General features: G+C 41.1%; 2 protein-coding genes and 1 long non-coding RNA gene across 8 annotated transcripts; 1 reads left to right on the plus strand and 2 right to left on the minus strand.

Moving 5' to 3' along the window:
• Positions 1–16,719: 16,719 nt before the first annotated feature.
• Positions 16,720–17,687, minus strand: LOC110697674 (60S ribosomal protein L12-1). Its single transcript, XM_021875053.1, has one exon. It carries the CDS (start codon positions 17,474–17,476, stop codon positions 16,976–16,978), a length of 501 nt encoding a protein of 166 aa, XP_021730745.1. The 5' UTR covers positions 17,477–17,687; the 3' UTR covers positions 16,720–16,975.
• A 1,550-nt stretch (positions 17,688–19,237) lies between these two features.
• On the minus strand, positions 19,238–29,381 carry LOC110697675 (DNA-binding protein HEXBP-like). Of its 6 annotated transcripts, none has more exons than XM_021875058.1 (5): positions 29,104–29,381; positions 28,520–28,608; positions 28,277–28,380; positions 24,107–24,199; positions 19,238–19,847 (listed from the first exon to the last, which is right to left on the minus strand). In XM_021875058.1, the coding sequence occupies exons 3-5, from the start codon at positions 28,366–28,368 to the stop codon at positions 19,280–19,282; spliced, it is 753 nt and encodes a 250-aa protein (XP_021730750.1). In that variant the 5' UTR covers positions 28,369–28,380; positions 28,520–28,608; positions 29,104–29,381; the 3' UTR covers positions 19,238–19,279. The 6 variants fall into 6 exon arrangements, with proteins under 6 accessions (XP_021730750.1, XP_021730746.1, XP_021730749.1 ...); XM_021875054.1 differs by having other exon boundaries at positions 28,277–28,387; positions 29,104–29,380; XM_021875057.1 differs by having other exon boundaries at positions 28,277–28,387; positions 28,495–28,608; positions 29,104–29,380.
• A 27,542-nt stretch (positions 29,382–56,923) lies between these two features.
• On the plus strand, positions 56,924–60,199 carry LOC110697677. Its single transcript, XR_002506534.1, has 2 exons — positions 56,924–58,156; positions 58,380–60,199. It is a non-coding gene; the product is annotated as an uncharacterized LOC110697677 (long non-coding RNA).
• Positions 60,200–72,089: the final 11,890 nt, after the last annotated feature.

The raw sequence follows: 72,089 nt of genomic DNA on the forward strand, positions 1-72,089 counted from the left end.
ATTTAGACGGTCGTTCTTGGTGAACGGAATTTACATCTAACCGCCTTATATTATCTTTGTTGCCCCTAATAGTGGGGCCGCCTCCTGAGAAGCCGCCTGCAATGGTGTAGACGACTGCATCATCTGTATCGGAGCTGTCGGCCTGTTGATTCTTTTTGGCCGACTGCTTTTTTGAGGAAGTGTTCCCCGTAGATTTCTTGACATAAGTGTCAAGATCACCTTGCTCAGCCAGGCGGTCTAGGTACCGCATAAGACTGATGCAGTCATTGGTGTGATGACCAACGTCATCATGATAAGCACAGATTTTATCTTGGTTCCGGTTGTTTGCAGAACCCTTCATGGGGACCGGCTTCTCAATTGAGATCCGTCCCTTGATTTCTTTTAGGATAAACTGGTTATCCTTGTTAAACGCATACTTTGGGGAGTATGGTTTGAATTCTTTTTTCTTTTTCTGGGCAGGCTGTTTAGAGGAATCAGCCGCCCAGACCTCTTTTCTTTTCTCATCTTTGTTTGACGACTGTTTCTGTCGTCCTTCTCTTTTGTCAAACCTTTTCCCATCCGACTGTTTTATCGTACAAAGATCAGTCGCCTGTATATAGGCTTCTGCTTCAATCAAGGCCTCTTGAAGAGTCGCCACCCTTTTTCGAACCAAATCAAATTTGAAGGTAGACCCGTCTTTGAGACCTCTAAAAAAGTCAGTATAAGCTACCTCATCCGGTAACCCTTGAATCTGTATTCTCATCAGGTTAAACCGCCTGATGTAAGAACGAAGCCCCTCCTTCTCGCCCTGCTGAATTGTTCCCAAATCAAGGGTCGTTTTCTTCGCAGGGATGTTCATGGAAAAGTTGGAGGCAAATAAGTAAGCAAGCGTCCTGAAGCTATTTACACAACCAGTCGGCAGGTTGCCGAACCATTGCTGTGCGATTCCTTTGAGAGTCGCTGGGAAACACTTGCACCAAGTGGGATCATCCAACCCTTGAAGGTACATCAGATTGGTGAATGCCATCAGATGGTCTTCTGGGTTAGTAGTGCCGTCATAAGCGCCTACTAGTACATTTTTCACTTTGGCCGGCTGAACGGCTTCAGTAATTTCCTTGGAGAAGGCCGACGGCTGTTCACCAAGTCTAAGAAACCGTAGCTGCCAGTCCATAGGTTGGACGTTTTTTGCTGCAGGTCCACCAAATGGAGGTGGCTGCATAAAATACTGTTGTTGCGGCACAAATGGTAAGTTTGGTACCGCCTGGGCACTATGAAAGCCGGACTGACGGGAGGTGCCGCCTGACTGACTCTCATGGTACGACTGAGTATGCCTCATCGAGGCATTTCGCAAACTGTCTTGAAAGTTTGAAGTAGAGGCCGACTCTGACAATCGGTCACTCTTCTTCTGCTCTAGCAGTAGCCGAGCATCTGTGAATGTTTGCTTCGACCCGTCCGCCTGAATATGACGAACAGGTTTCCTATTTCCTGTAGGATAACGGAATTTTGTGAAATCAAGGGTGTTTGGGGTAAAAATACCCTAAACACGTGGCCCAATGGCCTAGTGACACGTGGCATCCAGTCGTTGGTCAGCAGGGCTCCAATCCTCTGCTGACACGTGTCCTCTAAACCCTAAAAGGGAAACCATCCCTTCCCCACTATAAATAGTGGAAGGACCCTCATTAATGGGGGGCTGGAACATTTGTTGTTCACATTGAATACTCCTCAAAAAGAAAAACACTTACCCCGAACAATATTAATTGCAGAATTCTCCCATTACGCGAGAAGTAACTTCTACATTACGTGCATTCTACCTCCCGTATCTTTACTAACTTGATCGTCGGAGGCGGAGCTCCTACCCCCAGGAGTCTTCGTGATTATGCAGGCACAGGCGTCGAAGGGCATTCTTGGAATTGTAACTCTCCCGCAGGACACATCAAAAAACCTCGAAACATTTGGCGCCGTCTATGGGGAGAGTACTTCTAAGATGACTTCTGATACTGTGTCACCGAATCAGGGCAAACGGCCTGTGGTCGAGCCTGAGGTCCAGACGGACCATGAAAGTGGAGACGAAATTGAAACATATGTGGCCCCGGATGGGTCTTTCAGAACGAAGCACCCTCGTGCTAAAGATAGAAGAGAACGGGAAATCAGCCAAGCTGCTCCCAGCAACCCAGCCGGGCAACCGGCTGGAATTGCCCAAACGGTGGAGGGCTCAGCCCCCGTTACAAGAAACGAACTCATGTCTTTCATGAATAGTTTCAAGGGTGAGATCAAGAGCCTCATCCGGTCAGCTACTCCAAAGAAGGGTCAGCCGGCCAAGAAGCCTTCTGGAAAGAAGGCGGTCAAAGAACGAGTTCCTACCCCTCATCCCAAGCCAAAGGAGGGGGAGGGCTTAAGGTTTGATCCAAGCAGACTCCGTTTTCCTCAAGGGGAGCTGCGAAAGGCCATCCGACACGTACAGCCGGATGGCTCCAAGAAAACATTCTCAGACGCCCGCACATTTCTCCAAGAGAAGCGAGGTCAGGCGTCTGCGTCGGCCTCAACGTCGACCTTCCCGGACAATTTCCATGACGTCTCACACAGGCGTACGGGAACGAACCTTGGGAGCCAGACGGGCGAAGCTTCTGCCCGGTCTGGACCCAAAGTGATCCAGCCTGGCCTATTCGGCACACCGAATGGGTTGGGTGGATCCCCTTTTATGTCACCGGGTCTTTTCGGTGGGCAAGCGCAGCAGCCGTTCCAACCCACGGACTGGCAGCTGCGCCTGCTAAATTTGGGGGAACAGCCAACGGCGTTCTCACCAGAGATAACCCAGGCGGCACAGCCGCCTAAGATCAAGAATGTTTTGGTGGGGGCCTATGACGGCACCACCAACCCAGAAGACCATCTAATGGCCTACTCTAACCTCATGTACCTCCAGGGGTTAGATGATGCCGTCTGGTGTCGATGCTTCCCGGCTACCCTCAAGGGCATAGCCCAGCGGTGGTTTGGTAACCTACCAGCCGGTTGCATCAACAGCTTTCGAACTTTGGCGTACTTGTTTACGTCAAATTTCTCAATGAATATTCCTGCCAAAAAGACTAGCCTCGACCTAGGGGCAATACAGCAGGGTGACCGGGAGGGCCTCCGGTCATACGTCAGACGGTTCAATCTGATGAGAATTCAGATTCCAGGACTATCAGACAAAGTGGCCTATACAGACTTCTTTCGAGGTCTGAAGGATGGGTCGACCTTTAAGTTTGACCTCGTCCGGAAGAGGGTTGCAACCCTCCAAGAGGCGTTAATTGAAGCTGAAGCCTATATACAGGCGACGGAGCTTTGTGCTGTCAAGCATCCGTCAGATTATAAAAAGTCTGACAAAAAAGAGAGCCGGCAACAGCATCAGCCGGCAAGAAAGGAAGAAAAGAGAAAAGGGGTCTGGGCAGCTGACCGATCAGGACAGCCGGCCCAGAAGATCAGGCGGAAGTCAGAATCGTATGCTCCCAAATACGAGTTCGCAAAAGATTGCTCCACCATCCTCCTGGAAATCAAAGACCGGATGTCTCTCGACAAACCGGCTGAAATGAAAAGCCCCGTGAATAAACGGGACAAGAGCAAGTATTTCCAATACCACGAGGATGTCGGCCACGACACCGATGGCTGCTATAGCCTCAGGCGGCTATTGGACCGTCTGGCAGATGAGGGGGCCCTAAAATCCTACCTACCCAAGGCGAAGGGTAATACCCAGGCCAAGAAAGGGCAGGCGGCAAAAACCGGCCCAGCAAACTCCGAGACGGATGAAGAGACCATCTTCACAATAGTAGGCGGTTTTGCCGGAGGGGGTCCTACCATCCGGGGCACCAAAGACAACATCAGGAAGCTGGTCAACTCAGTGGATGAGGGCCAGGCGTCGAAAGACATCTTTCCTGAGGTCCTTATTTCTGAAAAGGACCGGGGCAAGGTCAGGCGGCCTCATGATGACCCCATCGTCATCGAATGCAAGGTTGCCAACCAGAAGGTTGGCCGAATCCTAATAGACACCGGGAGCTCGTCTGACATAATCAGTTATCAGTGCTTGACCAAGCTCAAGTACACATCCGGTAACATGCACCAGGCTCCTCACCCACTAGTCGGTTTTGGGGGTGGAGTAGTGCATCCGGTCGGAAGCATAGATCTTCCGATCCGGCTGGGTGAAAAGGGGCAAGGACGCCACATGATAGTCAAGTTTTTAGTTGTGGAGGAGCTGTCCGCCTACAACATGATATTTGGCCGTCCTACCCTCAACGCATCTAAGGCTGTCATCATCCCGTCCCTCATGTTGGTCAAATTTCAAAAGGATGATGGTACAGTCGGTGCCCTAAGCGGGGACCAGAAGACGGCAAGAGAGTGTTATCTCTCTGACGTCAAGACAACTATGGGTGCAGCCGGCCAGGGCGAGCCCATAGATATTGATAACTGCGACCCAGCAGTCCCGGCTCCAAGGGCAGCCGGTATGAAAAGAAAGGCGGACCAACTGGCACCCGTCAAAAAGGAGAAATAGCAATCACTAGCCGGGGAAAGGTCAGATGACCAACGACCTCAGCCGGCTGGTGACTGCCTTGATGTCATCCTAGATGACAGCCGTCCTGAAAGAACAGTCAAGGTCGGGACGGTAGCCTTCGAACGGTTGGGAGAAGGCTTGCTCCAGCTGCTGAAGGAATTCAAAGACATCTTTGCCTTTGAAGTGGAAGAGATGCCAGGCGTCAGCCCGGATCTTGTTGTCCACAAGCTAGCCGTAGATCCCAAAAAGCAGCCGGTTAGGCAGAAAAAGAGGGATCATGGTGGAGAAAGATCTCAAGCGGCAGCGGCTGAGGTCAAAAAGCTGTTGGATGTTGGGTTCATTAGGCAATGCTACTACCCGGATTGGGTGGCAAATGTCGTTCTAGTAAAGAAGCCGGACGGTACTTGGCGGATGTGTGTGGATTACACAGATCTGAACAAAGCATGCCCAAAAGATAGCTACCCGCTTCCAAAGATTGACAGCCTAGTCGACTCAACAGCCGGCCATGCGTTAATGAGCTTTATGGATGCTTATTCCGGCTTCCATCAAATACCTCTCTGGAAGAAAGATCAGGAGAAGACGGCTTTTGTCACTGATCAGGGGTTATTCTGCTATACGGTGATGCCGTTTGGGTTGAAGAATGCACCGGCTACATTCCAGCGCATGATAAACACCGTTTTTATCAACCAGATTGGCAGGAATGTAGAGGCGTATATCGATGACATGATAGTCAAATCCAAGCTACAGACGGATCACCTAGCAGACCTGCGAGAAACCTTCACCACACTCAGGCGGCACCGGGTCATGCTTAACCCAAAGAAATGCGTATTTGGTGTTGAGTCTGGGAAGTTTCTCGGATTCTTGATTGACCAAAGAGGCATCGAAGCTAATCCGGAAAAAATACAGGCGGTAATTGACATGAAGTCTCCCCGCACTGTAAAAGAGGTCCAGAAGTTGACCGGTTGTCTGGCGGCATTGGGGAGGTTCCTCAGCCGGTCAGGTGACAAGTGCCTCTATTTCTTCCAGGCAATCAGGAAGAGGTCAAGGTTTGAATGGGGTGAAGAAGCAGAGGCGGCATTCCAGAGGCTTAAGCAGCACTTGCATTCTTTGCCAAGGCTAGTGAGCCCCCTACCCCGGGAGGTTCTGTACATGTACCTAGCCGTCTCTGATCACGCCCTTAGTGCCGTTCTCCTCGCTGAGAGAGACGGCATTCAGCTGCCGGTGTACTTCATCAGCCATGTCTTTAAAAATGCTGAGCTCCGGTACCCCATGATCAAAAAATTTGGGTTGGCCTTATTCGTAGCAGTCAAGCGGTTGAAGCCTTATTTTTTGGCACATCCGGTTGTGGTATACACAGATCAGCCGCTCAAGCGTACGATGACTGCTATAGAGTCATCCGGTAGAATGATCAAGTGGGCTGTTGAAATACAAGGCCTTAAGATAACTTTTGAACCCAGGCGGGCAGTGAAAGGTCAGGCGTTTGCCGACTTTATTGTCGAGATGACTAGGCCGGTGCACCCGGAAAACCCTGATCAGGTCTGGAAGTTATTTGTAGACGGCAGCTCTACGGTGAACGGCTGTGGTGCAGGTGTTATCTGTCATTCCCCGGAAGGGGATAAGTTTGAATATGCACTACGGTTTAAGTTCCAAGCCTCCAACAATGAGGCAGAGTATGAAGCCCTGCTAGCCGGATTGCGCATGTGTAAGGCAGCCGGTGTAAGAAAGGTCGACGCCTGCTCAGATTCACAGCTGATCGTTAGCCAATACCTTGGTGACTACAAAGCCACCCATCCGGCTATGATCAAATATTTGTAGGCGGTCAAAGAGGAGGCTGGGTCCTTCGATGAATTTCATCTGCGACAGGTGCCCCGGTCTGAAAACAATCAGGCGGATGCCCTCTCAAAGTTGGCATCATCAGCCTCCGGTGATGCTCCTAGGACGGTCTTTTGGGAAGTCATTGAAAAACGAAGTATTCAGAATGATCCCATTGGAGTCTTGGACAGAACTGCTACCTGGATGGATCCCATCCGGTCCTTTTTGACGGATGATACCTTGCCGGATGACCCTTCAGAAGCATCAGTGCTCAAGAAGCGTGCTTCAAGTTTTTTTATGCATCAAGGGGAACTCCTCCGGAAGGGATACCTGCAGCCGTTTTTGAAATGTGTAACCCCGGATAGGGGGAGAGAAGTTTTGGAAGATCTGCACGCGGGGTTTTGTGCCTCGCATATTGGCGGCAGGTCCCTGGCCAGAAGAACCAGACGGCAAGGGTACTTCTGGCCCACTCTTGAAGCGGATGCCATGGATCTAGTAAAGAGATGCGACAAGTGCCAAAAATTCGCTAAGTTGATACATCAACCGGCAACAGAACTCACGGCAATCCATAGTCCGGTTCCGTTTGCTAAATGGGGCATGGACATTTTGGGACCTTATACGCCTGCATCAGGCGGCCGCCGCTACATTCTTGTAGCAGTAGACTACTTCACCAAATGGGTTGAGGCAGAGGCGGTAAAAGGGATTAAAACGAAAGACGTGATTTCTTTCATCTGGAGAAACGTCATCACCCGGTTCGGGGTTCCAATGTCCATGGTTTTCGACAATGGACCGCAGTTCGAAACGCCTGTCCTGAAGACCTGGTTGGGAGACCAAGGAATTTCCCATTGTTTTGCATCCGTTGGCCGTCCTCAGGCAAACGGTCAAGTTGAGGCTTTTAACAAGTTGATCTCAGACGGGATAAAGAAGAAAGTAGAAAGAGCCGGTGGACTATGGGCAGAGGAATTACCTCATGTCCTTTGGGCTATCCGGACAACCGAAAAGGGGGCAACCGGTGAGACCCCATTTCTCATGACATACGGCACTGAAGCAGTTCTTCCCATTGAACATTATGAGCCTACTCTACGCATTATGTTATATGATGAGGAGGCTAACTGGGAAGCCATGCGATTGGCATTAGACGCTCTTCCAGAGCGAAGGGGGAATGCTGCCTTGCGTCATGAGATCTACCGTCTGCGTATGACTAGAGCCTACAACAAGCGGGTTCGTAAAAGACCTTTGAAAGAAGGAGATTTTGTGCTTCGCAAAATGGAGGCAACCGGTAGGGCCAATGAACAAGGCAAATTAACCCCAAATTGGGAGGGACCCTACCGGATCTTTGAAGAAGTACGAGACGGCACTTACCGCCTGGAAACTCCAGACGGAAGAAAGTTGCCTAGAACTTGGAATGTAGATAACCTCGAAAAATACTACTTCTAAGTATTGTACATCTTTTGAAAATTTTCAAATGATTAATGAGAATTACATTCAATTTTGTATACAGCCGCCATGTCTTGTGCCTACCACAAGCGGCACCAGTAACTAATTTTTTCATCCGGTGACACCCATACGGGTGAATTCATCGAAGAGAACATCTCCCATTTGGGTGGTAAATTGTTCTAAGCGATCACACAGGCGGACAAATCCGCCTGACGATCCTTCGCACCAAAAAAGGGCAGGCTAGCAACCCCAAACTTGCAGCCGGCTCACTTTTTGGAAGGACTGTGCCTACCACAAGCGGCACCAGTAACTAATTTTTTCATCCGGTGACACCCATACGGGTGAATTCATCGAAGAGAACTTCTCCCATTTGGGTGGTAAATTGTTCTAAGCGATCACACAGGCGGACAAATCCGCCTGACGATCCTTCGCACCAAAAAAGGGCAGGCTAGTAACCCCAAACTTGCAGCCGGCTCACTTTTTGGAAGGACAGCCGGTACTCAATACCGCCGCCTGACTCTCTAAGAGCAGGCCTAAAAAACATTTGGTCTAGGCCATAATTCATTCAGGGGTATGCTTGCAAAAGCCCAACCGGTGAATGGACATCCTAATCTGGCGTGATTCTTTTGCGAAGTCCCGACCGGTAATTCAGTATAAACCGACTGGCTCCCGAATCTAATGTTGGCACTTAGTGTATATTCGAGCTATATCATATGGATAGTCGCCTGGCTTGCAAAGACCCAGACCGCTATCCAGGGGCAATTACCCAGACGCCATCCGGTTTGGTTTTGGGTCTAAATTTCTTCGCCTAGTTTGCGAAGACCCAGACGGCAGTGTTACCGGTGGGGTCTTCTTGGCAACCCTAGTAAATTTCTTCGCCTAGTTTGCGAAGACCCAGACGGCAGTGTTACCGGTGGGGTCTTCTTGGCAACCCTAGTAAATTTCTTCGCCTAGTTTGCGAAGACCCAGACGGCAGTGTTACCGGTGGGGTCTTCTTGGCAACCCTTGCAAATTTCTTCGCCTAGTTTGTGAAGACCCAGACGGCAGTGTTACCGGTGGGGTCTTCTTGGCAACCCTTGCAAATTTCTTCGCCTAGTTTGCGAAGACCCAGACGGCAGTGTTACCGGTGGGGTCCTCTTGGCAACCTTTGCAAATTTCTTTGCTGTTTGCGAAGGCCCAAGCGGTAGTGTTACCGGCGGGGTTCTTTTGGTTATCCTCGCAGAAATATGTATAAAAAAATAACAAGAATTCTAGTATTGAAGTGCAGAAACATAAAAAGCATTCAAAAGCCGGCTCAGCCGGTGAAAATGTTAATATTCAAAATAAAAATTATTACAGCTTAGCCCATCTCATCCGGTGCTATTACAAGATAATGCAAGGCGCGCAGGCCGGGAAGTAGTTGCTACTCCAGGCGAACAGTGAACCGGTCCTCTTCCGGTTGGTTCTGAATTGGATCAGGGTGAGAGCCTGCGTCGGCTTCAGGAACAACTTCTTCCTCTTCAGCAGCCTCCGCCTGCCGTCGCGCAATCTCCTCCCTAACCCAAGCGTCATAGGGTCCGGGCCCCGGCTCATTCGCCTCCTCGGCCAGAATGGCAAGATCAGAATAATTGAAGGCGAGTTCCCAGACGGTGAAGTCCGCCTCCGGGTGGATGAGGGAAAACGCCCGTTGCATCCGGTTTGCACAGTCATGCTCATTCTCTTCAATGAGCCTCTCCTGCTCCGACTCCAAGGTGGCCTTGAAGTTCTCATTGGCAGCAGCCGTCTCTTTGCGCAGGCGCTCATTCTCTTTGGCAAGGCGGCCATTTTTCAGTCTCCGCCTTGCTCAGCCGTTGGAGGGGCTCTTTCTGTTCCTCCAACTTTTTATTGGCATCATCCAGGGACGCCTGCAGTTGGTCAACTTGGTTTTTCAGCTGATCAATCTGCTGTTGGAGGGCCTTGGTCTTCTCCTCCTGTTCCATGCGTATAGATTTAGATTCTAAGCCATGCATGTACAAAGAGTAGTCAGCAACATTATGGGCGTCATCAACAGCCCGTTTGCTTCTCCTTACCTCTTCAGACTTGCGGGTATAAGCTCGTTTGAGCCCCTCTACGCGCAGCATAGCCTGCAAAAATACAGCCGGTTAATACTGCATATTTAAAAATGCACGTCAAGAAAATTACCGCATGGTTGTTGGAGCATAGGTCGGCCAGGTCGACCAGCACCCGGTCGGCATTAAAGGAGTTGATCCCAGGGATCGCCTCCTTCTCGTCCCTGGGGACGGCTTTCAGCATGGCCCGGGCATATTGTGCCCCGTCCGGCCAGCGGGGAGAATTATCTGCACCAGAAACAGACGGTGAGAAACTCGCATATGCTCTGCCTATAGATTGCCGGCTGATTGGAGAATCCCCCGGCTGCGATCGAGACTGTGAATAAGACTTGACCCGCATGGGCAGGTCAAGCAGTGTAAGGTCGAAGTTACCTTGGCGGCCCGAACGGCCTTCAGAGGGACCGGTTGCGGTCCTCAATGGGATGGCAGAAAGCACATCCGCAGATCCAGGCCCGCCTGGGACCTTTATTGATTTGCCGCCGGTAGTTTGCCGGTCGGCAGTCTTCTGCACCTTGGATGCAGACTCTTGTTGGGTCGGCGGAGGCCTGACCTGTTTTTGAAGGGACCGGGGCATCTGATTCCCGTCCTATAAACGAGAAAATATAAGTTATGGGATAAAAGGATTGAAATAAACGAGAAGGATCAGACGATTATACCTTCCTCGCCGCCTGGGCAGCAAGTTTTTTCTCGAGATTGGCTTTCCGGATGTCGGCAGCTGACCTAGCCGGTGTCTTCTCGGTGGGCAGCATTTTCTTGGCTTCTTCTGCAGAGGAAGGCACACGGTTAGAATAATAAATAAGCAAGGAAATAAAATCATCCGGTTCGAAAGAAACCGGCTAAGTGCCGAATAAATACGTTTTTTAAACATGCTGCTTAGACCACAAGCGGACAAGAAGCATTCGTCCCTAAAAAATTCATGTTTGGGCACCCAGTTTCTAGGTACCCTTACTATCTCTCCGGATGAGAGGGTGTCAGGAACTAACTCAAAAAACCCGGAGTCAAGGATGGTCTCTCTATCATCCTCCGGGACAGGGGGCAGGCAGCACTTGGTCCCCAAGAGTTCTGGTTTCCGGTTGTAGATCCGGAATTCTCTGTTCTCTGCCGTAGTTGGGGCCTTAACCAAGTAGAACCGGTGCTTCCAGTCCGACCATTTGGATGGCTTGTCCAAGGTCATAAGGTATTTGGGCTGGGTGGTCAAGGTATACCAGGCTCTCCAGCCGCCTGGGCTCCTACTCAAGTAATGCATGTGGGCAAACGCCTCCCAGCCGGGGTTGAGGCCCTGCATCTCGCAGGCGGCGATATACCCTAAAATATTTACCCATGAGTTGGGGGTTAATTGCCAGAGACCTAGGCCATACCCCCTAAGTATGGCTTTTATTGTGTCGTGGAGAGGGAAGCGGACTCCGGCCACGAAGGCCGCTTCGTAGCACCCGAACCAAGCGTTCGCGTTCGGTTGTCCATCCTTCCACCATATTGTTCCCAGAGCAGCCGGGATTTTTATTGTATAGTCACCCCCCAGCGGCCGCCGTTTGATAAAATCTAGCAGCGCAGCCCGCATGAGCTCGCGGTGCTTAGAGGAGACGGCGATCATGAGAGGATCGTTCGTATTATCCCAAGAAGGCCTCTCCGCCTCCTCGCTATCCTCAGATTCGGTTAAGTAGCTGCTACTGCTACTTTGAACGTGACCGGCATCAGAGCCGGCTGGGGAGTTGGAGACCTCCTTATCAGAGCCTACCTGCTCTCTGGTCTCCTGGAGGGGAGCAGTCTCTTCGTTCAAAATGCTATCACCCGGGGTGCTAGGAGCGCCCCCGGGTGAGCCTCTCTGCTCTACCTCTCCTTGCTCTACTTCATCGCCTGAAGCTGGGACCACAGGCGGCTGCTCATCTGAGCTTCCACTTCTGTAGTTGGGATCTCTGGCAGTAGACCGGATTCTGGCCATTGTGTCCTGCACAGACACAGAGTCGGTCGATATGGGTGTTGAAAAAGGGTTGTCCCAAAGAACAGAGGCGGCAGACCCAGTTCTAGACTCAGCCGTACTAATAAACCGGCTGAGTTCACAGCTAGGTTCCGGGTATGGGTATAAGGGGTCCATCTACTTATGGGACCAATGAGCAAAAATGCGAGTAAAAGACTCAAACGGAAATACATGAAAAAGCTAGAAAGAATAGAGACGGTACCTAGAAGAAAATCTGGAAATTCTTTGGGATGCTTGCGAAGACGCAGGCGGTTCAAAATCCGGCTGGGTTTCTCTGATTACCCTCTCGAAAACCTTTGGCTAGCTTGCAACGACCCAGACGGTCTGTAGACCAGTGCTCTCAACGAATCTCAACTCCGAATGCTCTCAACTCTCAAATTGCCGGCTGCTCTCAAATTTTCAGAAATTTGGCAAAGTTTGTAAATGAGAGCTCGGGGGACATCTTCTCCTATTTATAGAATTTGTCCCAGAAGGTGAAAATTCGTGACTCTTCGCCTTCTGCTTTTCCATCCTTCAAAAAGAATCTGAAGAGTTGTAAAAAAAAAAAAAAAAAAAAAAAAAAACCTTTCACTGGCGCCACGTGGCACCCTGCCACGTCAGCACCAGTGAGGGGCAAATGTTTGGGGTAAAAATACCCTAAAAACGTGGCCCAATGGCCTAGTGACACGTGGCATCCAGCCGTTGGTCAGCAGGGCTCCAATCCTCTGCTGACACGTGTCCTCTAAACCCTAAAAGGGAAACCATCCCTTCCCCACTATAAATAGTGGAAGGACCCTCATTAATGGGGGGCTGGAACATTTGTTGTTCACATTGAATACTCCTCAAAAAGAAAAACACTTACCCCGAGCAATATTAATTGCAGAATTCTCCCATTACGCGAGAAGTAACTTCTACATTACGTGCATTCTACCTCCCGTATCTTTACTAACTTGATCGTCGGAGGCGGAGCTCCTACCCCCAGGAGTCTTCGTGATTTTGCAGGCACAGGCGTCGAAGGGCATTCTTGGAATTGTAACTCTCCCACAGGACACATCAAAAAACCCCGAAACAAAGGGCAGGTGGCTCCCGCTTCCTAGATTTAGGATGAGGAGTCGCCTCTCGCCCTTGAACTGGCTTCCTCTTCAGTGAAGTGGAGGGTTTCTTGGCCGACTGCTCCTTGACTGGAGCAGTCGACTTCTTGTTGATCAACTCTTGAATCTCTCCCTTGAAGTCCCTCATGAAGGTCATGAGTTCGTTCCTTGTGATGGAAGCAGACCCATCAGTCGGCTGTTGCCGAACAGGCGGTGCGCCTGCTGGCTCGCTTCCTGTTTGAAGACGCTCCCGTTCCCTCCTTTCGGTACGACGGGTACGTCGGGCCCTTAGGGTCCCGTCTGAAGCTGTATGTCTTTCAACTTCAAATTCACTTTCGGTGTCATGGTCCGACTGAACTTGAGGGTCGTCTAGGGGACGCCTCTCTTCAGGAGTCGGTACAGACTTGGATGGCATCTCTAAAGTACTCTCCCCACAGACGGCGCCAAATGTTTCGGGGTTTTTTGATGTCCTGCGGGAGAGTTACAATTCCAAGACTGGAACCGGACGCCTGTACCTGCAAAATAACGGAGACTCCTGTGAGCTCCGCCTCCAACGGTCAAGTTAGTAACTGATTAAGGAGTAATTAATACGGAAATTAAAGTGATTAGGTCTCTCTAGGTGAGAGTGATTAGCGTAGGTAATCTGCTTTGTTGGCGAGATCAGCCGGTTATTTACTATGTGTAATTAATGTGTTTGTTCCGTAATGTTTTTCGTAAAACTTCTTTTTTTTTCTTAATGAGGATTAAGGGAGGTATTTATAACCTTGGGAAACACGCCCATCCTAGGTTTAGGTAAACCTAGGGCCGATTGGGCTTCCCTCGGAAATTGGGCCTGGGTGGCCGGTTTCTCCATTAGGCATGGAGTATGCCACATGTCGTGACATAACAGGTCCAAGGTGGACGAATAAGCGCGTGCCACGTGGCAAGCCCTGACAGTTCCAACTAGGGGACACTTGGCAGGACCTGATTGGTCCACGTGGCGCATTCCGATTGGTGGGAGCAAAATCCCCTAATCAAAGCCCATTGAGCCCGCAACATCGAAGATACACCCCTGCCAAAACAAGAATCAGAAACACTGTTGGAAGTAAGCAGTGAAAAGCCCAGAGACACCAAAGAGGAACCTCCCAAGAGAAAGGGAGTATAGTGGTCGAGCCAACAATATAGGTCGCGTGTAGGGGATCACAAAGAGAATTGATACCCAAGAGGCACCAGCCACAAGATGCAACTCCCAGAAGGAAACTCAGAGATGAAACTCTCAACAAGTTGTTCGAGAAGAGCCACCCCGGAGACAAACTCCTCGGCAACAACGAAGATCCAGATCCAGAGTCAACGAGGATTCAACAACCCAGCCGCATCAACGGCGCACTAGAGACTCAAGATAGATTAGGATTTTCAAATTTTAATTATAATTCTTGTAAGTTAACGAGGTCGTCGACAACTTAAGTGGGGGAGGATGTTAGAATCCAACTCCTTTTGATGTATTAGATGCCCTTTAGATGCTTTCATAGAGTTTACTTTATGTTTTCTAAGCCTTAGGTCCCATTATTGTGTTACTGTCACTTCAGTGTTCACTAGGGATTTTATGCATGTACTACTTTAAGCTCGTTAGAGGGTGAATGATTGAATGAAATCTTAAGCCTTTTACCAAGTGTTCCCTTGCTTTTATGCTTGTTTATTGTTATACTTTTATAAATATTGTGTCTTACTTGTATAATAGCTCCCCTCCACACCAATATGTTGCACTATGAACTCGTGGTTCAAACCCGCTTGTGCCCTCCTTGAAGTATCAGCTGTCACAAGCCCCGACCACCTGCACACCGTTGCCCAAATAGACGTGAGTGCTCCTGAGATTTAATTGCCCACTTGTGTTGCTTTGTGCTGACAAGCCCCAATTCCGCACAAGGCTAGCATTCTTGCCGCCAAAAGCCTAGAGCGCATCGCACGTTCCGGTGCCCAAAATCCTAGACCGTAACACTATGGAAGAAGTGTTTACAAGGCTAGCCTTCCCGGTTTGCTTTCTGGGTGACGCCTGCGTCGACACATAAAATAAAGACTTCCTAATCCGTATGTAGGTCCAGCCGACTGGCCGAGACTATGTTCTGCTCACCAAGTGCAATTGCCTCAGTAGAAATGTTTTCCCGGGATCAAAGATGATTTTGGCCTTTTGATCATGGACTATGTTTTACTGACTAATAGAGATTATACAAATGTAAATATATCCTTGTACGTTGTGCATGTCAGGATGATTTTCTTGATAATTATGATGACCATCACAAGTTAAATTAATCTTTCTTCGAATAATTTGATTACTTGATGAATTAAGGTGTTCAACACAAATCAAGACAAATGTTTTTTGAATAAATTGCGTGATCATACATGGAAATCCCAAACAATATGTTACCAGGAACCAAGCCAGTAAAAGAGTGAGGGTGGTGGGGTAAAATAAGCTGGAAATTTGAAGAAAATTTCATAAAAATTTCATATTCAGAGCTAGAGGTGTTAAAACCTACCTCAACCAATCCAAACTGAAACCGACTTGAAAAATACCCGATTCAGATTTTGACTCACATGAACACAATATTTAGCACATCTAAAGTTTGAAATAAACCCAACCCAACCTCACCGAACGTGACCCAGACACCCGAATTGAAACCTATTTAGAGCAGCTACAATGTGGTTAAACATGCAGCAGGATATCAATCACAACAGCCACATAACTCATAACTCACTAGTAACAGCCCTCTTACATCAAAGTCTTGTAGCAGGATATCACTCACAAGTCACAAGTTACAGCAATCTTCTCAAATTGCTTTTTCCATCTCTGCTGTTATCTATTACTAGTACGTGCAAGTAAAACCTTTTTAGCCAAGTTGGAAGTATAGTAGATTGATCAATGGTAAACTATGCATATAATCTTTAAGCTAGACAAAGCTCAGTCTCGGCTCGCTCAATTATTAACCCCTAAGCATGATTCATGAATCCATGATCCCCTATCAAGGCTAGCCAAAACCAATGCTAAGTTGAGATTGTGTAGATACTTGGCAAAATACTAGTTTTAGTCGACCAAAGGCTTAGGCAACCAATATCACCAATGCTATAAATTACCAAGGATTGTAAGGAATATAGAAATCCCAATAAGGTGTACAATCTATTCTGAACTCATGGACTAATGTAGTGTACTGATAAAATTGCTAGTATAAGAACATCTAACACCTATTCAAGACCGCGCAAGCGAGCATGGCCAACAAACACAATTGCTCAAGCATTCTGCTGAATGTCGATCCATAAACTTGAACCCACAAACAGTATGGTTGGATATGAGTAACCACACTATAGGTTAAAACAAATTCGAACAAAGTCCAATCTACATTACCAAAAACCTCTTTCAGATAATTGCAACATTATAAAATAAAGCAGTTTGAATTACACAGTGAAGTTATCAGTAATTATAGCATAAACCGATTCGTATTCAGTTTACATCACAAATGACTTCAATATTACAAGAGCAACCCACTGTTAAACAAATTCAAAATCAATCATACCCAACACAACATTCCAGAGCAATTAACCAAAATCAACCAAATCAATCGATGATTAATCAAAGATAAAGCAACTATTTCAATAGAATAGTCAGATAAGATTCAAAAACAGTTGAACTATCAAAAATGACTTCAATATATTACACAGCTCTAATTAAATTGAAAAGGAGTAATCAACTGTTAACAAATTCAAAATCAATCATACCCAAACAACATTCCAGAGCAATTACCAATATCAACCAAATCAACAGATGATTAATCAAAGATAAAGCAACGAATTTGATAGAATAGTCAGATAAGATTAAACAAAACTACTGTATTAATGATCCCCAAGAAAATCCATGATAACATATGCAATTATAAAAAGGAGATGACGGAGAAAAACATATCCATACTCAAAATTATCAAAATATAACATAATTTTTCTGCAAAACTCATCCATCAAAACCCTAATCATAACAATTACCTCATTAAAAACCAAAATCAAGGATTCCATCAAAAATCAAAATTACCCAAATCAAAAAAAAAAAAAAAAAAAAAAAAAAAAAAAAAAACCCTTAATTCTCCGGAATCTCAACCTCATCATCAGCAATCTCCTGTTGCAAATCCTTAGGATCTTTCCCATCAACAGTACACCCAACAGAAACACAAGTCCCCAAAATCTCCTTCACAGTACCCTTCAATTCCTTCGCCATAGATCTAGGCTTCATAATCTTAGCAATCTCAATAACATCATCAAGAGAAATATTACCAGTATGCTTGATATTCTTCACCTTCTTCCTGTCTCTTTCAGGCTCCTTCAACGCCTTGATAACCAACGCAGCAGCAGAAGGAACAACAGTAACCTTAGCTTGACGATTCTGAACAGTAAGCTTGACTGTAACACGAAGACCCTTCCAATCTTTAGCAGTTTCCTTGGCAATGTCTTCTCCGATTTTCTTCGGGGAAAGACCGAGGGGTCCGATTTTGGGGGCGAGTGAGCTCGCAGCTCCGACTTCACCTCCGGTGACTCGGACGAAGACGTCGACGACTTGGGATGGGTCGAGCTTCGGCGGCATTTTGGAGAGAGAGGGAGCGACGGCGGAAGGAGGAGAGAGAAAGTGGGTGTGAAAATGGGGGTTGGGCGGAAATAGGGTAAAGTGTGCGAATTAGAATTTTTACGAGGGGTGTTTATAGGGTTAGGGTTTTGGTTACTCATGCATTTTCTTGGGCTTTTTTACTGATGTATTGATTCTGTTTTATTTTTCGGGGAGGATGGGCTTTAATGTGAATTTGATGTTGGTGTTCTTTACGGAGGAGTACTATATTTTTTGTTTTTTCATTTTTCGACTATCCAACATTGTGGAGGTGTCAATTCGAGTCATTGGGTGGGTTGGATTTACGAGTGTAAATGAATCGAGTCGAGTCGAGTCGTACTCTGTTCAAGCTGAAATTTAGTTAATCTAGGTGAGTTCGAGCTTAATTTTGAGACTTTAAACGACCTCAAAAATGCACTCAATCTCGATTCATTTAGTACACTATGGTGTTCGCGAACGACTCAATCATTAAACAAATTGATAATCGAGCTTTTTTAAGCAGCGAGTTTCTCTAATAAATAAGCTTTGTGTTTTTGACGGTTAAAAATATCAAAATCACCAAAAATAAATAGATCTTAATTATTCTACACTTTTGGGAAGTTTCTTACAATGCAATTATGCAAATTATAATAATAATTGAGTATTAAAAGTCAAATATATGATTTGATTTTTTGAAATATGGTAAATTGGTGACAATTATAATATATTATTGAACAATAAATGAGCTATTTCATGAACATAAAAAACAAGCTAGTTCATGAACATAAATAAACGAGTAGTTCGTGAAATTATTTGAACGAGTATATCTATATTCGTATTCAAACTCATTAATTAAATGAGCTTCAAAATTTATTCAAGCTCGGCTCATTTTTTAAAGTAGCTTCAAAATTTGTTCAAGTTCAACTCAATTATTAAATAAACAAACATGAACAAGGTTCAGTCGAGCTCAAGCTCGAGTAGTTTATTGAGTCTCAATTCATTTACACCCTTATTCGGGTCTAGTCAAGTCTAGTCTAGTTTGGGTTTGAGTCATGCTAAATAATTCGCGTCATTTTCAAATTGGGGCGAGTATCAAAGAAAAGTGGATAGGAAGGGAAAGGAAAATACAAGGGAAATGAAGGTGAATCCTAACTAAATTGGTTCACCTTATACTCCCTCAATCCATTATTTTTTGCACCAATTTCCTTTTTAATCGTCTCTTTAATTTTGCCCCATTATATTTTTGGACATATTAGATCACACCTTTACTCTCACAACCACCTCACTTATCCCACCATTTTTCTCCCTTGTCATTATATACCAACCAAAAATTAATAAAGTAATTTTCCTCTATAGAGAAAAAAATAAGAGACAGAAGGAGTATATAATTTCAAAAACAAAGATCATACACTCGTAGTAATTCGTATTTCCCAAGTCTTCTAAAATTGGACTAACTAGGGCGTGGCTGGAGCCAATATAACCCTTATTGGCATTTTTGGGCCGAAAATTTTATTCCAGTCCTAAAACAATCCAAAGCATCGCATGAAACTCTTTACTGCTCCCTTATTTGTTTTTAATGATGATTTGCCAATTTTTAATTTCCAACCGAAAAAAAGGAAAAACAAACCAAACCAAAAGAGCCAATAAGTAAAATCATCAAACCTGCACGATCGGTGAATTAGGGGAGATGATAGAACATACAATTTCTTTCAAAAGACCAAGTTCAATACTAGTATACTACGATGTATTAAGCAAAGATTAGAATATCTATAAATGAACTTTTCATATATCAGTAAATTGTCAAAATCACCGATAGATCATATGATTCATATCAAGCATTGGACCTGATGGGCATTCAAATGATCGATGACCACGGCCACCACAGGCACCACACATAATCATGTACATGCATTGATGACTTATGTGTCCTAGACGTCCACAATTTTGACAGAAGATATCATACAATTGACCCCCAGCAATGGGCGGAGGAATAGGTGGTGGGCCACCAAGCATGGGTGGAGGGTCCCTAAACATCAATGGTGGTGGGAAAGTTAGATTAGGACAATAGCGGGCCATATGTCCAGTTAAATTGCAGTTGTTGCAAATAGGCTCATTGAGACAGTCACGAGCAAGGTGGCCAGGTTTTCGGCACTTGTTGCATGCTTTTTCATTCATACAGTCCACTGTCAAATGGCCTGGCTGGAAACAATTGCTGCAAACTCTAGGATCGCTTGATTTTGGACACTCTCGGGCCAGATGACCCATCTTCCCACAGGAGTGGCAAATAGGTTGATTCTTGCATTCGGTAGAAAGATGACCTGGTTCTTTGCAGTTCCAACACATTGTTTTTGAGTTACAATCAGCAGCCATGTGCCTAAAAGCCATGAAAATTACTATTAACCAAGTGGAGCTTCTATAATGATAAGCCAGAGAGCCAGAAAAATAAAAAAAAGTTCCATAGGTTGGTGCAACATATATTATGCATATATCCATTAGCAGGAAACCCTACAACTGAGAAGGTTACACCCACATATGTAGATGAGATGATTCAACAATTTTCCAAATCAATAACATAAAAAACCCAGGGGAGAATTAAGGGGCCAGATTTAAAATTTTACAGAATATTAATAAGCTATTCCCTGTCTCAGTTAAAAGTTAACATAAGAGAAAGGCACAAAAATTAAGGAGAAGAGAAGACAGATCAAACCAAGTACAATCCCTAAACGATTATTAGAATCAGCAGCGGCTTTGATATTGCCCTGCTATCAAACTTCCAAAACTTTGTGGAGTCACCATCAAGTAGACAGACACCAACAAGACAATGCTGCTTTCTAAGCGTAGCGTTAACTTCACATCAAATGAAACAAGCATCTTCTTCACAACTCGGAAAGCTTAAAGAGCTTGACCAACAATCACAGAAGCATGCCTAGCGGAATTTAATGCGCTCAGACAGGACTAACATTTACCAACATGACTTAGCTTATGAATTCCAAGCATTGCTTATCCCCAGGCCAAATCAATTTGGGAACTCAAAATTTTGCCCTTCAACAATGGGGAGGTTGATATCAGAAATGAAATATATCAAAAATTAGAAAAAATTTCAGAAAAGAGGAAAAAAAAACATTCATTTTCCTGACTTAAGAATGTCAACGAAACAGCCTTTTAGAAAAATATTCCATCACAAATAAAAGACATTTATGCTAATCACAAATGTCCCACAACGACTAGATGAAGTGATAAGAGTTTTTGAGAGAGACTTATAATGTGCAACGATGCCTATTTCATTGAATTAGTGCAATGATAAGTCATGGCACTGATGGCAGGCAACTCAGTAATTTTATTATCCAAGAGCAACACAAGTAGGGCCAGTAAGCACAGTGAAATTCAGGGAAAGCAAACACTAAAAAATCATGGGAGGGAGAGAACGGACAGAAAAGTTCAGGATGAGAGATAAGAGAAGGGACGACTCTCCAGTTGGTCCAAGAGGCTGAAATATGAAAATCAAGCCACTACCATCCAGTAAAATATAAACAAAAATCAAGTGCACCACTGCGACATGATGAGCCTGCTGCCGTGGTGGTGAAGGCAAAGAGGAGGAGCTGTTAAAGAGAGGAACTATGAAGAGTGAAGAGAAAGAAAACTAGGACCAGGTAGGAAAGCAAAATTGTGAATTTTATATCTTTTCTTGATCAAATTTCATTATTCTTGTGTGTGTGTGTGTGTATTTTATACCTTTATTTTGTGTGTGTGTGTGTGGATGTGAGACTTTTATACCCTTATTTCCTTTTTCGTGTGTGTATGTGTGTGAATGAGAACCAAGTCTAGAATCCTAGGTCAGCGCTTCTTAGCTCAACTTGAGAATCTAGCACAGCAAATTACTTCCTCCGTTCTTTATTACTTGACCTGCATTCCTTTTCCGCAGTTTCTTATTACTTGACCCATTTCCTTTTTTAGGCAACTTTGACAATACACATTTACTGATTTACGCTCACCTTTTCAACAACATTAACCCACTATATCCTTATCACCTTCCCTCCTCTCTCACCTCATCACACACCAAGACCCATAGTTCTTCACAGATCACCAACAGAACCTCCCCCCCCCCCTCCAAGTTATCCAGGCAACTACCGTCACCACCACCCTTATTATTGAAACACTAACAAACATCAATCACCACACTTATCTCTCATCTTCACCGGCAAAGCCCTCCAAGGCCTCCACCCCTCTCCCCTCACACCCTCTCTTGTTACCTTCGTACCGTCGCAATCACCGTCAATTGTAGAAGTTCTCAAAGTTTATCAAACCCAAGGCCATGGTGGTCGAATTTGGCCGGCTATCCAAATCTGAAACCATCATAGCCAAATTCGACCTAAAAGCTTTTGATTTCTTACAAATTTGCTCTTATGTGACGGTGGTTGGTGGAGAGTGGGTATTTTCAATTTCCTCTCGTATGTTTACTTTGGTGGTGGTATGGACTGTGGTGAGAAATACGACAGCGTATTGGAGCAGTAGTACCGGTGAGATGATTGGTCTTACTACATCGTCAATGTCAATTTTGGTGGTGGTAGTTGACTTGTTCGAGGGTGGGTCTTGTCTCTCTCCTCTTGTTTCTCTACTTCGACGGTGAAGGGATGCGCTATTTTTCAGTAGTCTGGATGGAGGCGGACCTGGCGGTGTAGGTGGCTATGGTGGCGATATCGGTAGTGGGGAAGGGGGGTTAGTTGGCAGGAGTAAATTTGTCTTTTGACATTATTTTACACCCTTCCTTGATATGTGTGCCTAAATCTAGTGGGCCATAAAAAAAAAATAAAAAAAAATAAAAAAAAAAAGAGGAAGTACTAAAATTTGTTAAAGAGCACTACCCTTTAGAATGCTACAGGTAGATAAGGGCTTCATTAAAATGATCACAACAGCTTTAAGTTTGTAAAATGAGCGATGCGGAAAGCAAAATGGGTTTGGTACGGAATTTAAAATCAATAGCACCACTTCAGATGTTTCTAATTTCCTAATTACTAACTCTCACCAATTCATTCTTCAGTTAAGATCTAAAGAAGATGATACCTAGGAAATTGGCATAGGACTTTCCTTACATATATACATACAAACTCATTCTCATTTCTAACATTTATTACCACCTTCAAAACAGGGCATAACCCCTATTGCAAAAGTTTATCCACACTCCATTTATCATATCAAAACTTTGCAAGTCCCCACTAATTTATAATGGTTGACAGTATCTAGCAACTGATCTCATAACTAGCAAAAAGAATATGGGCAACCAGGTGAGTATAAACATTGTCGCTTTCATCCAGACCTTTTTAGTTATGTACAATACACCTCATCTCCCGAGTGAAACAAATAGTGGTGATTTCAGCATAGATTTCAAAGCACTGAATAACTGATCTCTCTTGGGAATTCTATTGAAGTTTTACTTCTAGTCACTGAATTGGCCTCAAATATGCAGAAAAACTGAATATATGGTCCAAAGAATAAATGTATAAAAAACAAAAAACAAAAAAAAAACTTTGCACCAACTACAAAATAACTGATCAGGGCCTGCAGAAATTAAACAGAAGGCAACATAAGCTGTCAAACTATTCAATCCTTTCAAACACATTTTCACAATAACCATAAGACTAAATTGTAAGTGAACCATCACACTCACTTTTCTAATAGCAACAATCCAAAGAACATTTCTCTCCAGCATTTATATTTGTCTGAATTGTCTCTATAATTGATTGAATCAAAGTTTAATGAGTACTCTTATCATTTCCTATTGCGAATATTTACTAACTTTGTTCTAATTTAGGAAAGGTCCTAATAATATTTAATAATTTTTCTCTTCCCATACAAAATTTAGGATCCCACACTCTTTCATTCAATAAAAAAACCCCCACTATTCTATCATATTTACTTTTAGTTAAAAAATATTAAATAACCAAACAAAAACTTATTGCCAAGACTAAGACTATGCGCCCTGATAAGTGTGAAAACTAATCTGCAACAAGAGTATTCATCAGAAAATACCCATCTCAGGGGCTAACATTGCCAACCGTTTTATTAGCAACCCTAGTATCCACCATAAAAACTCATGTTCACCAGCCCTTTAAATTATAGTTCTGGACTTCTGGCCTACCCCATGCAGTGATTAGCCTAATTATACATAAATTTGTTTCCTTCCCTAAATAGAACCTTTAAGAGCTCTAACAGCAATTCCCGGAATCAAATACTGATCATGGTCTGGTTGCTTAACTAAGCATATGACTTCAGGGTTTCGTTAAATCTTGACAGAGCAGTCAACAAACTCTCACAAAAGGATCATTTCCCTCCACACCATAAAGTCAAGTCAGGGTTCTAATAAAGTGCGGGAGGCGTTATTCGCCACAGGTAGACACAGGGTTTCCAGGAATTAAATTAAAACTAATCTTCCCCTAGCCCTCTCCCTCTCCCTGTTGAATAAGGAAATAGAAAATTCAAAAATCAAAAATTAAAAGAAAATCATAGCACATATATTTGACAATGATTTTTGCAAAGATAATCCCACACTCAATTAAAGCAGAATAAAACAGTAGACCAAGGGTAGCCTTATTAGATAACTTGAACTTACTATGCGACAAAGGTTCATATACTTACCCAGGCTGACCACAGTTGTTGCACACAGAATCATTTGGGCATTCTTTAGCAAAATGCCCAGGCCGCTTACAGTTCTTACATAGATAACTTTGCCTGGAAAAGCAATTTATATTAACAGCAGTAATTAGTAATGGTGGAATAAAAACAAGGATAGGAAAAAAAAAAAAAAGTCATCAGCAGAAAGCTCATCTGAGAAAGAAGACTTAATAAATAATCCTAAAATGTTGGAAAGACATACAAGTAATTAGCACACGGTTCATCAACCAATATGAGATTTTTAAATATGTATTACGAATATCGGCAACAGTAGAAAACAAAACAAATATCCCACATGATATACAGGTTGAAAATCAATAATGATAATTTAATAAGTATAAGAGGAACTCTTCAGACATAAAGAAAATGTCAATCTAGCATTTTATGCAAATTTTAGAGTAAGAATAAAGATAAGAGGTAATCAAAATAGATATATACAGCCCATAGATTTTTTGGGCCTATAACATAAGTTAAACAATTATACATGCAATATGATTATAATATCTAACCATGAGATTTGGTTGAAGAAAACTTTGGAACGATAATACTTCACCCATTTCTAATACATAGAAACATTGACCTTGTAAATAGCTAAATACCCATTTTAGGAAAACTTACATCGCCTTTCACATTAAACATACTCAATATACTTTTACTTGTTTATGCTTGTTGCTTTAGAAAATACCCAACATCTAAAATTGTGTGCACTCCCCCATGTTGCAAGACTTGCAGCACTAGAGGAGCAGAGGAAAGATATTCTGTTCAAGAAGTCAAATAAGCTTGATAAGAAGAAAATGGCCTTTTTTCAGTAACTTGGGGCTTTGAGTAATCAATGCGGTTAAATAGCCCAAACATAAATTAGGTAGATGGTTGTTGTGAACCTTGACTAGAACAATTAATGAGCTAGCATTTAAAGACAATTTGAAAATTTTGTTTATTTTAAAAATTGACAGACAAAAACAAGAAATTTTTTGATACTTTATATAAACAACTAATTCAACTAAAACAGGTGATAAATACCAAGTTAAAAAAGCCAACAACCATCAAAAGATTGCCAAACAAGACCAATATATTTATTTCATTGAGCAGCCATCAAACATGTATTGAAATTAGTTAATTGAGTTCAATATAATGTACTAAATAAAACACAAATAGTATGATTATAACTACATTCTTCAAAAATAAATAAAAGGCAAACTCCCTTTGTACCCAAATAAAAGTCCCATTCACCTAAAATCCTTGTTCCTAAATAAGTCATATTTCACCTTAAGCTAATTATTATTATTTTTATTCACTTTTAATCAACAAAACACTATTTTTTTTTTTTAATATTTACCTTTAATCAACCAAACCTTCTATCTTTTTTTAATCACCTTCCTAAAAACTTGAACTAAAGGCAAATAAGACTTTTATTTGAGGATGGAGTAGCTAATATGTAAAACAAAAAGTCCAATTGCACATGGAAACAATATATTATTATAATAGTTTCACTGATTTTTTTACAATACATGAGATGATCTTATAATATCAAACAATTACTGCACATGAAAATCAGCTTTTCCACTAACCAAAGGAAAAAAAAATAGGGAGATTAGCCTATGCATATAGTTGAGATATAGGCATATAGCAATCTAATAAAAACATTAACAGTAACCGTAGCAATAATATTAAGCAAGTAACATAAATTAAGCCAACCAAACAATTGTTTGTTCTTATAATGATATATTTCTCAGGGACATTACAGCAATTTGGGTTTCAAACATAGTTACCTAACTCGCTAATATGAGATTGGGTACGAATCCACAATTTGCTTCCTAATATGTTAAATTAGGCAAGAAAATGTACCACTTTCATGTTATAATTCGCCTTTTGCAGTTAACGGTCTGCCGGGGGGTACATTTTTAATTTGCCATCAAAAAACTTATGCACAATTACTTTCAAAACTTCAACATCAATTTAGAACTGTACTTAAATTCTCATTCAATTTTCAAGCACTCTCCTAAATAATCCATCACAAACCCTTCCCCTCCAATCATGAGTAACTTTTGAAAATGAAGTGCTGACAAATGATGATAATGAATTTATGATGGTTTATACATCATAACAGAAATAATGATGATAAACTGACAGTGTCACAAAGGGTAAAATCTTTGATTGCCCCACCCCCTAAACTTTGCATGTTCTCCATCCTATATCTTATAATTCTATTGTTCTTTGATTCCTCTTCAATTAGTGCATTTGGATTAAACAACTGTGAAATTTCTTCCAATTATCCAAACATTTGTGAAATGGAAATGTAAAAATTAACATTCCAGAACAATTAGTATTTTTAATAATCAACTCTATGTTCCAAAATGAAACCTTAAGGTACTTCAATCTTTTCAACTTTCCATTTAAGAATTAGGCAAACCACTTATTAACTTCCAGTCCTTAGAGATGCTTCAGGCTGTAAATTTTACCACTCCTTCGATTCTAATCAAGCCAACAGATTAAACTTATGGCTTGTTTGGTACGTGGCCATAAACGATAGAAACAGATATGAATTTGTATTTAAAATAGTAAGATAAATCAAGGTTTATGACCATGATAATGCTAGCTTACCCCAAAATGACCATTTTCCTTTAGAAATTTTCATTTCAACCCTATACCTCCTCCCAAGTGGTAATGGATGGTAATTGAAAAAAAATGAACACATGCCTAAGGTTGAAATTGCATTACCATGGAGATTACAATGTTAATTTCACTCCTAAATTACACTTAAAATTCATTCCAATTATCACACTTAAATTTCATTTCAATACCCACCATTTATTACCGGCTACCAAACGGGCCGTTAGTATAGTCCTTAGTTCCTTACAGACACTAAATCAGAAATTGACTATCCATATATGTTGATAACTTCTAAATATGATCAAAGTAACAGCCAAAAGTATCTGTTGTGTAGAAAATCACAAAGTGGGCTAAAAAGCATCAAATTTTAACCTCCTTGTTCTTCTCTTCCACTGCTCCTAATTTGCCTTTGTTTCCACAAATGAAAAATAAATAAGGACAAAAAAACCATGGGAAAGTTATCCCCTGAAGAAATGCCCTAGCTGATCATTATTCAAAACACACTAAGATCCACCACTGAAAACAACCATCAGACTACCCACCAAGACATAAAGGTAACTGAAGAGTGAAGCCCCTGCAATATTGAATGAGCAGCAACCACATCTAGTGAACACATCATAACTCAGCCCTTCTAAACAATAATAGCAACAAATATGCTACTGCTTTAGCCAAGGCCAATAACATTCACGCTTAACGCTGTCATTTTCAGGAGACTTTTATCCTATAGACCTCATACTAATTAAAGTTGCTGATGATTTCTCCATACCAACCAGAAGGGCTTGTAAACTACATACAATGGCTGTCACAGAGTCACTTATCTGAGGAGGTGAGAAAACTTTAAAGAGGAGCCTAAAGTATGTCCCTAACCCCCTCCCCCCCCCCTCTTCTTTTATCATGCTTAGATAGCATAGCAGGTAATCTGTATAGCATATGCTCCTTCATTCCCAAATAAATTCAAGTTTTCAGAATTTCAAAAGAAAAGGTTCTCTATAGCCACTTATGGGGATGGACAAAGCATCTCAAAATTGTAATGCCACCATTGAAAAATGGGTACAAATGGTAGTTCCACCTTTTCTTAATTTCTTCTTAACTAGACACGTCATGTAATTGAGAGATGTAAGCATTACATCCATAGCATGCGCCAGCCATGAATGCATGACATCAAATCAAAAAAGAAAGCATGCTATACATATCATATGTGTGTCTCAAAACCTGATCTCATGATACAATAACGAAAAAAAAAAACCAAACAAACATGACGCGTATCATAGACACTCAATTCAAATGTCAATTAGCATGTACCCCGACGTAACAAGCGTAGTTTACTTGAAAAATTAATTATGCAGGTCAATATAAGTCTCAAGATATAAACAATTCCATATATCTAGATTTAGAACAACAAGTTCGACAATGACATTTAAAATACATATGCATGAGCAATTGAGCACACATGTATAACACAAGCTAGCCCCCACCCCACCCTTCCAAAAAAAAGTAAAAAAAAAAAAAATTAAGAGAGGTTACCTAAAACATCTACGATCCTTTTGGTATGGAGCATATGATGGCCGTTCTTTGTTCCGGAAAATTCTACCCCCTGAATCTCTGTTTGCATCCATAATGCGCCAAGACTACAATCTAGCCAAAATCATTAATAAACATGGATTAGAACCTATTTCTATGCTTATTGAATGAAGTGTTAAATACTGTATTAATATAATAAACATTTTTTTTTTAAATTAGACCTGGGATAGATTTGTAGTGACTCACAAAAGTGGTCTAGTAAGGCCGTCTTACACAAACATTTCTCTTAGTATTCTCACAGCCCAGGCCAACAGATCCAATTTCATAGTTCAATCCTAACATTAAAAGGTTCTGCAACACATTAGCAGCCAAATTTGATTCAATTATCAAATTAGGCTCGAAAAATCACATAATTTTAAAGAGAAAGGCATATTTGATTCAATCATCAAATTAGGCTCGAAAATTCACATAATTTTAGAGAAAAAAGGCACATTTGATTCATTATCAAATTAGACTCGTAAAATCACATAATTTGAAGGAGAAAAGGCACATTTGATTCAACTATCAAATTAGGCTCCAAAAATCACATAATTTTAGGGAGAAAAGGCACATTTGATTCAATCATCAAATTAGGCTCATAATTTTCTTCTCTGGCAACATAATCGCTCGTTATGATCTTTCAGAACCCTTAGTAATTAGAACCAATAGTCCAAAAATTCGAACCCTAAATTTACTATACTGATACTGACAATTAAATTAAATTAGATCAACGATAAGCCCTAGATTGTGAAATTGATATTCGATTATTGCAAAAAGGAACAACAACTTACCTCAGAAACTGCTTTAATGGAGGATAGAAATATCAATGGAGAACGTGGTGCACTTCAATGGGAAATTGAGAACGAGGGGAGGAAGACAGTAGGACTACGTTCATCGGTTTTTTATTTATTTTTAAAAAAAAACTTTTTAATTTTTTTAACCATACTTGTATAATTAGACCTGGCCGACTAGTCGGGTTTGGGTCGAGTCAATAAATAATTGGGTCAGGTCACTTTATATTTTGGGTCAACAGTTAATCAGGTCAAATAGGGTTTGAGTCGGATTACTTTAGGCCGAATCAAGTCGGATCGGGTCAGATTTTAGGCTCAAACGCCGGGTCATATATCGTTATTTTCTGACAAAAATTATAATAATTGTCAATACAAAAACTCGATAACTATATACTTGTTATATACTAGTATACTACTTATACATGTTCTCATTTCATTACAGAATACACCAAGCATAGCTTGGTCCAGTGGTAAGGTTTAGATCTCACAACCAAACCCCCACTAGAGGCACTTTAGGGTGGGGATTCCCTTACCCCCCCCCCCCCCCCCGCCTCTTAGGGGCCGTTTGGTTTGCACAGGGGAATCGGAATGAAATGCAGAAAGGGAATGTAGGAGAAAGGAAAGGAATTCCCCTAATCTGGACAAGTTGTTTGGTTGTGCCCAGAAAACGGAATTAACTGTTCATTGATTCCCTTTGCTGCTGTTTGGTTCAAACTAGGGAATCAAACCAGGAATTTTAAAATTTCTCTCTATTTTTTCGTATAATAACCTGTTTTTATATAATAAACCCAAAAATAAGAAAATAAAATATGGTCCTGTAATATGGAATAATAGACCTGTAAAATGAAAAAAAGTAATATGCTATTTTTATATTTTCCATAGTTACCTGTAACATAAAAAAATATACTTTCCATATTTTCCTGTAATATTCCAAAATAGACCTGTTTCATATCATATTTTTTGAAAAAATACCAAAATATTGTTCACAGACCATGACAATTTTAATCATACCAAAATACTATTCCGAAACAACAACATAAGTTTTAAACATACCAAAGTTCATAACACCTAATTCAACACAAACGAGTTAACCACGATAAAAGTTTTAAGCATCATTGTTTTCCCTAATAAGACTCTTAACATAACTACTTTTCAAAGCGTCTGGACACTTTGAAAATATTATAAGCTTGTGTGGTTTCGAAGCTAGATCTTCGGCAACTTCAAACACTTGTTTAGGAGTGACATCCTGTAAATTGAGAGAGAGTAGTTCCTCTAGCACTTGTTCACTCTGCTGCACTAATTTTTTCTCTATTTCATGTGTATCTTTTTCACGTTCATTAGTGCTTGCCATTACATTAGCCATAGTGGAAAGATGAACATTCATATCTTTCATGAATGTTTGTAAGCTGGCCAACTCGTTCGAACTACGAGCACCATCACTTTTTCTCCTTCTTTTTGCAGTTTTTTCAGTCTTGATTTTTTTTGAGGGGGGAGAATTGACAGTGCCAGAACCAGCAACTCCCTCATCATCATGAATCAAGTAAAACCTGCGAAGGGGCAACTTTTTCCAAATGGTTAATTGCTTCAACATAACCTTAAGATGGCTTACTAGTAGCATAGTCTTTGCCATATATATTCTGGAGTTCTTGAAAGTGCGGAAAGGAAACTCCATATAAATTTTTGCAACTTGGATGACTCTGCCAAAGAAAAAACAGCTTATACTAATCAAATATAACATCATCAAGTATCTCAAACATTATTAAAATGACTTTAAATAAGTTGTCATGCCTTACAATACTCGTCATAAACAACTCTTTTAATAGAAACCAATTTTCTTTCATCATCCCAAACAAATCCGCTTGTGTTTAACATTTGAGAAATAGCCCTAAACTTGGCTACAAGTGTCTTCAGTGGAGAATCTATGTGAGGTGAAGCCTTCAAACCACATCCAATTAGAGCGTGACTGATAACCTCCTCCAATCGAACCATGTAACCGCTTCTAAACCCATTATCACACCTCCAGTGAGGGTCAACAGCTAGGTCTGATAATGCTGATACAAGAACCCTATCTTCTTCAGCAGTCCAAAATCGCTTGTTTCTCTCCCTTCCACCTCCACTAGCACTACTTTCATCCATCCTTCTATAACATTTGATCCATAATAACATGCAAAGATAACATTTCATATATAAAAATGAAATTAACCAATAAAATATTCAATACAAAGTATCTAAAAGAAAGTAATATTGAGTACAAATACAACATCCATAACTTAATATTAAAAAAATCAGTACAATGAAATAAACATACGACTCTCAAGTTCAAATATAACAAACAAACTTTAACAAAAATAAAAAGTGTCACAAAGTAAGTCTGCGGTTTCTAGCCCTCCAATCATTAAACATAGTTTGGGCCATTGTATTTCGAAAATTAGTCCAGGGATTAGTTACATCAATGGAAGTTATATACTCGATATCATCATCATCATCACTATCATCACCATCATCACCATCACTGTCACTACTTTCCTCATACAAGTCATCATCATCAAATTCTGAAAGCATGTATCTTTTACCAAGTTATGTAATAAGGCACATGCAAGCACAATGCGACCATGTGTTTGTAAACTAAACCAAGAAGGACTTCTAAGAATTCCCCATCTTCCCTTGAGTAACCCAAAGCATCTCTCAATCACATTTCTAGATTTTGCATGCCTTAAGTTGAAATATTCTTCGGCGGTTAATGGTTGTCCGGCCCCCCTATTCCACTCTTTAAGATGATAAAGGTGACCTCCATATGGTGCAAGAAATCCCTCTCCATTAGTATATCCTCCATCACATAGATAATAACAACCTTGACAAATAAAACAAAAAAAATTAAATTACACTCTCTTTCTAAGTCAGTCTTACATAAAGTACACTATGTTAATCAAATTACCTTTTGGAACTTTTAAACCATTAGGCCTAGAAATATCATATCGAAGAATACGACCATCATGTGCTGATCCCTCCCAACCAGGTATGACATATGTAAATTCCATTTCAGGTGAGCATACTCCTAACACATTCATAGCAAGGGTTCCTTTTCTAGTACGATATTTGGGTCGATCTTCACAAGGAACATTAACTAGAATCATTGTACCATCAAGGGCACCTAAACAATTCTACAAAACAAACAATATCACTTTAAATTAACTAATAATTTCTAACTTTTGTTATGTTTTTCAAATTAAAGTATTGGTTTTATTTTATTTTACCTTGAAATATTTCCACCTTTCATCGTCGCAATCCTCTTGTATTGGAGTTGGTTTCTTAAGAAGAACAACATGTAACTTTAAGATTGCTAACAAACAAGCATGAAATTGCCTACTAATTATAATTTCACCACTTCTATAAAAATGTGCACCCATCATTCTATTTTTCTTATGGTGAGCTAATGTGTATAAGAAGCCCGCAACATTCTCTTCCAAACATGTGTTTCTTGTTTCATATAATCCACCAATATCTCTAACCATCACTAAAAGTACACCGAATGTGTATCGATTTATACGAAGATAGTTCCTACACAAAGTGTCACTCTCTCTAATCATTCTATTCAAGTTGTGTAATCTCATTTTTCTTCTTGTGTGTTTATCTAACTTAAGATGTTGAGAATTTTATATTGTTTTTCTTAACAAGGACACCAACAAATGTAGTAACACAACACAATTAATCATAGTGATTATGAAACGAAGGTGGTCCCAATTTCTCTTCCTTTTCAAAGAAGTACCAATACGAGCCATTTTCTGTACAAAAGAACATCAATAACACCATATCATTGAAAAGTTTACATAAAAGTTGGTAACTAGATGCATGTTTTATATATATATAAATATATATATACATATATATACATACATACATATATATATATATATATATATATATATATATATATATATATAAGCATGCATCTTGTAACCAACTTTATAAGAAATCTTAATAGGAAGGCAGGAAGCAATGCAACAGTTACATAAAGAGTAAGAAAATAATTTAAGATTATCTAAACCCTTACTTTAATATTAATAAAGCAAATAAAAGATAATATAAGTAACTTAACATCAAGAATTATGTCATTAGAAAGGTAGAGATTCTGGTTCGTATATTTACCTCAAGAAATGCTATGCTCTTTGTTACTTTGACACCAACTACCAACTTGACTTCGATAAATAATTTCTCTGCTAATCAACAATATACAACACAAGTGAATATCTTTGTCAGTGCACTGAGGATACAAGATTAGAGAAGGTAAAACAAATTAAACTTTATCTTAAATTATTGAAAAGAGAACAAGGATAAAGTATAAGTGTGCAACTATATGTTTGGGAAAATTAACGAACCATCGAAATTAAACCAAATAAAACTCAATGCTGATTGTTAGATAGAATTTTCATATAATCCACCAATATATATAGTTCAATTCTCTCTGAAGATAGAATTTTGGTAGATAATCGTCAAGTTAGATGCAGTAAGAATCATCAATGGTTAACCAAGAAAACAATTGCAGATGTAGTTGAAGCACTAATTGGAGACTACATAGTTGACAGTGGCTAATTGGAACCTACATAGTTGAAGCACTAATTGGAGCCTACATAGTTGACAGTGGTTTGGTATACATATTGAATTTGAAATTTCTCAAGTATCCTAAAACGTGGTTACCTCACATTTTTTAGCTAAATCAACAAACAAATTCAACAAACAAAAAAATCCCAAATAGAATGCGAATTCGTGAAGTACTAAATACGAATTCATGAACCCTAGAATTAAAATGTAAAACACAGAGAACATACGAAGAGTGATTCAACAAAAAAATTCGAAGGAAAGTTAATTAAATCCCAAAAAATATACGAATTTGTGAAGCCAAGAGAAATACGAATTCAATCAACAAAAAAACCAAAATTAAGAACACAAAAGAGAGGAAGGAGATGCATGGAACATCAGGCATACCTAATCGGCGTTGTCGTCAGAGTGGCCGGAGAAACAACGGCGGCGGCGGCGACTACCTTAGCTCGAAGTTTCGAGTTAGGGTTTGAGAGAGAAGGGAGATGCAGAAAGGGCTGTCTGGGAGATGGGAGGGAATGAGGAGGAAAGAGAATGGAAAAGGTAGGGGGTGGGGAATGGGGGTGGAATAAAAATGGGTAAACCCAAAAATAAAAAAGGAGAAAGGGAATGACAAAAGTAGCAAAACAAACGCTTACAAAGGGAATCATTCCCATTCCCTTTCCCCATTATAGCGAACCAAACGGCCCCTTAAAGTGCCTAGCCCGCTAACCCGGGTCGGGAGGGCCTGTGAGTAGGGTCTGTATATTTGTGTTGTATTACGTCATGATATGATAACTAATTATTTAATATTTTTTTAAAAAAATTCTTTTAAGTGGGAATGAAAAGAATAGTATATACGTGACTGAAAAAATGTGTCAAGTAAAAAGAAACGAAGGAGCTAAGGAATTATTTTCTACAATAGATGAATTTAGGTAAGAGAAGATGATTATTTAATCGCTTGTTATATTTGATACAAGCCCTATATGCATGCGATGTGTGTGATAGTTTAAATAAATATTTATTTTAATTATTTATATTTTGTCACACATATATAATGGAAAAACTTATGTGGAAGATAAAATACTATATGAAAATAATGCTCAATAAAATAAAGGATGAAAGTATGTGTATGTATATGTATATATATATATATATATATATATATATATATATATATATATATATATATATATATATATATATATATATATATGGGTTTATTTAGTACCTCGACAGACCCGACTAACAATGTAGATTGTATGAGTTTGATTGACATATTTTGTCGTCGACGATGATATATAGACATCAACACTAACGTGAAGCTTAAAATAATATCAAATTTTTTAAGAATGTAGATATTCTTCGTCATCAAATAATTATAGGGAATTTGTTATCTTAATGTGTGCCCATGGGAACATGTTAGAAAAACCGGGAACTTGTTATCTTAATGTGTGCCCATACGTTAGAAAAACCGTTTATTAATAATCATAAATTAAGGTAATAATTTATGGAAGAAGATTTTGATTGTATAAATTAATTGATTGATTGAAAATCAATATCTATCTATCTATCTATCTATCTATCTATCTATCTATCTATAACTGTACTAAAACAGAGGACACTCCAAAATAGCTCCATGTGTCACCTTAACATTAAAAATATTCCCGTCCATTCTCGCTATTCTAAATAATGCAATTAGTTCACCAAATTTTTTAAGGAACTTTGATTTTCCATAAATAACTATACTAAAACAGAGGGCACTCAAAAAATAGCTCTATGTGTCACCTTAACATTAAAAACATTCTTGCCCATTCTCACAATTCTAAATAAAGCAATTAAATCACCAAATTTTTTTAAGAACTTTTATTTCCTATAAATCTTACGCATAAAATTCGTATATTATAATATAATAAAAATATCCAGTTCGTATATTAGAATAAAAATAATTGATCTTATATAATATTTTTGCTAACAAAAATATAAATTTACTGATCTTATGTGATACAATTTTTGTCTAAAAATTTATGCGTAAGATTTTTAGGAAATAAAAGGGCTTACAAAAATTTATGCCAATTTTTTTAGTTTATTTTCATGTCATTTTTTTAATGGCACTTGATTAGGGGATTTTTCCCAACCAATCATCATCTGACAAGTGGACCATTCAGGCTCTGCCAAGTGTCCGCCACATGGACCAATTGAAGCCTGCCACGTGTCAAGTGTTGACTAGTCCACCTTGGACCTCTTATGCCACGACACGTGGCCTCCCCCATGCCAAATGGAAAAACCGGCCACCTAGGCCCAAAGTCTTGTGGAAGCCCAATCAGCCCTAGGTTGACCTAAACCGAGGACTGGCACGCATCCCAAGGTATATAAATACCTTCATTAATCCTCATTAAAGGGGGATTCAACAATTAATTACTCTCACCTAGAGAACCTAAACACATTGATCACTCCTCCCCTAGAGGAACCAGATCTCCCAACCTTTACTTTTCCGCATTTATTACTCCTCAAACAAGTACTAACTTGACCGTCGGAGGCGGAACTCCCTCCACAAGGAGTCTCCGTTGTTTTGCAGGTACAGGCGCAAGGAGACCAGTCCCGGAATTGTAACTCTCCCGCAGGACATAAAAAAACCCCGCACATTTTGGCGCCGTATGTGGGGAGAGTACTTTCGAGATGGAATCACAGTCTGTACCAAATCCAGAAGAGAGGCGTCCACTGGACGACCCTCAGGTCTATTCAGACAAAGATACTGATGATGAGGTCGAGGTAGAAACACACACGGCCTCAGACGAGTCCCTAAGGGCCCGACGCACCCGTCCCATTGACAGGAGGGAGCGGGTAGATTGCCAAGCTGGGCCTAGCAATCCAGCCGGCCCACTGCCTGAGCAACAACAGGCGGCTGAGGGATCTGCTCCCATTACATGGAACGAACTCATGACCTTCATGAGGGGATTCAAAAGAGAGATCCAAGAGCTGATTAAGAAGAGAACGCTTGTTCCTGTAAAGGAACAGTCGGCTAGAAAGTCCTCCCACTCTGGAAGGATGAAGTCTGTTACTAGACGTGCGGCGACCCTCACCCAAAGCTTGGGACTAGTCGACAACCAGTAGTTGATTGGACGAAGTTCTGCTTCCCGTCACCTGGGAAGAGGTAGCCTATCCGCCATATTCAAGTGGATGGGACGAAGAAAATGTACTCTGATGCTCGATTGATGCTAGAGCAGAAGAAGAGTGACCGACTGTCAAAGTCGGCCTCTACTTCCGATTTTCAAGACAGTCTCCACAATACCTCCATGAGGTATTCACATTCAAATTATGAGAGCCAGACAGGCGGCACCTCCCCTCGTTCTGGATCCCATAAAAACCAGTCGGCTCCGCATGTGCCACACCAGCCATACGTGCCGCAACAACAATATTTCTTGCAGCCTCCTCTATTTGGAGGACAGGCGGCAAGAAATGTCCAACCTTTGGACTGGCAACTACGGTTGCTAAGACTTGGAGAACAATCGTCCGCCTTCTCCAAGGAAATTATAGAGGCCGCCCAGCCGACCAAAGTGAAGAATGTGTTAGTAGGCGCCTATGACGACACTACTAACCCAGGGGACCATCTGATGGCGTTCACCAATCTTATGTACCTCCAAGGATTGGATGATTCCACATGGTGCTGGCCAACAGTGGTTCGGCAACCTGCCGACTGGTTGTGTGAATAATTTCAAGACCCTCGCCTACTTGTTCACCTCCAACTTCGCCATGAATATTCCTGCTAAGAAGACGACCCTTGACCTAGGGACTATACAGCAGGGGAAAAAGGAGGGACTTCGTTCCTACATCAAGCGGTTTAACCTGATGAGAATTCAGATACAAGGGCTGCCAGATGAGGTAGCCTACACTGACTTCTTCAGAGGACTTAAGGATGGGTCGACCTTCAAGTTTGACCTGGTCCGAAAGAGAGTCGCTACTCTTTCAAGAAGCATTAATTGAGGCGGAAGCCTACATACAGGTGACTGATCTATGTAATACTGGGAAGCAGACGGATGGAAGAAGGTTCGATAAAAAAGAGAGCCGACCAAAGCAGTCGGCCAATAAAGATGAGAAGAAGAGAAAAGAAGTCTGGGCGGCTGACTCCTCTTATTAGCCGTCCCAGAAAAAGAAAAAAGAGTTTAAGCCATACTCCCCGAAGTATGAGTTCAATAAGGATAGCCAAGCTATCCTCAAAGAAATCCAGGGCCGGATGACCATTGAGAAGCCGGCCCCCATGAAAGGTTCTGCGAGTAATCGGAACCAAAAGAAATTCTGTAATTTCCATGAAGACATTGGACATGAAACCAATGAATGTATAAGTCTCATGCGCTTCCTGGACCGCTTGGTTGAAAAAGGTGATCTTGACTCCTATGTCAAGAAGTCCAAGGGGAAGGGTCCCCCTAAACAAAAGCAGTCGACCAAGAAGAATCACCGGACGACCGACAGTTCAGATACTGATGACGCAGTAGTCTATACCATAGCAGGCGGCTTTGCAGGAGGCAGCCCCACAATAAGGGGCAACAAAGATAACATCAGGCGGTTGGATGTTAATTCCGTCAATCAAGGACGGACCGCCAAGAGTACATTCCCCGAAATCGTCATCACCGAAGAAGATCTGGAAGGTGTAAGGGGGCCGCATGACGACCCCATTATCATTGAATGTAAAGTGGCCAACCAAAGGGTTGGCCGGATCCTCATAGATACCGGCAGTTTCTCTGATCTCATCAGCAACAAGTGCTTGGCAAAGCTCAAGTACAAACCTGACTGCATACATCCGGTATCTCACCCTTTAGTAGGGTTTGGAGGAAGTGTTGTACACCCACTAAGACGGGTGGATTTACCCATCCGCCTGGGTAAGAAAGGGGAGGGCCGTCACATGGTGGTTCGGTTCTTAGTTGTTGAAGAACTATCGGCCTACAACATGATCTTGGGGTGACCCACCCTGAACAATTCTAAAGTTGTCATCATCCCATCTCTTATGCTGCTCAAATTTGGGAAGGATGATGGAACAGTCGGCTCCCTAAGGGGAGATCAGAAGATGGCCCGAGAATGTTACCTCTCGGACATCAAACCCACTGTAGCGGCTGCTGGCCCAAGTGAAGAGAACAATGACCTCGAACAAATCAAGGAGAATGCGCCTGCAGCAGGTGGCAAGAAAAGAAAGGTTGACCAATTGGGGGCCGAGAAAAAAGAAAAACGATAGTAATCACTGGCAGAGGAGCGGTCAGACGAGTTCCGCACTCAGCCAGCTGGTGAGCATACAGATGTCGTCTTGGACGACTCGCGTCCCGACCGAACAGTCAAAGTTGGGACGACTGCTCTTACAATGCTGGGTGATAATCTTCACTAACTCTTGAAGGAATTCAAGGATATCTTTGCATTCGAGGTACATGAGATGCCAGGTATCATTCCAGACTTGGCAGTGCATAAACTAGCTGTGGATCCGAAAAAGAAGCTGGTCCGGCAAAAGAAATGGAACCATGGTAAAGAAAGAAGTTAGGCGGCTGCCACCGAGGTTAAAAATTTGCTTGATGCCGGGTTCATTCGGCAATGTTATTTCCCTGACTAGGTTGCCAACGTTGTACTAGTAAAGAACCCGAATGGTACCTGACGAATGTGTGTGGACTACACTGATTTAAACAAGGCGTGCCCCAAAGATAGTTATCCATTGCCTAAGATCGACAGTCTGGTCAACTCAACAGTCGGCCATGCCTTAATGAGCTTCATGGACGCCTACTTTGGCTTTCATCAATCCCTTTATGGAAGAAGGATCAGGAGAAGACGGCCTTTGTCACTGATCAAGGGTTGTATTGCTATACTGTCATGCCGTTTGGTTTGAAGAACGCCTCGACCACCTTCCAAAGAATGATAAACACGATCTTCTTTGATCAAATAGGAAGGAATGTCGAGGCATACATAGATGATATGATTGTGAAGTCCAAGCTTCAGACGGATCATCTGGCCGACCTCCGAGAAACCTTTACCACACTCAGGCGGCACCATGTCATGCTCAATCCCAAGAAATGTGTTTTTGGGGTTGAGTCTGGGAAGTTTCTCGGATTTCTGATTAATTAGAGAGGTATAGAGGCGAACCCTGAGAAAGTGCAGGCGATCATCGACATGCAGTTGCCTCGCACAGTCCGAGAGGTTCAGAAGTTAACAGGTTGTCTGGAGGCCCTGGGAAGATTTCTCAGCCGGTCAGGCGACAAGTGCCTTTACTTTTTTCAGGCGATAAAGAAGAAAGCTAGGTTTGAATGGGGGCCGGATGCTGAGGCGACCTTCCAAAGATTGAAAGTCCATTTGCACTCCTTACCAAGGCTGGTCAGTCCCTTGCCCAAAGAAGTTCTCTAAATGTACCTCGCAGTATCTGACCATGCTCTAAGTGTCGTCCTCCTTGCTGAAAGAGACGGTTGTCAGCTCCCGGTCTACTTTGTCAGTCATGTGTTAAAGAATGCTGAGTTGAGGTACCCCCTAGTGGAAAAATTTGGTCTCGCTCTCTTCATGGCAGTTAGAAAATTGAAGCCTTACTTCTTGGCACATTCAGTCGCCGTATACACAGATCAACCAATCAAGCGGCCACTGACAACCACGGAGTCGTCAGGCCGAATGATCAAATGGGCAATAGAGATCCAGAGGCCTGAAATCACATTTGAGCCAAGAAAAGCAGTAAAGGGGCAAGCATTTGCTAATTTTATTGTAGAGATGACTCGACCCACTGATTCTCAAATTCCAGACCAAGTCTGGAAGGTCTATGTGGACGGGAGCTCCACTTCGAATGGTTGTGGGGCAGGCGTCATATGTCAGTCGCCAGAAGGCGACAAGTACGAATATGCTCTACGCTTTAACTTCCAAGCCTCGAACAACGAGGCGGAATATGAAGCTTTACTGGCCGGTATCCGCATGTGTAAGGCGGTTGGGGCAAGAAGAATAGACGTCTGTTCTGATTCACAATTGATAGTGAGTCAGTACAATGGCGAATACGAAGCAACCCATTCGGCCATGATTAAATATTTGCAGGCGGTACGACAGGAGGCTGGGTCACTTGAAAAGTTTCATTTAACTCAAGTACCCAGGTCCGAGAACAACTAGGCGGATGCTCTCTCAAAGTTGGCATCCTCGGCCTCCTGTGATACTTCAAGAACCGTCTTCTGGGAAGTTATGGAAAATAGAAGTGTTGAAGAGGAACCTATTGGAGTTCTAGATCGAAGTTCAACCTGGATGGACCCAATCAAGGCGTATTTAATAGACGACACCTTGCCAAATGATCAATCCCAGGCGGCCCTGCTGAAAAAACGGGCGGCCCTGCTGAAAAAACGGGCGGCCAGCTTCGAAATGTGCAAGGGTGAGCTCTTTAAGAAGGGTTATCTTCTGCCCCTCTTAAAGTGTGTGACCCTAGAAAGAGAACAAGAGGTCTTAGAAGACCTGCATTCAGGGTACTGTGCTTCGCATGTAGGCGTCAGGTCGCTTGCTCAACGAGCAAGGCGGCAAGGTTACTTTTGGCCTACCTTAGAAACAGACGTCATGGAGATGGTAAAAAAATGTGACAAGTGCCAAAGGTTTGGCAAGTTAATTCACCGTCGGGCTACTGATCTCACAGCCATCCATAGCCCACTACTGTTTGCTAAGTGGGGCATGGATATCCTAGGTCCCTATACGCCTGCTATAGGCGGCAGGAAGTACATATTGGTAGCAGTCGACTACTTCACCAAATGGGTAGAAGCAGAGGCTGTTAAAGGAATCAAGACGAAGGATGTGATATCATTCATTTAGAAAAATGTCATCACTCGGTTTGGCGTGCCCATATCTATGGTTTTTGATAATGGTCCCCAATTTGAGACGCCTGTTCTCAAAAATTGGCTGGGAGACCAAGGTATCTCACACTGCTTTGCATCAGTCGGCCGACCACAAGAAAATGGCCAAGTAGAAGCTTTCAATAAGATCATCTCAGACGGTATTAAGAAGAAAATTGAACGAGCAGGCGGCCTATGGGCAGATGAACTACCACATGTTCTCTGGGCCATTAGGACGACTGAAAAAGGGGCGACTAGAGAGACTCCATTCCTCCTAACTTATGGGGCAGAAGTTGTTCTTCCAATTGAACACTACGAGCCGACTCTTCGAATAATGCTGTAAGATGAAGAGGCGAATTGGGAATCCATGCGCCTGACATTGGACTCACTCCCAGAATGAAGGGGCAATGCAGCCCTGCGCCATGAAATCTACTGCCTGAAAATGACAAGGTCATATAACAAAAGAGTAGATAGGCGTCCACTCAAAGTGGGGGATTTTGTACTAAGAAAGATGGAAGTATTCAGTAGGGCTAATGAGTCAGGCAAATTAACTCCCAACTAGGAAGGACCCTACCAAATTTATGAAGAGGTCAGGGACGACACCTACCGCTAGGAAACACCAGACGACCAACCCTTGCCTCGATCCTGGAATGTAGATAATTTAAAGAAGTATTATTTTTGAATGATGCAAATAGCCGAGAGCTACTAATAAAGTTTGCTATTTTGCTTCATCTATATTGTACACAGAAAGGCATGCCGCCTGCTGCACTAGCAGCCGGCTACTCTCCATTTTCTCATCAATTGAGGGGCATGCCAACTGGTAAAACAGTCGGCTACTCTCCATTTTACTCAAATATGCATTTAAGAGGGGCACGTCACCTGTAGCTATACAGCCGACTACTCTCCTACACTTAGTTCACCATGAACTACCTAAGGCCTTTGGCCGAATGATCAGACCAGGCGCCAAGCCAACTGATCCAATCTTTAAATTAATACGACCTGTCCCAACATCATAGCAGGCGTCCGACGACATCCCTTTAGATGACATTCGTCGCAGAGAGCAGCTCCCTTTTAGGTGGAACATTGTTCTATAAACTAATTACACGGCACCCAGACGACTGTCCTCAAGGACAACCACATAGCCGTTTTTGAGACAAGGATAACTCTAACACTAAACCGAACAAGTGTTAGCAGTTAACATCCGCGTCGGATGACCGTCTGTATTACTTGGGATAAGTACAACCGGTACCTCCTGAGTAAATAGCCAATAAAAATTGGTGAATCAAGGGGATCAGCTGGCTTCCGCTGCCTGGTACCTCTACTACTCAAGCATAAAAGCTGACGAATGGGTAACCTCAAAGATTACTCATAAGTCACTCTCTCATACTTAGTAAGGATTTAAAAGGTATGACGAGTCCGTCTATCTAAAGGCGAACCAGAGCTCTCGTACCACGACCCTACTAAGATGATTTCTTTTCAAACCAAACATGTTTGAAAATCTGGTTCGTAGGTCGACTGCTTTTTGGCAAACAAGGACTCAAGAACTATTCCTATTTTAACAAACAGGCGGGCTGGTTATAAGCGGCCTGTTCCTTTCTAACTTGAAAAAGTTAAACAAACCTAACGTATTTTCTAAAATACGTTGGGGGTCCGACTGGGTAAATGGTCGATTGATCACCTAACCTGGAACCAAGACAACCAGTCGTCCAGGGGCATAGGCAGTCGGTTACTAGTACCTGTTCGCAATCTTTGGCTTACGATAAGTTACAAATTTTAAAACATTTTTAGCCAAAATAGTTGGTATGACATACAAGCGGATAGTAGGATCCTCTATACTTTGCAAAAATAAAGCATAAAACAAGATTCCGTGATAAAAAACGACCGAAAGATGGCCGCCGAATTCATATAAACAGCCGGCCATAAAGACCAGCAAAATATTCAATAACCCCGGCCCCCTGGCCGGGTAAAGTGATACAAGGACAAACGACACGCAGGCCGGAGAAAAGTTTGACAAAATGAAAGTTTTAAACATTGGGAGGAGCTTGAGTTTCAACTGCCGCCTGATCAAGCTTAGCGTCGGGTGCTTGATTCTTCAAAGTCCCCTCTTTTGACGACTCGCCTTCAAGGGCAAGAGCTTTATGCGCATCCACCTCAATCGGTTGTAGGGCCACCACCTCCTCTTTCTTCTCTGAGCTGGAGTCAGCCGCCTCGTCTTCCTCAGCCGCCTTCCTCATGATCTGTTGGTTGTACATTTCAGTACAAGCGTTGAACTTTTTCTCCCAGGCGGCATAGTGAGCTTTTGAGAAGAGGGCCGTCCAAGTCATCTTCATGATCTGAGCCGAGTCGTCCATCATAGCTTGGGCTAAAGCCATTTTTTCAGACTTAGCCTTAGCCTTGAGCTCATCAGTGAGGGCCTTCTCCTGCTTTTGTAGGCGGTCTTTGACAGTCGCCAAAGATTTTTCCATGGCCTCAAAATGGGTCATCTTCTGCCTAAGCGGCTTCAGCTCATCTCGGTGACCCTTGACCGTCGCCTCCAGCTCGTTGTTCCTCTTCTTGGCCGCCTCCAACTCAGCGCGGATAGTGGAAGTGGCCTGCGCCTGATAATAAAGAATATCAGTTGTCAAAATTTCATTTTGGGCAATTTGAAACATTGCCTTATCAACGTCAGAGGCGACCATAGCCTTAGCAGCCTTTACCTCTTTATTCTTGGCGCTAATTGGCCTACGGAGGCCGTGTACTCGCAGCAGGGTCTGACAAAGAGAAAACCAGGCGTCAGACTTGAAAATAACCAAACAGGCTCCAGGTTTGAAAATACCAGGTGGCAGGCAAGGTTGATATTATAAAATTCTAAGTCTACCTCAGATAGGAGACCCATGATGTCGTCTAAGTCAAGGGTGCCGACTCCCCTGACCGCATCCCTCTCCTCTAGAGGGATAGCCTTGATCATAGACTTGGCCATCTTGATCAAGTCTGGTTCTTGAGGGCCGCCTGCATCCAAAGAAGGGAAAGGTCAGAATAATATAAAAAAAAAACATTGAAGAAAAAGTTCAAGTCTAGCAAAGCTATATTATACCTCTCGGTGGCCGACTGTCCCTAAGGACTTGTGATGGTTTACCCACACTTTGTGGGGTGATCGGCTGTTTGCCAGCCGACTGCTTCCTGGCCAATCTAGGCGTACTCACAGTAGTCGTCTTCCGAACTTTTGAGTCCGACTGTTGGGAGGAAGAGGGTTTGGAAGTGCCCGCCTGCGAAAAAGATGAATGGTCAATACTACTAATAGCAGACTTTCAAGGCACAATTTGAAAGATCAGAAACTCACTATGGGCGTCTCTTTCGCAGGAGAATCAGAAGAGGTCCACTTCTGCTGCATGATGGAGGTCCGCATCAAGGCAGCCGCCTTCTTTGACGCAGAAATGTGGTCCATAGCTTTAGCTGAAAAGAAAACCGCTAAGAGTTAGAAAAAATTCGAAAACAAGGCCAAAGATGTGCACATATGCTCAAGAGACCGGCTACCTCTGGGGGACCGACTTCTAAGGCCACAGGCGGCCAAAAAAATACTTGTCATAGAGCCATTGAAACTTTGGGACACAGTTTAGGGGCACTTTCTCTCGTACCCTAGTAGTAGAGTTTGCCCTAATCTCTACTTTTAAGAGTCCTTGATCAAGGATCTCTTCCCTAGCCTTGAGGGGGACAAGCGGCATGCTGCGACCGCCTGCTAGAAGAGGCGGATCCTTGTTCCACCTATTGTAGCGCTTGTTCAGCAGCTTGTTAGGGCTGGCAATGATGAGGAAGGTGTTTCTCCAATCCTTCCATTTATTTTCTTTTCCCCTCGTCATCAGATAGCCTTTGTGGCTCGTTATTTGATACCAGCCGGTACCGCTTGCTTTGGGGGTTCGGCTGAGGTAATTCATATGGGTGAACGCCTCAAAATTCGGCTCCACCCCATGCATTTCACACCCGGTTGCATAGCCAAGGATGTTGAACCTGAAATTCGAGGCTAACTGCCATAGCCCCACCTCGTATCCATCGAGGATTTGTGGAATGGCCGGATGCAATGGGAAATCGCAGACCAACCTTAATGGCCGCCTCATAACAGCCAAAGTAGGCGTCCCCATAGCTGACTCCAGCTGGCCAGGTGACTACATCTTCAGCATCCGCCACAAAAAACTTGGAAATTAGGACCCATCACATGGTCCGATAGAAAAGATTCTATTCGCTCTTTCATGGCCTTGATGCGGCCCTTTGGGACATGATAGTAATAAGGAGTATTTAACTCCCTATGAGAGGCGGATGGTTCCGACCAGTCGTCCCCCTTTTTAGCCGCATGAGACAGCCTCGCCTCATGCAAGCGAGAATGCCTTTCCTCTGAGTTTATAGAGAGGCGGCTTGAAGAGCTAGAGTTAGACTAGCTATCAGAAGAGTCCGACTCCTCCCCTCTCCCTGAGGGGGCCGACCCCTCTTCTTCTTCAGGGGTCGTCTGCTGACTAGCCAGGTCAACAAAGAAGTGGGAAGAGGCTACCTTAGCTCCCTCCTCAGAGCTCTCGGCAGAAGGGCCACCTTGGGTCCCTGCGGTATCAGGCGGCTGGTCCGATAGCTCACTAATCTGAACCCGAAAAGAGGAGCCATCAGAGTTTTCAATCCTCTTTGTCTTTTTTGGTCTTGCCATACTGTCCTGCATAGATACAAACACAGTTGGATTCCGGGACTTGCGCAAAGTTTGAAGTACCGCAGGGCAGTCGGCACCCCTAGTCCTAGATTCAGCCGTCCCCGGTGACCGGCTGATTGCTAACTTAGGTCGTGCCGGATGCTTTTGAGGTCTCATTTTCAAAAAATAAAGAAAAAGTGCAAAAGCAAAACAGAAAATGGATAAAGGAACAGACGGTTACCTGAAACTTAAGTTATGAAAGAAAGCTTGATCGAACAGGCGTCCAATAAAAACAGGCGGTTGGTAAAAGCAGTCGTCCAGAAAGTCAGAGCTCAAGTTCAGAGGTCCAAGAGTTCTCTTGAAAAAGTTCGCAAATGTGAACAAAAGACTTGGTCAACATGCCCTTATATAGGGTAAAATGAGAATGTGAATGGTCACTTTTGAATTTAAACAATGAGCGGGAAAAATGCTCAGCCCGTCATAGGGCGACACCTGTAGCAAGTCGTCGCCTGTTACAGGCCGACACCTGTCACAGGTGACATGTGAACAGTCACGTGCCACCTGTGAGGGGCAAATGATTAAGGGATTTTTCCCAACCAATCATCATTTGACAAGTGGACCATTCAGGCTCTGCCAAGTGTCCGCCACATGGACCAATTGGAGTCTACCACGTTTCAAGTGTTGACCAGTCCACCTTGGACCTCTTATGCCATGACACGTGTCCTCCCCCATGCCAAATGGGAAAACCGGCCACCTAGGCTCAAAGTCTTGTGGAAGCCCAATCAGCCCTAGGTTGACCTAAATTGAGGACTGGCACGCATCCCAAGGTATATAAATACCTTCATTAATCCTCATTAAAGGGAGATTCAGCAATTAATTACTCTAACCTAGAGAACCTAAACACATTGATCACTCCTCCCCTAGAGGAACCAGATCTCCCTACCTTTACTTTTCCGCATTTATTACTCCTCAAACAAGTACTAACTTGACCGTCGGAGGCGGAACTCCCTCCACAAGGAGTCTTCGTTGTTTTGCAGGTATAGGCGCAAGGAGACCGGTCCCGGAATTGTAACTCTCCCGCAGGACATCAAAAAACCCCGAAACAACACTCTTGTGAGCATAATAATAAACTACAAAAGAATACTAAATCAATTAGTATTGGCATATTACCTCCTTTTCAATAATTAAAAAAAAAACAATTTATGGGAAAGTTATACATGGACAAGCTATGTTATTTTTCATTAATCATCATGCTATTTTTCAAAGTACAACATTTATAACCTACACAGCCATGCCCCTACCAATAAAATGCAAACATTTATTAGAAATAACAATGTTGAAAATGAACTTATGAACTAAATGATCTTATTCAAAATATAAAAAATGTATTAGTCACAAACTAACAATTTTATGCGTAAGATTTTATGAAATAAAACTAAAAATGAAGAAATCAACTCATTGAATTTCTTACAGACCTTTTATTTTGTATTAATCTTATGCATATAATTCGTAGATTATAATATAATAAAAATATTATAGTTCGTATACTAGAATAAAAATATTTGATCTTATATAATATTTTGGGAAATTCTCAATGGCGACCCCCAACAACTGCTACGCACCAATGGTAAACCTCTTTTTTTTGGCTTATAAAAAATGACATTACTTTTCTTTTTTCTACTAACGATGACATTAATAATGGTATTTGAACATAAATATCAAAAAAAAAAGTTAACCATGGTTAACATTCCCCCCCAAAAGTCAGACAACAGTTATAAAAACCCTTTCTCCCTTAATTCCCCCAACTTCCTCCATTGTTGTCTTCTTTTTCATCCAATTTTACACAGCCACCATGGGAAGAGCTCGAGCAATCAAGATTCACTACTGCAATTGTTCTTTTAGGCGATTTTTGGATGTGTGTTTTTCTGACACACGCTCCAATCTAGACAGGCCGTACTACAAATGCAATAGCTGTCACTTTTTCGCATGGGTTCTTGAAGAAAATATTGTGAGGATTGTTGATGAGGTCAATGATGAAGGTTATTTCGATGGCTTAGGCAAGAAGATGATGAAGATCGCAATTGGGATGTTTTTAATTTGGTTTTTCTGTAGTTTAATTAAGTGAATGAATTTGTAAACCCTACATTCATAATTTGGGGGAAATTAGTTGAAATTAGGGTTTCATGATAGGGCAACTAGGATGTTTGTACTTAGTCCTTAACAATCTAGGTAGTAAAATCATGTACTAATCATCCTAATCAAATAAAAATCAGAACTTTGTTTAAATTCAGTTTCTTTTGTTTTGTTGCTCTGTTATTCAATTGTGTCAATGAAGTACACTAAATCATGGCTAGACTCAATATAAACATAAAGGAACAAATACTTGGAGATTAAAACTTAAGTAATTGTTTACAATCCAAACTGATAATTAAAATTAAAAAAAAAAGCAGTTTCTAGTGCTATTTCCATAAGATGCCCTGTTTTCCCCACCAAAATACCCAAAATACACTGATTCAAGTACCCCTAAAAAATCAGTTTCCATTGCTACTTACTTATGCTACCTAGAACCAACACATTCATCTACTGAGGCTGGGTTGAGAACCTAATACCACTAAGCTTCCTCATTTTTGGAGCAGGTTGTGAATAAGACATGGGTCCTTTCCCTTTATCCTTTGCAGAAGCAGAAGCAACAGCAGCTTGTTTCCCTTTACGGGTGTGTAGAGGTAGAAGCAGCAGCTGCTTCTTTTGCAGTGGGGCCTCCTTTACATGTTGCTGAGTTGTGGCCATAACATTGACATTTGCTGCACTTAATGGTCTTGCTTCTCTTGCCTTTCCTTTATTCATCTTCATCCCTTCTTCTCTCTTTACAAGGCCTTCCAACTCCTCTTTTCAAGGCAGGGGGTTCAATTTTAGGCATGTCAAATTCTGGCCATTGATCACTGTCAGGGATGGAGTTGATTCCAGTAGCATATGCAGCTTTGTACCTTCTCACAGAGTACCATTCATCAACAAACTGTTTTGGATCAAGCCTTGCATGCAAGATGGCTCTCATGCCATGCCTGCAAGGAATTCCAGATATCTACCATACCCAACATAGGCACCTTCTTTCAGCAAAACTGACAGGGAGCACTGATTTTCCATCAGTGACCTCAAACCCATCAGCACTAGGGTATGCCTTGCAACACCTGGACTCTTGAGTTATCACTTTAAGTCTGGCCTTGATTCTTGGACATATATCATCATCCATCCAGTCTGCAGAAGCTTGCTTCCTAGTGCACATCCTGACCATTGTTGTTCTCCTAATCCCTAACATTAATCACCACAAATGTTAATGATACATTCACCAACATAGACACACTGCATGGTTATAACAAAGAATATGTTACCTTCCAACAAACTCAGGGCAGGTCTTGCTCTGTCCATACCCAATGTGGCATTAAAGCTTTCCACAAAGTTGCTTTTGTTTACATCACATTTGATGGCCTCACTGAATTTATGCTTGGTCCATGTTGATTGGGCCCCAACTTTAGACAACCATATCAACGCAGCTGGTTTTACTTTTTGCAGCTATTCCATGGATCTCTTGAATGTGAACTCTGAACAGGCCCCACAAGCCCTCCAGAAGAGGCTAACCATCAAAGGACCAGGGAATGGTTTCTTCCAATTCTTTACCAGGTGCTTGCAACAATATCTTCTTCTAGCCTTTGGCCACAGCTCAGTTAATGCAGCATCAATACCCTACACAAAACAAGACAGATGTAAGACAAAGAAATGTTCAAGGAAGTTAACAAAGAAAAATTGAATCTCAGTTTCATACCTTCTGTCTATCTAAGATACTGCACCACTCATCACCTCTCCCACTGTCTTTGAGCAAGTTCTTTAAATGCCACACAAAGAGCTTTTAAATGTCTGTGTCCTCAACTGATACAATTGCCCAAGCAAAGGGGAATAGCTCATTGTTGGCATCCAGTCCTACTGCAGATAACAGGACACCACCATAGTGAGCCCCATCCACACCTATGAAGCTCCTACAGCCAGCTAGCAACCCATCTATACAGCCTTTGAATGATATGAAGATACTGCAGAACTACAGAGGCCTGTCAATATGATCTTCAGGTGTCCAAGCACAGAATGCAGAGGAACCTGGGTTTGTTGATCTCACCATTTCACAATAGTCAAGAAGCTAGGCATATGAGATGTCATGACCCCCATTAATCTCATTTAGAGCCTTTGACCTCATCCTGTATAGAGTACTTGCAGACATTTGTACTCCATATCTTTGCCAAAGTAACTGGTTTAATGATTTTGCAGGGATATCATTGTTGGCTCTTATATACTCCAGAAACACTCTTGTAGCCCACTTGGTAGACACCATAGGATTCTTCACCTCTAAACCAGAACAACTGTGCTTCATGTTCTGAATGGACTTGATTGCCCATGTGACACCATCAGGAAGCCTAGATGCATGCAGCCTCCACTCACAGTTACTTGCAGAACATTTAACTGTCCACCTCAAATTAGATGCCTTTAGCATAACAACAGAAAACCCACTCTGTATGCAGTAATCCCTCACAACATCTCTCAAATGCTGTTTATCTGTGAATAATTGCCATGCCATGATAACAATTTTGCCAAACTCCTCATTATTGTACAATTCTCCATTTTTGTACACTTTTGCAAAGTAATCTTCAACTTCATTGTCTTTCTCCCACACAGGGCCTTCCCAAGGGTCAAAGTTGTCAACAACTGGTCCCAAATCATCTTCATCCATATCATCTTCATCTTCATTTCCCTGCTCTTCATTATGATCTTCTTGATCTTCATCTTCCTGATCTTCATCTTCTTCAGAATCTAATTCACCACCACTAAGAATAGCTGCATCTCCACCCAAACTCACTGTAAGTTGGTTTGATGGCTCAGATGCTTCATCAGAACTTGTTCTGATAATCAATCCCCTCCTCCTAGCTGTAGTTCCTGGAATTCTTCTACCAATTGTGCTAGATGTCTTGGAAGATTTAGAAGATGTCACTATCTCCCCACAGGGTCCTGATGCTTGCCCTGTGATAACATTCATCGATCTCACACAGTGGTGGTGCCATTACATCTGTCTTAGCTTCTGCCTGACCCTCACTTTGAAACCTTTTTCTTGGACTTCTTCTGAGTACCTGGACTGGTTTGGCTGGTTCTATGGGTGGTAACCCTAACTCTTTCCTTAGCTCTTCTTCTCTCTTCTCATACATCTCCCTAGCCAACCTCTCAGCCTCAGTCTCTACTGCATTCTCTAGTTGCTTCCTATACCATGCCTTCATGTCTCTTCCAGGTCCACTATCCCATATCCTACCTCCTATTAGCTTCACAGGTGCTTCTTCCCTCCTACCTATACCCCTACCTCTCCCTCTAGGTCTCCCCTTTCCTCTTCCTCTCCCCCTACTCATGTATTCTTTTTCTTCTTCCATTTCCCTCATCAAATCAGCCCAGGTATCATCACTAGGTACTGCATTATATATTTCAACTACAGGGTTTTCAACAGGTTCACCGTCACTTTCATCATCACCTCCATTATCTCCCTCATTAACAGGTTCACCATCAGCTTCATTATCTCCCTCATTAACAGGTTCAGTAATAGGGTCTGCAACTGAGTCTACAGGTTCTCTGACATTGGATGAAGTGTTTCTCCTAGGGGTTAGTTTCTTAGGTCTCTCAACTTCTATCACAGGTTGACTTGAACCACCCTCTAGATTCCTTATACTTCTCCTAGGGATTCCCTTTTCAGGATCACATTCTGTTGTACCCAACTGTCCCACACTTTGTTTCAACTCAGCAGCTATCCTACTTGCCCTCAAAGTCCTAGCAGCCTTCAGTAACTCATTTGGTGAATTAGCCTCACCCACCCATATATGTATAAGGTCTCTTCTATTTAAGTTAGTAAACATTTTCATCAAGTCTTGATCAGTAATCAAGTCCACATGTTTCATTTTGTGAACATAAGCAAAACTAGCATGTTTTGGAATTGGTTTCTTACTCTCAACAGCCTTATCCCAATACTCTATCACTAGGTCAACTAGATTGACTGTGTCAACATCCTCAACTACCACATCAACCTCAACACCCTTATACTGAAACCTCAACACCACCGCATCACTCATTCTAACACCATACCATATTCCAAGCACAAACACAGACAAGCAAGTCCATAACACAAAATCAGTAAACAAGACAACAAAATTTAGGGCATAATACTTCAAATCAACCACGTAAAACATGCAACAAAACGATCATGCCAAAACAGAGTACATAACATGCACAATTGAAACGATATATAAGAATTAGGGTTTTAGATGCATACCTGAACTTCTTTTTGGCAAAATGATGTAGAAAGATTTGACCTTTCACCTTCTACCCCGATTCTATCACAGGCTCGAATACCCTAGTCGCAATTATTGAAATTATAAAAGTTTAAATCCCCCTTTATTTTATCCCAGAAGAAAATTGATAATCGTCGTCTGTTTTTGATGGTATTATAGAGTTTGAACTCAATGCTCTGCGTTTTTTTGTGTCTCGATGAACAATTTGATGGGACATGCACCAGAAGGAAGAAGATGAAGAGTAATGAAGAGGGAGAACAAAGGAGAGAGAAATAAATGGAGGGAATAAAAATCGGGTGCTTGGGTGAAATAAAAAGGGGGCATTTTTGTCATTTCAATATTTTGGTTAACCATGGTTTAATTTTATGTTAAAAAAACAATCATTAATATCATCATTAGGAGAAAATAGATAACTAAGGTCATTTTGTATAAGCCAAAAAAAAGAGGGTCACCATTGGTGCGAGCAGTTCTTGGGGGTCGCCATTGAGAATTTTCCAACTTTTCACCGACAACGACACTTGGCGTTCCAACTTTTCACCAAGTGTCGCACCACGTAGACAACAACTAATTATTAATATGACACGTAGGATTTATTTGAATATATTTTTTTTGTAGAATAAAGTTGGATAGATTTATTGGATAAAAAAGTTGTTTTTAGAGTTTTGTTTTCAATAAAATTTAGATAGATTTAGTAGGATTAAAAAAAGTTATTTTAGAGTTTTATGTTCAGTAAAACTTTTGGTTTAAAATTTTATTTTCAATAAAATACCAATATTTCTATACAAAAGGAAAAAAATAAAAATAAATAAATTAAAGAGATGTGTTATTATATATAATTGTTCTCTTAAGTCTTAACATGCAGCCAGCCTTTCCCTATATGATCAGAAAAAATAAAAAGAGATCACAGCTTTAGACAACCATTCTTTTTGGTTGTACATTATTACTTCTAATTTTTTTAGATTGTCAGGCGATTATTCATCCATAAAATACCCAGGCCATAAATAGACAATGTCAAGTGATTATTAGCCATGAATAGAAAATTCAAATAACATATATATTTTAGATAAAAAGTTTTATTTTAAAATTCAATAAACAAAATCCGGGCATTGCACGTGGCACAAAACAAGTGTAATAATATGCGTAAATAAAATATAAAGATGAAAGAATTTGGGAATATTTCCTTGTGCATTCACTTTACCAAAAGTCAGCATATATACATGATACAAGCCTCAAATTAGGTGTGATGAATAAAATACAATGAGGTAGAGGTGGTCATTGGGCAGGCTAAGTCGGGCCAAGAGCAAAAAAAGCAGCCCACTTCTCGGGTCGGGTCAAGATTTCGGCCGAAATATTTGTGCCCAAACCCACCCAAACTGGTGGGGCCATGTGGGCTTTTCGGGCCAGGCAAAAAAAAATCAACTAAAAAATGCATAAAAAAACACATTCCCAAACCCGTCCAAAAAAAATAAATTTCGGATTGGAAAAATCTGCCCAAAACCGGGTTGGGTCAGGCCGGGTCAGCGGGCTAGGCTAAGTATGATCAGGTCAATAATGAGGTAACTAATGATATGCTTTGACTAGAAGATATACACTATGTTTTACAAAAGATAATAACTTTAGATAAAATTATTATCGTGTATAATATTTGAAGTGCGTGATTTTAGGAGTAGGTATTACCCAAAATATATGCAATGGGGCAAAAAGTTAGAGACAGAGGAAGTAATTGGACATGTTTTTCTAAGGCAAAAAAAAAATGGTGCTACAAAATAACTTAAGGACCTAGAAAATATGGCATTACGATTTTTTTTTAAAAAAAATGCTTAACGTATAATTTTATAATGTAAATTATACGTTTTTCATTAGATAAGAAACATAAGCTCTATATATGGGTAACTTTTATTTATAGCAGGGTAACTTTAGTTTATCTTGGGGGTAACTTAAGTAACTGATTTAAAATTTTGTGACCACATTAAGAGTAGTTTTTATGTTGGTTAAACCAAAAGTACACATAAAGGTAATATATGAGATATATGAATGGGTAAAGTCATTATGATCTAAAAGGTAATATATGTAAAAGCCATAAACCTTTTTATATCTCTAAATTTAATTTAATTTTTTCAATATTGAATTAAAATTATGATACACAATACCATCATACACATTATTATGAATGAATATTCATATAATGTAATATATATATATATATATATATATATATATATATATATATATATATATATATATATATCACCACTATGCATTAAGCTAATTTTGGTTTCGGTTTTGTGAGATTTAATATTCGAACTTTCAAAACCGTGCAATTGCACGGGTACTATACTAGTAATTATATTAAAGAGGATGCTCAACTTAAAACTTGACACATGTCACTCCCACAATGAAAATTTATTTTCCGCCTAATTACATAATATTATTTATAGTAATTCTTAAATTTATTGCAGTATATTAATGTGCAGTCTAACGAATATTTTAAATCTTACTAATAATCACTAATTGATCTCATGATAATGTAATATTAAGTAAGTTGTACAATTCTTAATCTTTTATTTTTGATAATGTAATATCTTATTTAGACATAATGGAATGCAGTCAAATGAAGCTTTGATGTAATATTAACATTTATAATTAGTTATACATAGTAACTGACCACATATTTAAAATATATATATATATTTATATATATATATATATATATAGACTAATGTATGTATTCTCTATATATACTTTGAAAATTCTAGAATTACTACTACGAGTATTATTATGGAAGATCATGCATATAATTTTATAATATTACATTTTTATGTATACTTTTATTTATTTTTAACTATTTATATTTAGGGCCAAACATTAGCAAGTCCGCTAAGTTTGACTTTGTCAATATTATAAAATGGAGGCAATATCAAATACCTAAAAATATATGCACATTACTCTCTCACACACAAGAAAATTAAATATATTAAATGTATAATATTACCGTCGTTTTTTTAAACTACTCACTCATGAAGTACATCGTAGTATTTACCCAATTACTGGTTCATAATTTCAAGTAGGGATGGCAATTGGGTGGTGCGGGTTTGGGTACCCCCTCCTTCGTATCCGCATCTGCCAAAAAATTTTATACCTATGACCTACCCCCACCCTCAATGGGTAAAATTTTAACACCCACACTCGATCCACCACCCATGTGGATATTCACTACCCGACCACCTTTTATCCGCTAACCTAACAACATTTGTTTAATAAATTTCCCATAGAACATGTCATTATGCTATCTCTGAATTGTTGTGAATACATAATTTAATAATATATTATACAAGTAAATAGTCAATTGGTATAAAAGTAGTCCTTCATCATTACAAATACAAAAAGAATTACATAAAAAATTAGTAGTAGTAATAAGTTAGCAGGTAATTGGGCAAGTAGGCGGGTAGGCGGGTAATAGGTGGGTATTACATCAAATCTACCACTTATCTGCTACCCACCGTGGGTATGACTTTGTACTCATACCCGCCTACTTATTAGCAATATTTGGACTCATACCCGCTCCAACTAGGACGGGTGCAGTGCGGGACTTGCATAATTATGTAAATACGAACGTTAAATCATGCTATGATATATGTAGGAGCTAGCTATATATGTTAGAGCGTAACTTTTGATTTCCACTTCATCATTATTATTAAAAAAATTCTTTGATAAATAAATTATACATATGAGCTTATTATACCGTGCAATTGCACGGGTACTATACTATTATATATTATTAAAACTCAATGGCAAGACATGCAATTCTGCCATGTGTTGTCATTCTTGCCATTATTTGGCATATGATGTGGCGTCATATCATATCAGACCATTAATTATCACTATTTTATCCTCAAACAAAAATTTCTTAGCATTGATGTTTGAACCCATGACCATGTGTTCATTATGATTCATCTTTTACCACCACTCTAATGATACATTTTATGTTAACAATGTTATATTATAAACAGTGAATCATGTTTATAAATTTCAAAATTTAATAATATATATAAATTTTATACACGTATATTTAACAACAATCTGTAATAACAAAATTGATCTCATCCCTTTCAATTCGTTTGCTCATACATACAACCGTATAGCTATTTGAAATATGTAACCCAAAAATATATCACACAATTTATGCTAATTATTTTTTTATTCACAACTATGTCAATTTTAAGGAATTTCTTATTACAATTAAAGAAAAAAAAAATAAACTAATAATGTTTAGGATACTCAATATTAGATAATGAATTTTGATTTCAATTATGTTTGAAAAAAATAAAATTAATAGTACAATTACTTTTATAAAAAAAATTAACTAAACTATATATATGAGATCATGTGAGAACCAAGGTGAATAATGAGAATTAGGAACTTATCTCAACCATTAATCGCGCATTATCTAACGGTTGTCAATTCACCCGCTTCATTAAGGGTAAAATGGTAATATTTGCAAATCGAATGACTATCTAATTTTTCTAGTCGCTTCTTTTTCGTTTTCTCTCTCTTGTTCAGACTTTCTCTTTTTTTCTTTGAATGCTCTCTAAAGAGGTTTCATTTCTTCGGTTTCGCACATCGAATTCTTCAAATTGGTTTATTTAAGTTCTTTGATTTGCTGTTTCTGGTTGTTTCTGGAGAGGTAAGTGTTTTGATTTCGTATATTTTTGTTGTTTTTTAAATTCAATTAGGGTCTTTTTTAAAATAAAGGTTGGGCGATTTCGATTGCAAAAATTAGGGTTTTCACTACTATTTGTTTCACTTTTTGTGATTTCGATTGATGTATAAAACTCTTACAATCATATATTAGCGTATTGTGGTTTCATTTAATTAGCTGCAATTATGGTTTTGTGGTTGAATTATTGATATATTCTTATATTTGGTATTATTAAATTGTTGCTTGCTTGATAAAATTTTGGTTTTTTTGTTAGATTGTATGGTAAATTACTTTTGGGTTTTTCTAAGATATGCCCCTAAACTTCTTCGGTTTCTAAGCTGTGCCCACAGTTTTTTAAACGTCTAAGCTATGCCCTCCACCTTACTATTTTCTATTAAAAATAACCTATGTCATTAGCCGTAAGTAACGGACGTTAAGGTCTGTTAGTTGTCGTTGCTAGTTAAAATAGAAATTAAAAAAAAAACAATTAAATTCCTTAAAACAATTAAATAATTAAAGTCCTTCTAGTTCCCAAACAATGATAGTATCAAACACCTCTTATTAAACTCCTCTTCTACTCTGTTTCATGAACACTCAAATGAAAATCAAAACCCTTAAAAAGTAGTGCCCAGAAATTTGCGATAGAAATCAAATTGACGAGTTGCGTGGTTGAATTTCGTGGAGTTGTGGGTTGCAAACAAAAGTTGGGTTGCGATTTGGTTGAGAGAAGGAGTCATAGTGTGGTTGCGTTGCTGAATTTCACCAAAAACGGGAATTTAAGCTTGGAAGAAAGGTAATTTTGAATAAATTTGTGAGATTCATAGCAACTTTGTTGAATTTCGTGGAGTTGTGGGTTGCGATCTTCATCTGGGTTGCAATTTCGTTGCGAGCTGGAGTGGAGTGGCTGCGTTGCTGAATTTCACTAAAAAACGGGAATTTCGGCTTGGGAAGACAGGTAATTTCGATAAATTTGTGAGATTTAGAGCAACTCTTTGTTATGTTACATAAATTTAAGCGAAATGTTGGTTGTTGATGTCGCAATTGATTCTAGGGTTTTGTTTTTTATATATAGTTGGTAAATGTTGATTTAGTTAAATATTGTTTGGTTCAATTGTGTATTTGGATATGTTGGTTAATGATTATACATTGGTTTTTTGCCCCATGTTTTTTATCTGCAGAATGGGTGAAAGGGTGTTGAAAATGCATTTCATGGGTAACTCTGTTGATGTTATGGTTGCTGATATAGATGAATGTTTGCTGATAGATGTAGTGAATGATATGGTTGACAAATTTAGTTCTTTTGGGTATGAACTCCCCACTTTTCCTGTGTTAAGTTATTGTTCCAATGGGAAGAGTCATGCACTTACTGATGATAAAACACTAATGACCATGTTTGAGGTAGTTGAATCTAGGAGGATAGATATATGGATTGGTTGTTTGAAGTAACCTAATTTTATTTGGACCTTAGCTGAAAAGGTAAGGTTGAAAGGATCAAATGAAAGTGGTTCAGCATCACTACCTAAACCACCAATAACTATACTACCAGTTAGGGGTGGTAAGAGGGGTAAGCCTGAAGAAAAAAATTCTGGTAATCTATTTTCAACCCCATCATCTCATGGACCATCTAAAATTAAATCTCCTGAACAAAGTCAAACCATTACTTTGTCAAGCCCAAGAAGAAGCCCCGGGCTTATGGCTTCTAGCCCCCCAACCACACAAGAATCCTTAATCAACCCTCCAACTTCAGGTGTCACCCAAACAGGTCCTAGTGTTAGCCATGCTGCCCCTACTAAACTAAACAATATTCTTAAGCCTTCTTCATTCCTTCATGGTAAAAAAAATCTTTAAATCTACCCTTAAATACAAGGGGTTATGGGTTCCACCTCAACCAATCACTGAAGCCAATGAAGTTCAGAAGGAGCAACCATCTGTTAGAACTGGAAAGAGGACTAGGGTTAGGCTAGATGATGATGTTGGGGTGTCAAATGTGAGTGGGGCTTTATCTGATAGTAGTGGTACAGATAGTGAAGGGGATTACCAACCTGACCAAGGTTTTGATGTAGACACTGAATCTGATAGTAGTGGTACAGATAGTGAAGGATCCAACAGATTATGTGAGTGAATGGTTCACTGTAGCTAAGTACAGACAAGCCTACAGTGGAAACATATCCCCTGTTCCTGATCAAGAGCAATGGCCACACATTGATGGTGTTCCAACCCTCATACCACCAACAATGAAACGAAGTATTGGCAGACCAACAAGAAATAGGAGGAGAGAGGAAGGGGAGCAGAGAAAAGGAAAAAGAAGTGCAACCGTCCAGTGTAGTAACTGCAAGAATTATGGGCTCAATATGGCAACATGCAAAGGTGGCCCAACTTCCAGAGAAGTAGCCGAGCAACAAGGGAAGATTGTGCCACAAAAGGGAGGCAATAAAGGAAAAAAAGCACAGAGACTACCTGAAGATAATGATGTTGACTTCTCCCTGATTGAATTGATGGTCAGTGGAAATTACGCTAGTGAAGGTGCTGATAGAACAGACAACCGTACTCACCACAGTGGTGCATCAAAAGGGAAAGGAAATTCACACCAAGATCAGTCCAGCAACAGTGATGCATTTGATCATAGCTTCATTGATACCATGAATGCATCTTCATAGCCCCAAGTTCAAACATCAAACCAAAGTGCAGAACTCAGGCAACCATCGATGAGTCAGCCTTAGGTAATCAGATCCTTTAAGCAAGCTAACATACACTCTGAAATGGGTGAAACTTATCCTTTTGTAATTATTGGGGCAAACTGTAATCACTTTTTTTGGGCATAATCACTATAATGTAATGTTGTTAGTGTTATGTCAGGTATGCAACTGGCCTAGTTTTTGGGGCAAACTTTAGTTTTTGTGGCAAACAATACTTTTTAAGCCAACTTTTGTGTTATTGCTACTAAGTGATGTAATGTTTTGGGCAAATTGTGAATATATGGTACTTTCGGTTGACATTATGGATTGGTATTCCAATTGTAGAGTGTCACTATTTTCTATTTGAAATGTTATTGTTTAGGGTGAAAATACCCTAAGACACGTGGCCCAATAAAGGCTTGACACGTGTCAATCCTTCAGCGGTCTGCAAAGGCCCATTTCCTTTGCAGACACGTGTCCCTTATACCCTAATTGAGGTACAGTTCTCCCTTACTATAAATAGTAAGGGTAGACCTCATTTATGACACAGACACATACATTAATTGCAACCACAAAAAAAAAAACAAACAAAGTCCAAACCTTCGGAAACGCTCTCGAACCGAGAAGCTTTTGCTGTTCTTATTCCACTTCGAAAAGATACTAACTTAATCTTCGGAGGCGGAACTCCCACCCCCCATCCGGAGTCTCCGTTACTTGTGCAGGTACAGGCGCAAGAAGGAAGTCGGCTAGGTGCAGGTACAGGCGTAAGAAGGAAGTCTGCTAGGAAATTGTAACTCTCCCGAAGGACACAGAAAACCCCAAACAGTTATATTATCAAATTCAATACAAGACTCAATATAAACAGGAATCTGATAAACTGTTATTAATAACCAAATATTAAAGAACAGTACATTACGTCATGAGATCATACACAAACCAACTTACTATGATTCTCATACGACCATACACTACTTAAACACCACTTACATTTCAATATGATAATTAACAACAAAAACATCACCACCCCAATTTTAAACATGTCCTTAAAAGAAGCAGTAACATTATCAACTTTATGCCTTAAAGCCTCCAATTCACGCTTCACCTCCATCAGCGCACCATTGTCAATGCTTTCACCACCATCAAAACCATCGTAAAAAGCTTGTTTGTATTCTCCTCTCCACAGCATGTTATGAGGGCCTACCCATTCGAAAAATCTGCAGAAATCACACCTCCAATATGCCTTTCTAGGGTTCCTTGTTGAAGTGGAAACATGTAACTTGCAATCTAAAGGAGGCTTGTAATTGCACTTGGGACTAATAAAATCCCATTGACAACTAGAAATCACAGGAGAAGAACGGGAGCTCGTCATCTTAATGGCTAAATTTTTTGGGGCTAAATTTTTGGGAGCTAAATTTTTGGGAGATAAAGAAGAAGAAACAGGGGAAATGTGATATACAAGCCCCCTTTTATAATCCAAGTAAAACCCTAACAATTATGGCGGCAAATCTTCCCTCCAAAGTGATGTATCTTAACAGTTCCGCAACTACTAACGAGGTTTTAACGTCACAGGGTATAGTGTATTAAAAAAGGTAAACTGGAGGGCATAGCTTAGACGTATAAAAAACCGTGGGCACAGCTTAGAAACCGAAGAAGTTTAGGGGCATAGCTTAGAAAAACCCATTACTTTTAATTACATTTTTGTTTTTATATTATGTGGATAATATTTACACTGTTATTGATTCATTGCATTAGATTGTTATTGTAAAGGATAAGTTCCCTCTGCCTATGGTGTATAAAGAGCCCTTATTTCTATTTTAATGGATTTTGACATGATATTGGTGTGTGCAGATTGTTGAAACAGCTAGTAGAAACTTTTTATAGTCATTTGGGGGTATCAACCTGATCTTTGTAGGAATGTAGGGCAATAATTAACTTAGTGAATAGCCAAGACATTGTTTTAGCTTGTTCTAACTAGTTTTATGTTCCTGAGAACTATGAAATGATGCATCGTCTTTACTCTGGTGTTCATCTATTTCATAATCATATGATGGTTTATGTGACGTGACTATCACTGTGTTGTTTTCTGAAGTTTCTTTACATCATCAACAATGAACAAAATATGCACTCTATATAAATTTTTACTTACTTTTTTGAGATTTTTTATTTACTTTTAAGTTATTTAGCTTTACTTTGAATGAATATTCGATTAATCAAGATTGTAAGTTTCGAATTTCTTTTTGGTGGAAGGTCTATTAGTCTACCGGTTTCAGCAGTTTGATATGAAATGATCCGAAGTTCCAAACCCGTCGTGATTATACTACGTATATGTTTTGATTTACTATTGATGTTTTTTGAATTACTTTTGATTTTTATTTTTATATTTTAAAAAATTGAATGTTAAATACACACTAGCCTACTATCTCAATAGGTAGTGTACTGTGCAATTGCACAAAAAATGTGCGTTCAAATCCCACGCAGGTTTATTAGTGGAAATTGAAGATTAGACTTCATATTAAAGGTTACTAATTTAGTTACATGTTTTATTAGATTTCTTCTTCTTTTGTTTACTTTTGATATAGATATATTTATGGTTAATTTGAAAACCTCTACATTGAACTCAATATATTTGTTTCTTATAACTTGATTCATCTTTTAAAGACATGGAAGTCAATGACTCAAAAATTGTACTATTTCCAAGTTTTGATGGTGTCATTACTCATTAAAAGCTAATTAATTGTTCGTATACTTCTAAGCTAATTTGATTTACTTTTTGGTTATCTTGATTTACTTTTGAGGTAATTTGAATAACTTTAAAGTGTTTTTTTTAGGTTAATTTTAGAGTGTTTGATCCCTAATTTTAAAAAAGTTCATCACTTCATCCCTACTTGATATAATCATCTCTTTTTTGTATAGTAGTATTTACCTTTGAGCTATTATGATTTGCTTAAGGTGATTTGGTTTAATTTTGAGGTTTTGGTTTAGAGACAACCTATGTAGGAATCAAACCTACATCCCCATGCATATGTAGCATAGTGCTATACCACTTGAGCTAATAGGTTTCGGCACACCCATTAACAATCCAAAGCATGATCAAAACTATAATGTACAAAATTAACTCTTGTCTAACCTCAGAAGAACTGGCAGAGAGGAGGAAGTTCACCAGCTCAATAGACACACTAATGTCATCAAAAGAGCGCCCAATTTCAGTCAAGTACTATCAGATATCAAAAACAAATGTGAAAGAAAGCCTAATTACAAGTTGGATTGTATGGAAACAAACCTTGCTGCCATATTTACCTTTGATTAGTCTATTCCCCACTATATTTCCTACATACCTACACTTGTACCTGACCATTGAAGTGGTAGGCTGGTGATTTGTAGAACAAACATATGTCTGATAAGGATTGCTACTAGTTGATAAAGTAGTATCATTACCTAGAAGCAAGTTACTTCTTACGTTTAGGTGGCAAAATAGGATAAATCATCTAATCCAAGCATTATTTTTAAAAGAGTTTGTGTATGATCAATCATACTAGTATAACAGCAGAAATTGCAAATTTACATTAAACCATGCTTGCTCACACATATCACAGTTCGAGGCTTTGAGTTTAAAATAAGTTAGCAATATTTCTCTGAATTCGCACTAAATCATCCACAAGATACCAGAATATTCGCACAAATTTACTTCGCAATTCATTTAACAAATCTGTAAAATTACCGAAAATAAAACAAGATTAAACGTAACACCTCTGAAGTTTCACACAATAACAGTTAAAATCACATAGTAAATGCGAAAAAAAAAATTGAATTATCAGAATATTTTTTTTTTTTTAAATGGAGTCTAGCAAGGCCTATTCACTCTCATCCAAATACTAAAACTCTAGCCTAGAATCTGCATTTGATCGACTTGGAGAGATATCCATCCTATTCGAAACTGACGGAATACCAGCATGAGCTAAAATCAACACAAAGTCAAGCTCCAAAATTAAAGCTCAACGAATCAGAAGAACTAACTAGATCGTCCTGACGAGCTCCAAAATCGATTTTTTATTTACTTTTGCTAATTTTTATTCACTTTTTCTTTACTTCGAATGTTTAATATATACTAGTCTATTGCTCAATTGGTTGAGCATTGTGCAAATGCCTAAAGAATTTGGTTTCGATTCTCACATAGGTTTATTTACAAAGTATTAGATAAAACTATATCTATAATGGTTTAATATAGTTTTTACCCAAAAAAAATTATTTATTTACTCTGATTTATTTACTTTTAATTTGAAAACCTTTACTTCCATCTCAACTCATACACTTCTCTTTTAGCAAATGTATCACCTATCATCAAAATTAATATGCAATAAAAACTTGAAGGAATAATCATCAAAAGAAAAACTTACACTACTATTAGATTGTCAATCCAACAAAAAACTAACAAAACCCAACCATATCAACATAGGAATTAAAGCAATTAAAACATTGTTGAGGTAGAATGTGCTTCTTGCTGAAGTGCCACACCTCCTTTATGTATCTAAGAACAATCGGACCCATCAATGAAGGGTGATACAGAGTGTACAAAGGCATCATTGATTGTAGAGCTTCAAATTTTAGCTCAAACTCACATTTGGTTTACTTTAACTTATTTTGTATCTACTTTTATTACTTATAAACTTAAAGCTCACTTATACAAGAATTATAAGATATTAAGATATAGCAGAAGCATTCATAGCAATTTTCTGATTTCGGAAGCAGAGAAGGTGAATTTCATTTCTATTTACTTTTAGAAATATTTGATTTACTTTAACTTATTTTGTCTTCACTTTTGTTTGGGGTAAAATCACCCTATGCCACGTGGCCCAATGGCATGCTGACATGTGTCAGCCTCAGAGAGGCCCAATGGGATCCAATCCTCTGCTGACACATGGCACCGTAACCCTAATAGGGGAACTGATCCCCTTCCACTATAAATAGAAGAAAATCCTCATTATTACATATTCATAAATACAAACACAAAAACCGAGCAATATTAATTGCAGAGTTCTCTCTGAATCAGAGAGAAAATCCATTTACTTTCCGCACATTTATACATCCGGAAACGTTCTAACTTGATCGTTGGAGGCAGAACTCCACCCAACCGGAGTTTCGTGGTTTTGCAGGTACAGACGGTCGGCACGCATTCCCGGAATTGTAACTCTCCCGAGGGACTCCAAAAACCCCGAAACATTTGGCGCCGTCTGTGGGGAAAGTACTTCCGAGATGACATCTGGTTCTGTACCGCCTGGTAAGGGCAAGCGGCCTATGGCCGAGCCTGAGGTCCATACGGACCAGGATAGTGGCGACGACTTTGAGGTCCCACCTATGTGGCTCTAGACGGGTCATTCCAAACTAGGCGCACCCGTTCCAAAGAAACAAGGGAACGGGGCGAAGACAAACCTGGTCCCAGCAACCCAACCGGTAAGCCGGCTGGGCAACCCCAAGCGGCGGGGGGTACAACCCTCGTCACCAGAGACGAACTCATGAAATTCATGACGAGTTTCAAAGGGGAGATCAAGGACATAATAAAGAAGTCAACTTGCTCCAATAAGGGTCAGTCGGCTAAGGAGCTTTCTCCCTCCGGGAACAAGCACCTCAAAGATCGGGTGCCTAGTCCTCACCCTAAGCCAAAGGGGGCGGATGGGCCTCTGATCGACTTATCCAGACTTTGTTTCCCTGAATCAGGGAAAAGGAAGGCCATCCGGCAAGTTCAGCCGGATGGGTCAAAAAAGACTTACTAGACGCCCGAATGTTCATCTAGGAGAAGAGAAGTCAACAAATGTCTAAGTCGGCCTCAACGTCGACTTACCCGGACAGTTTCCGTAATACTTCAATGAAGTATTCGGAGACAAACCGAGAGAGTCAGTCACGCAGCATGTCCGCACGTACTGGCCCTCAGATTATCCAGTCGGCTTCGTATGTGCCCAACAACCATATATGCCGTATGGATCACCATATATGCAGCCGACCCTGAATCAGGGTTCGGCGGCACAGCTGTGGTGCAGGTATAATTTGCAAGTCTCCGGAAGGGGACAAATATAAATACGCACTATGGTTCATGTTTCAAGCCTCAAATAATAAGGCGGAGTATGAGGCCTTACTAGCCGGTATACACATGCGTAAGGTGGCAGGGGCAAGGAAAGTTGACGCATGCTCAGGTTCTCAATTGATCGTTAGTCAATACCATGGTGACTATGATCAAGTATCCGTAGGCGGTCAAAAATGAGGCTGGGTCACTTGAGGAATTTCATTTAAGTCAGGTACTTAGGTTAGAAAACAATCAGGCGGATGCGTTGTCCAAATTGACATCATCTGCCACTTCTGATGCGCCTAGGTCGGTCTTTTGGGAAGTCATGGAAAAAAGAAGCATTGAACATGATCCCATTGGAGTTCTTGACCGAAGCTCTACCTGGATGGATGCCATCCGGGATTATTTGGAAGACGACACTTTGCCGGATGCCCCTTTAGAAGCGGCTGCTTTGAAAAAGCGAGCCTCAAGTTTTGAAATCTACAAGGGGGAGCTCTTCAGAAAGGGTTACCTCCAGCCGTTGTTGAAGTGTGTTACCCCTGAAAGGGGAAAAGAGGTTATAGAGGATCTGCACTCGGGCTTTTGTGCATCACATATAGGCGGCAGGACTCTAGCAAAAAGGGCCCGACGGCAAGGCTACTTTTGACCCACTCTTGAGGAAGACGCCATGGAAATGGTGAAGAAGTGTAACAAGTGCCAAAGATTAGGTCGGCTCATACACCGTCCGACCACTGACTTGATGACAATCAACAGCCTGGTTCCATTTGCAAAATGGGGCATGAACATTTTAGGTCCATATACGCCTGCTACAGGCGGGCGGAGGGATGTCCTGGTGGCTGTAGATTACTCACCAAATGGGTTGAGGCAAAGGCAGTCAAGGGCATTAAGACAAAGGATGTCATCTCGTTCATCTGGAGAAACATCATCACCCGGTTTAGGGTTCCTATGTCTATGGTATTTGACAATGACCCTTAGTTTGAAACGCCTACCCTCAAGAGCTGGTTGGGAGATCAAGGGATCTCACATTGTTTTGAATCAGTTGGCCGCCCCTAAGCAAACGGCCATGTTGAAGCTTTCAACAAGCTCATCTCAGACGGCATTAAGAAGAAAATTGAAAAGGCTGGAGGTCTATGGGCGGATGAGTTTCCTCATGTCCTATGGGCCATCAGAACAACTGAAAAAAGGGCAACCGATGAAACCTTGTTTCTCATGACATACGACACTGAAGCCGTCCCGCCAATTGAACTTTATAAGCCAACACTTCGAATCATGCTCTTTGATGAAGAGGCAAATTGGAAGGCCATGCGTCTAGCATTGGATTTGCTCCCAGAGCACAGGGGCAATGTCGCCTTGCGTCATGAGATATACCGTTTGAGAATGACGAGGTCCTACAACAATAGAGTACACAAACGACCCCTTAAAGTGGGGGACTTTGTGTTACGAAAAATGGAGGCGACCGGTAGGGCAAATGAGCAAGGGAAGCTAACCCCTAATTGGGAGGGTCCTTACCGGATTTTTGAAGAAGTTAGAGGCGGCACCTATCGCCTGGAAACTCCAGTCGACAGGCAGCTGGCTAGAACCTAGAATGTAGATAACTTGAAAAAGTACTACTTCTAAGGACTTGTAAATTTTTTGTAAATAGAGTATATTAATAAAAGAGTACTTTATTTCCATTCTCTTTTGTATAAAGTCCTATTTATGCAATGCACAACCGGGCAACCGTCTACTCTAAATTGAGTAGAAGGCTAGGTATCGAACTTAGCTATTCATAAGGCCAATGGCCGAACATATTTTAAACCGCCTACTCCAACATGAGCAGGTATCCGGCAACGCCCATTTGGGTGAATTCGTCGAAGATAACATCTCCCTTCCGGGTGGTACATTGTTCTACAGGTCATAACTCAAATGGCTTTAACCGACTGTCTTGGTTAAAGATAATTCACGGCCATTCGAATGATCAATCGAAATCAAGATACAAACGGACGTTGCTTCAAGGCAACACAGACGGTAATATAAATCTTGATTTGCAGCCGGCTTTTGCCAAAAAGCACTGCAACCAACTACAAACTCAACAAGCAAGGTCAAAACTTTAGCTTTTAATCCGTACCTTAGTTCTGATGCATAAGTCCGGCCAAATTCCGCCTGCATACCAACCAACGGCACTGCCAGTTACCCAAAGGGTAACCCGCAGCCGGTTAAAAGAATAATCTAGGTTGGCCTTAGCCGGCACCGCCAGCTAATCCAACTTAGAGTAATTCTATTCTAAAAACGGTCAAGGACCGTCTTTCTATTTGTCCGGATGCTCATATGGATGGCTGCCTGCTTAGAGTTGTAATTATAAGTAAACAACCGTCCAGGGGCAGGCAGAGTCAATTCATCGGACACATCGCATGTATCAATTCAAATTGCAAAAAAAAAAAAAAAATTTATACGAGGCAAAAATTGCAAAAATTGAAGCAAATAATATCAAGGCAAAAACCGACTCAGTCGGAAAATATATATTAAGTTAAAATTGTCAGCCGGACCTACGTCCGGGGAAATAAGATACATGCTTAAAATACATGGCTCGCAGGCTGGAAGTAGAATTAAAGGAGCAAAATAAGGCTAAGGCTACTGTTGCTGCTGCTGCTGTGACGGATGCCCCTGGCCTGAGGGAGGAGCCTCATGAGTTTGTTGGGTTTGGGCTTTGCCAGCCTCACCCGGCACCAGCTCTTCCGCTTACTCCTCCTCCTCTAGGATCCCGGTCCACTCTTCAAAGGGCGCCGACTTCTCGGTCTCGAGAACTTGGGCGTCAAATACTTCCGTAGCGTATTTGTACCTCAAGTCAAAAAAGGCGTAGTTGGTGTCCGGATGGATCATGGACCAGGCCATCTTCATGCACGCCTCGCAGTCGCGCTCGTTCTCGGTGACCAACTGGTCTTGTTCAGCCGTCAGCTTGTCTTTGTGCTCCGCCTGGGTCTGGGCCAACTCATTTTTTAGCTGGTTGACCTAAGCTCGCAGCTCGGTGTTCTCCTTATCAGCATCCCCCAAGGCTTTGACGTCAGCCTGGAGTTTTTTTACTTGGAGTTCAGAGTCGGCTACCTTTTTGTAAGCTGTATCAGCAGTAGCCATGAGCTCCTTGATCAGCTCCTCCTGTTTCATCTCTCGGCTTTTAGTTTGGATTTCATACATAAGGGAGTTATATTGGGTAACATCTATGAGTTCGCTTGCCCGTCTCTGGGCATCTCTTACATCCTCTTGCTTTTTCCGCAAGGGGACCTTTATCCCATCTACCCTAACATCACCTGCAAGTCAGTCGGAAGGAAGTTAGCTTCTCAATTACGCTACAACCGGCAATGAACAAAATGGCACAAAAGCACCCTAACCTGTGAATTACCTCAGCAAGTAGTGAGTTGATGCGGTTAATGTTGACCTGGTTCATACCCGGTACCGCCTCCTTTTCGGACCGGGTAAGGGTCCTTAGCATTCTCTTGGCATAGTTTTGCAGATCTGGCCAACGAGAAGAGGCATCTGCATCATGAGATTTATTGGTTAAGTACTGAGCATAAGCAGCGCCTATATTCTGCCGACTGCCTAAAGAATCCCCTGACTGGGTAGATTAGGACTTGACTCGCATAGGCCCAAGCGGCCAGGGGGGATCAAAGGTGAGAGCAGTACCTTGATTTTCAGGCTGAGGGGTCACACCACCCCCTGCCGCATTGGAACCGGATGTTACAGCAAGCACCCGGCTTGAGGGAACCTCGGGCTCCCCAGTTTTGGCCTTAGCCGGCCCTGAGATCAAGCCCAGATCTCTCAGGCTTTTTCCTGCTGAGGTAGGCCTCTCAGGAGCCGGTGGTCTTCCGACAGAGGCAGGGGCAGCCGGAACCCTCTATCTTTGTGAAGCAGGCAGGGAGGGCTCCTCTCCTGGCCTCTTCAACATTTGTCTAATGGAGCGAGGAACATTCTTGCTCCCCGTTTTGTAAAAGAAAACAAAGCAACTGGTTAGTATCAAAATGAGCTACAAATGATACAGACAGTAAAGAGATCAACCGGCGCTTACCCCATCATCTTTGGCCGCCAGCTGGGCCCTTTTCTTCTCCCGCTGCTCCTTTCTAATCTCAGCGGCTGACTTAGCCGGAGTTTTCTCTAGAGGAACCATTTCCAGTCCTTTCTCTGCAAAGAAGAATATAAAATCAGAAACTATTCAAACATCCTACAGACGGCAAAAAAGTGTCGGTTAACAGTTAACATACGTTTGTTCCAAAAGGTGTTAAGGCATAGGCGGAAAGGGACGCCTCTTCCTTAAGCTAATCCAGATGAGGGACCTAGTATTTAGGGACAATGACTTCTATCCCATCATCAAGAGGCAATGTGGTCTTCTTAAAAAGACCCGTCTCTATAATTTGGTCCTAGGCCTTCTCCGGTATTTTGGGGAGGGCACACTTCTTTCCTAAGAGAGCCGGGTGTTTGTTGTAACGACGCAGGCGGTGGTTAATAGACGAGGAAGGGGAAGAGACCATGTAAAATTTTCTCTTCCAGCTGCTCCACTTAGACGGATTTTCCAACGTTATCATATATTCCGGATGCGTGGTCAGCGTATACCACGCATTCCAGCCGCCTGGGGCACGACTGAGGTAATGCATATGTGCAAACGCCTTCCAGCTAGGCGTTATGTCCTGCATCTCGCAGGCGGCGATGTATCCAAGAATGTTCACCCATGAGTTGGGTGTTAGTTGCCAGAGGCCAAGGTTTGTAACCCGTTAGAATCGTCTTTATTGTGTTGTGAAGGGGGAACCGGAGACTAGCTTTGAATGCCGCCTCATAGCAGCCGAAGTAATCATCGGAATGATCTAAGTCGTCATCCCAGTCGACGGCTTCCTCTACAGGTGGCACAACGATCTCCCATCCGGCCCTTACCGAGTGCTTTTCCAAAAATGCCGGAAGGGTGGCATTTAAAGTAACCACGTCCCGGGCGCTCATGTGCGCCTCTGTTGAATTGTTTATTGAAGGCCAATTATATGCCTCCTCATCCTATTGAGGGGCATCCGGCTCCATGGTTGACTCAGTGGAGTCGGATTGCTGGACGGTCTCCTCCCCGTCCGAACTCTCGGATTTCTCCAAGATCTCATCTCCAGGCGTGCTAGGTATGCCCGGCTGGTCATAAGGAACATCATCAATCGGAGCTTTGGCTGAATCACCTGACTGATACTCGGGGTCTACAGCCGTCCATCTAGTCCGAGCCATTCTTTCCTACACATGATCAGAGACGGTCGGATTCACAAAAGAGTAAGGGTGGTCCAAACACCCCAAGACGACATCCGCAGTCCTAGATTCAGTCGTGTTCGGTGACCGGTTGACAACTGCCCTAGGCCGTGTCGTATGTGTGTTGGGTGAGTCCATTATTCTCTAACAACCTATACAACTGGAAAAAACTCAAAAAAGTTGCAAGGGGCAGAGACGGTACCTTGAAGTTGTAATAATAATTAGTGATAAGAACAACAAATTTCTTTGGGATGTGCCCACCCCCATCATCAGCAAACTCAGATTCCCGAGAGCGTTTACCCAACTTGTCTTTCACCAAACTATGATCACTCCCACCTACACCCTTTCTAGCAATTCTCTTCCAAGTACGAACACTTTTGTCACCACTAGCTAAGTCTCCTGAACCGTGCCTATTTTTTAAATTGTGGACAAAGATTTAGTCTCCTGATCCTACTAAAAAATACTCACATTCACAACACTTGATGGTGTTTTCCCTTCCATTGAACCAAGTTCTGTAGTCATCTCAGCCACTACCATATTACTTTGCAAAGACAGATCCCATGAAAAAGTAGACATGAAGAAATCAAAGGGAAGCATCACATCACACTCAGCGCTAGTTCAAAAGGAAACAAAAGAATCCAGCAATAAACGCAAGACAATACACTAAAAAGTGCAAACAAACAACCATGACATGATTATGCCTTGAAGATAACTATAATAGGCAAATTTCTTAAATTAGTTCTGTATTTCAAATACTTTATCAAAAAGATTTTATGTTATTTAGTATCCAATAAGAGACTTAAATTAGTTCAGTATTTATTTTTTGCTCATTTGTGAAATGAGCAGTTGATCAAAAAATTAACTGCTCATTTAACAAATGAGCAAAAAATAAATATTTATTTTCAATGAATGAGCAA

The sequence above is a fragment of the Chenopodium quinoa genome, unplaced genomic scaffold (assembly GCF_001683475.1).
Source record: "Chenopodium quinoa cultivar QQ74 unplaced genomic scaffold, ASM168347v1, whole genome shotgun sequence".
NCBI classification, from domain to species: Eukaryota; Viridiplantae; Streptophyta; class Magnoliopsida; order Caryophyllales; family Amaranthaceae; genus Chenopodium; species Chenopodium quinoa.

Excerpts from the sequence above, each read along its gene's own strand:
- LOC110697674 (XM_021875053.1), bottom strand. The coding sequence starts at position 17,476 with ATGCCGCCGAAGCTCGACCCATCCCAAGTCGTCGACGTCTTCGTCCGA.
- LOC110697675 (XM_021875058.1), bottom strand. The coding sequence starts at position 28,368 with ATGGATGCAAACAGAGATTCAGGGGGTAGAATTTTCCGGAACAAAGAA. Across the intron at positions 24,200-28,276 it reads AAGGATCGTAGATGTTTTAG|GCAAAGTTATCTATGTAAGA; the intron begins GTAACCTCTCTT and ends TTGCTTTTCCAG. Across the intron at positions 19,848-24,106 it reads AACAACTGTGGTCAGCCTGG|GCACATGGCTGCTGATTGTA; the intron begins GTAAGTATATGA and ends CATGGCTTTTAG.